The sequence below is a fragment of the Tenrec ecaudatus genome, chromosome 3, assembly GCF_050624435.1.
Source record: "Tenrec ecaudatus isolate mTenEca1 chromosome 3, mTenEca1.hap1, whole genome shotgun sequence".
NCBI lineage: Eukaryota > Metazoa > Chordata > Mammalia > Afrosoricida > Tenrecidae > Tenrec > Tenrec ecaudatus.
In genome coordinates, this window is record NC_134532.1 from 32744175 (window position 1) to 32816263 (window position 72089).

General features: G+C 40.8%; 2 pseudogenes; one reads left to right on the plus strand and one right to left on the minus strand.

The window, feature by feature from the left end:
• Positions 1–28653: 28653 nt before the first annotated feature.
• Positions 28654–29316, minus strand: LOC142443338 (ubiquitin-conjugating enzyme E2 E3 pseudogene; annotated as a pseudogene).
• Positions 29317–35955: 6639 nt separating this feature from the next.
• On the plus strand, positions 35956–45888 carry LOC142443208 (protein C1orf43-like; annotated as a pseudogene).
• Positions 45889–72089: the final 26201 nt, after the last annotated feature.

Genomic DNA, 72089 nt, shown 5'->3' on the forward strand with positions numbered 1-72089 from the left:
TGCAAATGCCTTAAAAGTTTATTGAAAATGTGCTTGTGATTCCTGGTTTTGCCTGGCTACCTACCTTAGTTCCGTACATTTAGGTAAAGTCTGAAAGAGCAGACAGTTCCACATACATAATTAGCCATGTGAATTCCTTGATGGCTTAGATTTGGGTTCAATTTAGGGTTATAGAGTGCTAGTGTCAGAGGCTGTGTGAGATTGGAATCTAGGTCCTGGGATTAATGTTCCTGGTTCAAGAACATGAGTCAATGGATAGCAACAGAACAAAAGTGTCATGAGTTAAGAGTCAGATGTTAGTGAACAGATTAAAGGGCTTTGTGTTTAGAATGTGTCATGCCTACCAGCTTATGTTTGGCGTTGCTTAGGGACTTATGTGTTATGGTATAAAAATATCGAGTTAGGGTTTCAACAGTATAGTTTTGGAAGGTGGTTTCTGATATTGAGACATTGTGTCATAAAGTTAGGATTAAGGTTGTAGAATACATTCAAAGTTGTTTTCCTGATTCAAACAATTGGGATAATTGAATTAGGTTAGTTTGAGAGTGTATGGCAGGGGTCTTCAAACTTTTTATGCAAGGAGCCAATTCACTGTCCCTCAGGCTGTTGGAGGGCCAAACAATAGTTTTTTTTTAGAAAAACTGAACAAATTCATATGCACACTGGACAGGTCTGCTGCTAAGCAGGACAGGCAGAGGCGGCAAAAACAACTGGTGAACCTGATAAATATCCTCAGCAGGCCGAATGTGGTCTGAGGGCTGCGGTCTGAGGACCACTGGTGTATGGTGTTGGGATTTCTTAAGGAAATCCTAGTTTTTTTCCCAATTGGCTGTGGGTAGCAGGGAATCCTCAGGGTGTTAATAGACATTGTGGGTGTAAAGAGCTTTTCAGGTGGTTAGGGGTCCAGTGTTTTAGGATATTATCAGTGTGCTGTAAGGATGCTTACTGTGTGAAGGTGTAAGGGTTAATGGTTTGGGAGTTGTTGATTAGCAATTAATAGTGAGTTAAGTTTCAAGTTATTTTTGCGTGTTGAAATGTAGCCTACGTTTTTATATTTATTACCTATTTATGGCATATTTTGAATATTTTATGGATATGAATATTAATTTTTGATTAGAGGAAAATTTATTTCCTTTTGGAAGCCTTTTTTCCTCCTTAAAAATCTTATTTTGATTGCTCTAGTTAGAACATACAATTTTTAATATCGGTAGTGAAAGTGAACATTGATGTTTGTCCTTTTTCTGAGGTAGGGTGATGTTTTTCTCTTTCCTCTAAGTCTGCCATTTTGACTTTTTAAAAATAGGAATGTATATTAGCATATTCACATATTGAACTATATTGTTTCATGTTACATTTGTAGAAGTGGTTTTTTTAATGAAAATCCTTTGACTTTGTTTAGTATGTTTCATGTGTCTATTTAGTTAATCCTTTTTTGCATTAATTACTATATTACAGAGCTTATTTTCTTATGTTAAATCAACTCTGTGGAAGATTCCAATTAATCATAGTATATAATTATTTCAGTGTGTTGTCTGACTCAGTTCCCAATATTTTCGGGCACTTTTTCATGTAGATCAATTATAAATATTGGTCTACAGTTTTATTGAAGTATCATTATCTGACCTTGTTAACAGTTTATTACTGGTCTCATAGAAAATGTTAGTAAGTGTACTCTCACAACTATTGTTATGTTTTTACCCAATAACTTTTGAACTTAAGGAAAAAAAGTGTTTATGCATACTGTGTGAATCCTCTGGTCTTTAAAATATTTCAGAGTTTGCCTTGAGGTTCTCATGGAATTTAATTGTGATTCAGTTAATTCTGGACCCTCTGAGCATCTTGAAACCCACTCAACTCATAGATCACTTGTTCTGGATGGATCCTCTGGTCTGGCAGCTGACCCCTCAGTGTAGAGCAGTGTTTCTCAAAATTCCTAATGCTGTGACCTTTTAATACAGTTCCTCAGGTTGTGATGACCCCCCCCCAACCATAAATTTTTGTTGCTACTTCATAATAGTAGTTTTGCTACTGTTATGAATCCTAGTGTATATATCTCATATGCAGAATGTATTTCTATTGTTACAAATTGAACATAATTAAAGCATAGTGATCAATCACAAAAACAATTAGAAATATTTCTTTCTAATTATACATAAACGAAAATTGGTATAGCCTGGTATAGCCTGGGTAACAGTCTGGTGTAGCATGGTGTAACATGCTTGAAGCCTGTTGTAGCATTGGTAACAGTCTTGAAGACTGGTATAGCATGGTGTAACATGGTGAAGCATGGGTAACAGTCTTCACGTTGAAACCTGGTGTAGCATGCGTAACAGTCTTCAAGTCAGGGACTGATATGTGGGTGTATCTGTGTTTTCTGATGGTCTTAGGCGTCCCTTGTGAAAGGGTCATTCGACCCCCAAAGGGGATGTGACCAACAGGTTGAGAGCCACTTGCGTAGAGGGATAAATTATTTACAGTAATCTTGATGGAAAAATAGTCACTCACATCTGAGTGACTGTGTGCTTCCCTCACACTTGGGCCCACGATGGGAAATACTCTGCCATAAGACATGCTGGGTGGATCATAGAGAATTTCCTTCAGTCTCCCTCCAGGAGAATGGTGTAAATCATTGAAGGCAGGAACGAATTCCTCAGTGATTTTATCATCACTTTGTTCTTTCTTTCTTTCTTTTTCTTTTTTTTTTTTAGCAAAGGAAACCCACTCCTTCTTTTTAATAAGAGAATTTATGTTCCGGCAAAGTTCACATGAAAGGTTTGATATCTGTTACCATGGAAATAACTTTTGTAAATATAACTATCACATTATTATTTTGTGGCTGTCTTGTGTATTGATTAGTGGTTTATGAGGTTGTCAATTTTAAGTGTCATTGAGTTGATTCCTGTGTTGGACAGGGTTCTCTAGAGAGACAAGACCAGATTGCTAGTAATTATATATAAATATATTTATAAAGCTAGATATATAATACAATAAATGAACCATTAAATTATATACAGATAGATAATACAAGAAATTAACAGTTAAATTATAAAGCAGTGAGACACTAGCAGTCCTTTAAGGCTTGAGAGCTGCCAGTTGCCAGTCCCTTTCTGTAGAGAGAGCTGGGCTATATATACCCAGGCAGCAAACAGCAAGGCAGGTCACCAACTGTCATCAACTGTTGGTCCCCAGGTTCCAGAGACCAACATTCCAATCGTGTGGGCTTAAAGGGACCTCAACTTACAGCGACACAGTCCACAGGCTAGACATCCCACAAGTAGTGTACCCTTTTAAATTTAGGCACAGGACAAGCAAGGTGAGGCTCACCAAGCCATTTATCCCTCTGCCCTTCAGTTAATCCTACTTGTGTTTATTGGCCAGGCTGGCACAATAAACTATCGCAATTCCACATTCTAGGGACCCAGTACACAACAGAAGGAAACACTGCATTCTCCTTTAACAGACTCGCAATTTAGGATGAACCCATTGGTGCCGTCACTGTGTCAATCCATTTAGTTGAGGGATTCCTATTTTTCACTTCCCCTCTACTTTACCGGACATACTGTCCTTCTCCAGGGACTGCTCCCTTCTGACAACATTGTCCAAAGTATGTAATATGGGCTCTCACTCTCTTTACCTCTAACTAGCATTCTGAGCCCACTTCTTCAAAGACAGACTTGTTTGTGCTTTTGGAGACCAATGTTATTTCAGTATTCTTGGCCATCGCTACAATTCAGTCAAACCCATTCTTCTTCAGTCTTCCTTATTCAGTGATCAGCTTCCACATATGAGGCCATTGACAATACGGGGTTTGGGTGAGTTGAACCTACTCCTCAAAGTAAGATCCCTGCTCTCCAACACTCACAACAAGCCTAATAAGATTTATTTATCTAATACAACGTATCTATTGATCTTTTGACTGGTGATAGAATTACTCTCACCATTCTGTTGTTTTGTATTTTTTTGCATGAACTAACAGTTTTCTGGAAGGAGTTGGAATTTATTCAAGCTTAGATTAAGAATATTGCTCATGGAGGGGCCTGGAAGGCAACCTTTCTCTGCAACTGACCAAAATAAGACCCCTGAGTTGAAGCCTGTTCTTTAGACTTGGTGGTATGGTGAGCCTTATATTTAAGGTATGCTTGATGACTGGGCAGTACACAAATTGTGATGTTCTCTAGTTGTCTGACTTGCTGATTAGTTTTAGAGGAGCACTAGTCTACACACCTTATCCTATAACTGCAACCTCACACATCCCTGCCTTCAGAGACACCCTGGGGGTTGCAGAAGGGAAGTGACAATGCTATCCACGTAGCCACTCAGGCTAATGCCACCCTACTTTATCACAGCATTGCCTCTTCCCACCACATTCATATTGTTTTCCTGCCAAAATAGGTTCCTGGTGGAGCGTGTTTCACAAGCTCAAGCCTAGGCACTAGCTTTCCCCCTTCTCGCTAGCAGACCAAGACTATGGTACGCTGAAGTCTTTCACAAAGGCTTTAAAATTGGACAACCATAAACTCAAGAGCTTAAGAGAGTAGCAAATAAGGATTCCCCTGGCTTGTTTTCTTGTTTAGGAGATCTCTGTCTTGGCCAAGGTACATCTTGGATGTCCTATTGGTGTCCCCCTGTCTCACTGTCCACCTCTACAGCAAGTTTCTCTAGTTACCACATTCTACCCAACCATAGGCATTTCTTCACATACATTAGATATTCTAAAGAGTACCCATGAGGCAAGGGGTTTGAAGCAGGTTAAACTTGATGAAAAGCTCAGTGTTGTTGGAATGGCATTTATGAGCATTATTCAACTTGATCACATTAGCCAAATAAGTCAAGGGCTATGGTCTTAGGTGCAGTGCAGGCTGATAAAGAACATTCTTCATAAAATAAACCTTTCTGTTCCAGTTAGATTTCTGGTGAAAAGATGTTTACCTTCCATAGAGTTTGAGGGTTTTGAGGCCTATAAAACTTCCACTTTATACTGACAATAAATATTGAATATATAGATGTGGATCTAAAGTTAATGATATTTGATAAATTGGTAAAATTGCTCTGTAAATGTAGAGTGGGCTCTGTTTTTAATCCAGACTCCCTCAATTTAGAACATAATTTTGATCCTAGGAGTTGGGTGTGGTCACTATTTAGCACAAGAAGTACAGGCCAAGAACCTGCCATTTCTTTCTCAACATTGTCTGCTTGTCAACAAAGATTTGCCACAGAGAAATACAGTCCAGTCTAGAGAACTAGAAATCTGTTACTATTGTCTTGACATTGAAGCATCACAAGAAAGGATTTCAACTTCCAACTGGGTTGTGAACCAAATCCATTCACCTGGCTCCCAACAGGGTTAGCATCCCTGGGGCTATGTGGGGTGGGGTAGAGGTGGACTAGAGGAGCTAGAGGGGAAGCAGGAGGGATCCATGACCCCAGGAGAGTGCCAGTGTACAGGGGCCCAGGCTGTCCTGCCCATCAGGGAACATTGCAAGCCCTCTAATTACAAGTGAGGACCCTCATCACAGGAAGGGGCTGTGCTATTGGGAATATAGTAATGGGAGGGGGTGCTCTAGGGGTATCCACGCAATGCAAGAGGAGGGACTGGGGGTACACATGTGACAAGATGGGCGGACCCTAGATTTAGGTTGTCAACTTAATTTTGGATGTCACAGAGCCGGTTTGACTTGTTCCCTGGCTCAACTAATAGAGACCATTATTGGTAGGGTGTGAACACTTGGTCACAAGCCTCAGGTTCATTGTTCCCAGGAGCAGGGAAGGGGTCGGGGGTGCTACCCTGTAGTCTGCTGACTACCTGCCCTCAGGGAGGATGTCTGTAAGCATCTGACCTCCCCACACAGCCTGGAGAAAGGCTGATACAGGTCACGGCAGTGCTAATAAAACTGAATCCAGAGATGGCACAAAAGAATCTCAAAGACATCTTATGGTCCCTCAACTATCCTTCAGACCCGACCAGTTGCACATTAGTGTTTACACTTGCAAACACAGTATAGGCTTGCCATGAAAACCATCACCCATTTCAAGTCTCCTACTCATACCCACTCACACACACTAGCCCTCGATAAAGTGACTTGTTAAATAAAGTACCTGGGTGAGATGACACGGTGTTCATACAAACTACTGAATGGGGTTACCTGGGGTTTATGGTACTGAGGATCTTCTCCCAGAACTGAGTGTTTTGGATATTAGAAATGGGGGAGGGGGCTTTATTTGCGTATCTTCCTATTTTACGGTGGCAATTACACCTGGATACTTTCAGAATACTCAGTGTCCTACCATACACATAAATGAATAACCCAAAAGGATTTGATGTATACCACAATTTACTTCTTTTTAGACATTTAGGTTGTTTCTTGTTTCTGGTTTTATAATGAAAGTTACTATTTGGGTTAAAATAAAAAAGAGAGCATTCACATTCTTATTACCAGAAAAAAAAGCATTCACATTCTTATTATCAGAAATCACAGCAACAAACATGGCCATACTGTAAAATTTTCTTCATCACAATTATAATATTAAAAACAACAATAAAACATATTGTATTTTTAGTGAGAGTGTTCCCATTAGGACAGAAAAACACCAAAGTCTTAACTTTGCTAGAGTAGATGTCTTGGATGGCATTTAAAATGCATAAAGGTTTTTCTAAAATATTTAATAAAGCTCCTTGTGTTAAAGTGAATAGGATGTCCCAGAAGCACAGACTTATGACAACATTTGTTTTATTGCAGAGCATTCCATAAGATGTAGATAATAAAAATAGATTTCCTTCTAATCCTTTGATGGTGGCTAGGGTAGCAACCAAACTTACCTCTCCTGACCCTCAGCAGAATAAAATCACTGAAAGGCTAGGTATACATTCATAAAAATCTCTATCTAACTGGCACAACCAGAACAAATCTGAAATTATGTCCAGAAGCAACACTCCTTAGTTTGTTTATGTATGAAGTCTTCAATCTGAAGAGGAAAAACATAAAAAATTGTAGCTGAAAATCTTTTTCAGCAAGGGAAAAAGGAAAGGGCAGGTATAGCTTGTCGACCAGTAGAATCTTTGCAGGAGGAAAGAAACAAATGAGAAAGCCGTATCTCAGATTTAGGTTCTAAAAGGAAAGAAACGGGCTCTCTTGAGACAATGATAGTCACCTGGGCTCGAGATGGATGATCTTCAATGGGGCTTCACACCTTGGGTGCCATTAATCCTCCAAGGCCAAGCCAAGTAGCTCTAACATTGAGGCAACTTGAGCAGGTTGCTCCGGAGGTCTAGTGGGATAAACTATCCCACCTACTTTCTGTCGAGTTGGGCAGTCATTTCCCCAGTGACCTTTCTGTTCGTAGTATGGACATGGCCTTCTTGGAGGTCACAGATTAGCTCAATGCCCTAATTGGGAGCATCTGAAGAAGGGTCCTCGTGGCACAGTCATGTGCTGCCCAATAACTAGTTTAGACACATCCACTCTCCCCTGGAGGACACTTGCTAACATTTGACATTTAACCTTATCTCTTTGTAGCGTATATAACGTTTCCTGATCCTCTCTACTGTTGAAAACTTTGAATGCTGCACAGAGAAGATCTTGCTGTGAAGTCTGAGGTCCACATTGTAACCTTTAATGTTTCTTTTAGTGCCTGGAGCTGATGGTGAGATGAAATTTGAGTGAAGTACAATGACCCCTTCTGGTGTAGTAGGGTCTACACTTTGGTATACTTAAACCTTCTGAACATTGTGACAGACATTTGATAGAATTTTCATTTGATTCCTGAATGATTTCCCTAATTTTTTCATAACTGACTGCCTTGGTTGAGACTTTTGGTAAGCCCTCAAGGAGATACAAATCATATCATTTTGAAGAATTGGGTGCTCAGGACCATCTTGTAATTCCAATTAGGGTTGTGCTGGGGAAATACCTTGAAGTCCATGGACTTATCCCAGTTCTGGGCATGCACTTTATCACCTCTCTTGGTCAGTTATGCACTCTCCCTATCTTCAGGGGTCAAGGTCATTGTTAAAATCATATGGACATCATGCCAGGTAAGATCATATGACTGAGATATTTAAAGTATTTTTATTGTTTAACTTTTATTTCATAATCATAAACTTAACTCTGCTTTCCAGCTGGACTCAGGGGGAATAAGGAAAGTAGGAAACCTGAAAAACTGGAGTGAGAGCACAAGATTAAATGATACTGCAAGCACATTTGGAACAGAAGGGTGGTTTCTCAAGCTACACAGGAATGGTCTGGTGCTTAAGAGAAAACATGAAAATCCAGATCAAATTTAATTATAGAGTTGTCCACAGTCAGCAATGGCGATCTTCTTGCTGCTCTTGCCATTCCTGGAACCAAAACACTCATGGCTTCCAAAATGTTCATGTCTTCTTTCACAGACAGAAGACCACGTGCTTGCCATCCAACCATTCAGTCCTAGTGGTGCTGATCAAAAACTAGGAATCGTTCGTATTGGGCCCAGCATTTGCATAGACAGGATGCCAGGACCTGTGTGCTTCAGGATGAAGTTCTCATCTTCAAATTTCTCTCCATAGATGGACTTGCCACCAGTGCCATTATGGCATGTGAAGTCACCACCCTGGCACATAAACCCTGGAATGATTCTGTGAAAGCTGGAACCATTATAACCAAAACCTTTCTCCCCAGTGCTCAGAGTGCGGATGCTTTCTGGTGTCTTTGCAACTTTGTCTACAAACAGATAGAAAGTGACGAAGCCATTGATGGCTATGTCGAAAAACACAGTAGGCTGATCATGGCTGGACACAACAGGACCAGACAAGACTACAAACTCAGGCAGCAGCATTTGCAAAGCCGATATATAAATTCTTTAATGCAAGTGTCTGAGTCCAATGTATAACATCCAAGATGTTTTCCTAGAACTGATAATTTAACAAGAAAGGGATATGAACTTTTACTGCTCCTGCGACATCACAGAGGGCAATGAAGGGGGCAGGATTTAAAGATGGATCCTTTGGGTCTGAACAAGCTGTCTTTGTACTGGAGAGAGCTGAACATCAAAGAGTGAGAGGCAGAGATGGTGCTGGCAGTAGGGGACAGGTGTCAGATGTCTTAAAACATGGTAAGGGTGGGAGGGGAACTGGTCACAAAGGAGAGGTGGGAAGAATGGACGATTACGGTATGGACAAGGGAGGGATTTGGTAGAAATTGTATGAGGTAACAAGGTCGGGGATATTGGATTATAGCTTGTGAGCTCAGAGGTGGTGGGAGGAGGAAGGCTGAAGAATGAGACCAGATAGCACGAGATATAGGGTTACAGTCTGGCAACTGGGAGAATGCAGCAGTATCCAAGGAGGTTGGAGAGACCTGAAGGGAGTTGTAAAGGGGAAGGGAGAAAGAAGGCTCAGTAGCAGTTTGGTCAGAGGTAATAGGCACTGAAATTGGCGGCACAGTGTGATCAGAAGGATCAAAGTCTGATTCTTAGTCTGAGAGAGGAACATTTTCCTGTACCAATAGGACTTGCATAGTGGAACCATTCAGACATAAATGAGGTTGAACATGAAGGAGAGAGAAAACTTGGAATATAGGGAATATCAGAATATATTTTGTAGATTAAAAAGAAATTATTGAGATCTTGAATAATTTTTAAATCAAGTATAGCAGCTGGTGACCATCTTGAATTGTAATCCAATTTGTTCTGCAGTCACGCATTACATAAGAAAATCAGTTTTCCCCTTTGAATAAATGATTTAAGTCCCAGCATATTGAAGTTTGCCAGTAAACAAACAAGAGGTATTTAATGCCATTGTTTAGTGTTGTAGTTATATAATTATTTGTCAATTTGATGATTAAGACTGAAGGGGTGGAGTCTAGCCTGTCAATCAAAATATAAGCAATGACCCCTATGTGGGTTTGGCCTCCTGACAATTCTGGGAATTCCAGAATGTCCTCCTTGGAGACAGGAGGCAGATTCTTTCCCTCTCTCTGTCTCCCTTTCAGCTCACTCCCTTAGAGACCCTCTACTGACCAGACCCATGGCACTACGCTGATAGACCCCATGCCGAGAAACTAGAGAAGCCACATGGAGACCCCTGCCAATGCTGAGATGCTTACACCACCACTGGATCCAAAGACTTTCTACCCACTGGCCTGGGATCATCCTGCATTAAGCGTCATTGCACGTGTTTCTTTAGTCTAAGGGGAACTTTATAGAGTGGTATCAGACATATGGGCTAATATTGGACTTGGGGCTTGAACTGGACGGTGTTGGGGTGCTTCCTTAATGTACAATTACTCTTTACATAAAATGCTTATAACATGACTTTCTATGGATTAGTTTCTCTAGCCTACATCAACACCCACAAGGCTGAATGTGCTCTCTGCCACCACACACCAGTTGATGCGAAGAGCCAGGGAGGTTCTAGACCTGGACCTTGGGTTCTCCCCTGCCCCGCTCCCGGGAAAAGGTACCGCACAGGTGACCATACTTAGCAAACCCACGCCCAAAGCACTAACGTTTTGTGCACCAGCTGCAGCCACTCTCTTCCTGAGACGCATTTTCTTCGTAGTGAGAGAAACAACAGGCCCGGGGCTCACCTTTGAGCCGAAGAGGTACAAGGAGTCTTAGAGAAGGCACCACTGTGCAGAAAGGAAACAATGGGGGGGGGGGTTAGCAGAAACCCACAAGGCAAGGAATCTGGGAACCCGAGGACAAGACCCCCAGCCTGGGATTACCCCTTTCCCAGCGGGGATTCCCACCATGAGCCCCAACCAATTCAAAAGCTGGGGGATGGGATCGGCCTCCCAGGACACGTGCTCACCTCTCACCACGAGGGGCGCCGCCTGGAGAAGGCGAAAAGGAGAGAAAGGGCATTTGCACCCCAGCAGGGCTGATGGGTGCACCAGGATACCCCAAACTGGCCACCGCCCACACGCGTGACCCTAGAGAAGAGCGCCCCTCACCTGGGAGCGCTGGCTACACGGTGCTCAGGTTGCCGGCGCTCCTCTAGCACCAAGGGCAGCACACCGTAAGTAGGAGCCGCCAGAAAAGCAACACTTCCGGCTAGGACATCGCCACTTCCGCCCCGTCTCTGAGCGACCCGGAGTGGGAGGAGCCGGCGGGGCCGGGGCTCCGCCTTCACTTCACCTTTGAGGCGGCTCTGGATCCGCCCATTGCCGCGGCTGCACAAACCCAGGTGCCTGCCGAAGCGGGGAGGGGCGGTGCTTTTGGGGGCGGGGCTGGGGCGGCGTGGGGAGGAGCCAGGGAGAGGCGGTGAGGCAACCAAGGGCCCTCAGCTCTAGCTGTGGCTGCCTCTGCAAAGGCTCAGGTAATGATTGCACCTGGGGGCAGAAATGGTACTTTCCCCAGCGCCGAGAGCGTGCATGGGGGACATAAAACGATGTACAATGTACGTGTGTGAGCCTGTGATCAGATTCCCCAGATGGGGCATCCTCCTAAGTAACGCGAACCACCCAGCCATCCAAACCTGCCACGGTGTTAATGGGCTGAAGAAAGAATTGTAACTAATGACCTTTGAGGTAAAGGACCATAGTGCGCCACAAAGCATTGTCTTGTATGATTGCCTTTAGGAAAAGGGAAGTTCCTGGCATCATGTGGTCTAGGTAAATTATGTCAGTGTAACAAAATGTAAAAATAAAACTTAAGCAGGAGCACTAAAAAGTGATGGGAGAAAAGGGGGGGAGTGTTGTTAAACTTGACTGTCTTTAGAGTTGGAGTTTACTTTTATCTTGTTTTATTTTGCTTGAATGCTATTGGGGCAGTTAAACTTGACAGTTAAGTTCAATGATGCTTATGATTTACATACTCTGCTAATTTAATATCACTTACCAGAGGTTCTATCAGTCCAGTGGTTTCAAGTGCATGAGCAAAATGTTTGTAGAGACTCTTCCAAGTTGAGAGGTCTGGAATTTAAATTTACTTCCTCTAAGTAACTCTTGTCTGATGGGTCTCTCAGAAGTGCTTATGGGACAGATCAAAGTGAAGCATTTCCCTATTAATTTGCATCCATAAGGATTATGCTTCTCTCATGCCTGATACAGTAGAGAATTTCCTTATGAAGTTGTAGTCAGATTCCAAAGTTGCTGGTTGAAAATGGAGATATGAGGATTGCAATACTTTGTTACATTTCCCAATATGGTCAGATAGTTCCACAGATGATACAGAAAACTCTGTGTCACTTATCAACAAATATTTACTGAATTAAACTGATTTATGTTCCTAGGTCTGATGGAGCCACCTTATACTTAGATCTTGGGAAACAGAGAGTAGATTTTGCAACTAAAAGGGGACTTCTCTTAAAATACCTGCCCTGTTCGACTGGGTAGGCTAGAGAAACAAATCCAGGGTCACTCATAATGTGTAAGAAGGAGCTTTACACCAAAGAGTAATTGGATATCAAGAAAACACCCCAATCCAGTTCAGATCAAGTCCATAAGACTGATATGAGCCCATAAGTCAAATACTAGTCCATAGATTCCTCTTCAGACTCACACAGCACATGCAATGATGCTGATTGCAGAAAGATCACAGGTCGGTGACTGAAAATTCTTGTGTATCCATCCAATGGCGGCAGAATTTCTTAGGGCTGGCGCAAGTCTCTCGTGGTTCTTCTACCTCTGAACAGTGGGAAGGTGAAGCAGAGAGAGAGGGTAGCCTACCTCCAGTGAGAAAGATTAGAAGTTCCCAGAATTCTCATGAGACGGTCAAGCCCACCAGGAAACATCATGGAACTGTGATCTGATTGACAGGCTAAACTCCAATCCTAGTCTTAATTATCAAATGAATATGAAATTATGTAACTACTACACCTGCTTTCATGTGAGGTTTTCTGTCCCCATGGATAAATCATGAATTGTCAAAACAAACAAACAAACAAACAAACAAAAAAACAACTCAGTGCCATGGAGTCAATGAGAACTCAGAGTGGCGCTATAGGACAGGGTAGAAGTGCCCCTATGAGTTTCCAACACTAAATCTTTGCTGAAGTAAAAAGCTCCATCTTTCGCTGTGGTGTGAATGGTGGATTCAAAGTGCTAGTCTTACAGTTAGCAGTCCAACTCGTAACCACTACACAAGCAGGGCTCCTTATCTATCATTGTAGCTCTACCCACAGTAGCATACAAGTGTAGTCCAAAAGGATCCCTCAGTTATGCAAGCTACTTTCCATTGAATTGCTAACCTAATGCTAGTGATTGATCAGACCCAGATGTGCCCAGCTACCACTACCAAGGGCTCGAAAAGGAATCCCATTAGAAGATCATAGATAGCGCAGGAGGAAAATGTGGACCAAACTTCAAATCACAAAAGAGACCCTCAACACAGTGGTCTTTAGTCACCTTTCAAGTCCAGTCTTTGTGTCAACAAGCCTGTGACAATCCCAGGGTTTGTAGTTGAAATTGTATGGCTAGAATATACCAAGAGCTTAGTAAAGTCCTAGAAGATAGGAGAGAGAAAATAAAATAAAAGACTCAGACACATTTTATGGTAGCATGCTTACTGTAAGGGCGAAACTAAGGAATAGGAAGGAAGACAGGACAAGGGAGAGCAGAAACAGAAATAGCTTTATTAGGTGGGGGGGGAGCTCCCGGACGAGGTGCCAGGACCTAGGCCAACAGGTCAGGGAAGTTGTGCTCAGCAGCTGAGGTTGAGGAATATTAAAGGGGTGGTAAGAAATGTAGGGCAATTAGCATATGGGGTCTGGAAACCAGGAGGGAGAATTGCTTGTGGACGCCTTGCTGCTTTCTTTGAACCAGTAACATCTGGTTTCACTGTTTATCTTATCTGGAGCCCAGCTGCTGCTGACCTTTGGGATGTGCAGGGAAGGGCATGCAGGGTCCGGACCTGCTTCAGCTTAGTCCAAAAGGGGGCTGCCTAGTTCACACCGGACCCAAACACTTACCTCTGGGATGGCCATGATCTCAGCAGCCAGATTTATCCAAAAAGAGGGAGGAGGAGAGAGTCAATCTTTACTGTCGGGATATTTGTAGGTAGCTATAAGCTATGCACATTCAGTAGTTACATACATCACAAGGTGGGTGGTAACCACAGTAAAATCTCTGAGCTCACTGGTGAGGAAACCTAATACCTGCATAGGGGGAAAGCATGAGGGGGGATGGGTGCTGTGGCAGGAGGGGAAAACAAGAATGTTTGCTTTTATAGAGAGATAGAATCAACCATGTGCTCACTTTAAGGCAGCATAGGTGTTAGGGGAGAATCTGTTAGAATGATGTTTAAAGCAGAATAATGTACTTGTACTTTACGCTAACATACCAAAGTGGTGGCTTTCCTACCATGGAATACTAGCTTTCCAGATCCCCTCTGTTATAAGTTAGGGAATATAGCCCTAGTCATATTTCCCTCGGTCTTATTTACCCACAGTCCAGAACTGAACTCACCCTGTTGATAGACTAACCAACCATGTAAGTCAGATCAAAAGGTCAGTACAGACTCAAGGACAGAATTTAGGAAATGAGGAGGAATAGAAACAAGAACGCCTTGAAGAAAGTGAGATGAGTGATAGTGGGTTGCTGTTGTTGTGGTTGATAGTTGTCCTCAATTAAGTTCCAGCTCCCAGAGAACCCATGTACAACAGAATGAAACACTGCCAAGTCCTGCTCCATCTCACAGTTGTTGTTCTGCTTGTGCTCTATTTCACTGCCCTTCTACTTTCCCAAGCATGATATCCTTTTCCAGGCACTGGTTTCTCCTGATAACATATCCAAAGCACATAAGACAACATCTCCCAAGGCACACTTCTCAGGAGCATTCTCGATGTACTTCTTCTGAGACAGATTGGTTAGTTCTTCTTGAAGTCCATGGTTCTTTCAATATACTTCACCAAATGATAATTCACATGATGCAGAAAGTATCAAAAGAGGATGGAAGGAATGCACAAAGCAAAAGGTAGTGTATGATCAAGGACCTATGTTACTGAAGGAAGAAGTCCAAATAGTACTGAAGATATTAGAAAAAAATGAGGCTCCAGCAGTTGACAGAATACCAGCTAAAATGTTTCAACCAGCTGATGAAGCACAGGAATCACTCATTTCTTTATGAAAGAAATGTAAAACTCAGCTACCTGACCCCTCAAAAAAAACAACTGTAGCAATTATCAACCAATAGAATTAGTCCCACATGCACATAACATTCTGCAGAAGATAATTCAATAATGATTGCTGCTGTACTTCAGCAGGGAGACTCCAGAAATGCAATCTGGATTCAGAAGAGAATGTGAAATAAGGCGTCATTGCTGACATCAGATGGGTCTTGCCTGAAAGCTAACAGAAAGATGTTTACTTGTGTTTCATTGACTATGCAAAAGCATTTAATTGTGTGGATCTGTGGCAGATAGATTTATGTCAACTTGAAGATGTATGAATGTGTAATGGTGGAATCCAACCTGCCAGTCAGGTCACAGCCTCACAGTGCCTCCTTGGGGGTGTGGACATCTAATAATTGGAGAATATTGAAATTTCCATCTCTCTGCCATTCCATCTTCCTGCTTGATGTAACTCTCTTCCTTTAGGGGTAGCCCCATGTAGGCTGCTTGAGCCTGAGAGTTTTGGGCGCCCTTTCACACTACGACTGACCTTGGATCCATCTGATCCCGCATCCACTGGCCTGTTATCTTCCACATCCAGCTTCACCTTTGTACATCATCAGCCTGCAGCTCTGTGGGTGTGCAGAGGACCCTGCCCTGCATCAGACTTGTCACCTTGAGTTAGACTCGGGTTGGGTGCCTTGTTGGTATAATATTACTTCTTGATAGAAAACTCTTTCTTATACATATATGAGTGTCAACTGGATTTGTTTCTCTAGACAACCTGGTCTACCACAGGATCATAGCATTGAGAAGAATTCAACTTTGAGAACATGGAGTTGTGCTCATATAGAACTTGTACATGGACCTAGAGGCTCTTATCTATAAAGAAGAGACTATCTTGTGGTTTAGAATCAGGAAAGTTGTATGTCAGAATTGTATCCTTTCATCATGCTTATTCAATCTATATGCTAAGCAAATCATCTAAGAAGCTGTAGTTTCTGAAGATGAACTTGGCATTATACTTCTCATTTTCTAGGAGGAAGGCTTTTTAACATTTGTCAATCTACACATGACACACCTTGCATGCTTAAAAGGATGGAAACCTGTACGGATTCCAACACAGTGTAAAGAAAATAAAACTCTCGTTATGGGTCCAATAGATAATATGATAAATAGGGGAAATATTGAAGTTGTCAGGATTTCATCTCGTTTGGACACATGTTTGCATTGGGCTAATCTGCTGTACAAGATCTCTTTAAAGTACTGCAGGGGAAAGAAGTCACTTTGACGACAGAGGTGCACCTTTTTTTATTCCCATCATGTGCATGTGCAAGTTGGATATTGAGGAAGGAAGACCAAAGAAGAACCAATTCATTTGAATTATAGTATTGGCAAAGAATGCTGAAAGTACCATGGACTTCCAGAAGATAGTACCTTAAGGGGATTGAAATTTTTAAGTCAAAACTGATGAGGTTGTGGGGAGAGTGAAAGGATTAGCCTGCTGTTAGTTAAAATACAAGAATTATAACCATATCAGATTTGTTGGAATTTTAAAATGCAGCAGTCCCCCACTTGCAGTACAATTCGATTTTAAGCTTAATTAGTGGAGCAAATCTTCTAATTCAGGAAGATGGTAAACTAGGCCAGTAAAGTAGGCAGAAAAACAGTAGCATCCCCTTTAGATAAGCAATGGAGTCTAATGCTTCAGGGGCCCATGGCCTGGTAACCCCTTGAGAAATGTATGCTTAGATACTTGTTATCTGTGGATGTTACACAAACCTGCTTTTTGCCACATAATTTGGGGTATAAGCATGCACACACATCCAGCAGGCACACACACCTGCACATGCCAGATGAACCTCAAATGCCAGTGTCTTAAGGTGAACTTGACCTGCAGGCAACGATGCAAATGCACACACCTGAGCATTTCCAACCAGTTGATCCAAAGGGCCTCCTAATTTACGTCGCAAATGGCACATTCTGTTCCAGGGCTCTGGCTACATCAGAGTAGCTGCATGTGGCTTGTCATTTGGAGTGTCTCAAGGGAGTGAACTATAGCCCCTTTGAACCTCCAAAAGAGGTCATGAAGCTGCGATCTGATTGAATGGTGAAAGTCCACCCCTTTGGAAGTTGACAGGAGATTACGTAGCTGCACATCACCAAACACCTAATTTTTAATGGTGTGCTCCTTTTCCTTTATTTACTAATTTTCATTAGTTCAATGATGGGTTCACTGGCCACTGTTCTCAATCCATTTTCTGTCCCTGCTACATTACCAGTTGTGGTCTACAAAGTGATGGTACACAATTCTAGGCTGATACCATGAAGCAACATCCTAGACTGCCTGCCTTCAAAAGGCTGGTTAAGTACACGTTGAATGTGTCCTACAAGCACAGTTGTACTCAGAGAGATTCGTGAAGGGAATTTTGTTGGTCACTTAGTTCATTAAATATACTTTCATCTCACGTCTGAAAATTGGGACCATGAGAACAACATATTAATAGGCTGATCCAGACAGACAGAAATAAAGAAGCTGAACCAGAGTTACGAGAGGATAAGACTACAATAAGCATTCTGGAGACTACATTGCTCACCTGTGGTGTATCCAAGTGTCACATAGCCTTGGCTTCAAGACCTCATGGGATATTTGTGAAACTGGGTATCCACAACCTGAAAAGTTGACTCTTCCATCACATTGGACTTCACATGGCTTCCTTGAAACCAGAAATTCACAGTTCTTTTAAAGCCAAGAAAGTTATGGAGAATATTTTGATTAAAAAAAATGAAAAACAAAACATGGGCATACATTTGCAAAATTTTACTTATTTTGGCTATTTTTATAATAGAAAAACAATGGGGACAATCAAAAATGGACTCTAGACAGATAGATAAACATCTGTATTTATATAATGGAAAATTATGGAATATCGCTTAAAAACATGATGAGTCTGTTAGTCATTTTAAGACATGGACTTAGCAAGAGAACATTCAGATTAGGAATGTTAATTAATCTCACAAGGATAACTATTTTATGAAATAATTATTATAAGAAATTAAGAAAATGTTTTCATAGGAAAAGATAAGGTTTCAATGACTGCAAGGGTGCTGGAATGTGGTGGGGGCAGTAAGCAGAAAGGGTCATAAAATTTTGAAGGAAGAGACAGACAAAAAGAGAACTGCATAAAGTGGGGGAGGGGGTAGAACTGGGTCACTTTTACTGATTTGACTTGATGAGATGGGCAGTGCAGCTATACAGAATATGTTTTTATTTCAACTATTGTGTTCTACACACAAAAATCATAAAGAAGTATTTAAAATATATAAAAATGAATAAATACCAAGAAAAATAAATGAAGGAGTTAAAGTGTATTGTGCCAACCTGGCTGATAAACACATGAGGTTAATTGAAGGGTGGAGAGATAAATGTCTCAATCAGTGAGCCTCACCTTTCAAGTTCTCGGGCCTCTACCTTTCTGATGATAATATCAGGTTGCACCTGCCTTAGCCAGTTCCCTGTTACCACTGGCAAGGCTCACTTCTTGCAATACATCCTGAAGAGAAGCTACATGGACCTACCCCAATGCAACCCTGGGTGCTGGTTACACGTTCACTGATTCGGCTTTCCTCCTGCACTTGGCATCATTGTGTGTATTTTATGAAATGAAGGAGGACTTTATGGATTGGTGTTGGACACATGGGCTAATGTTGGACTTGTGGGCTTGGGCAGCACTGGGTTGGAATGTTTTCTTGATGTGCACTAACCCTTTATATAAAACTGGCTTATATATACAAGTAAGTTTCTGTGTATTTGTTTCTCTAATATACCCAGACTGACACAATAAATAAAGTGAAATTTTCTTATAAAAAATATAGGTTGAGAAATGTGGCCGGGTTAAAAACCATTCTGATTCTTTACACATTAGATGTCAACATTTCTCTGAGTCTCAATTTAAAAAAGGGAAAAGAAAAACTGAAGATGACATAGATTCTTTATTAATATAAAATTCATTTTAACATAGGAACAAACAGACTGTTTAAGGCACAGGTATATATTGTTTAGACATTGCAGTGTGGAACTGTAGAAACATAGAAGAAATTCATATGCATTGAAAATGACATGGTGTATGGATCTTAAATACCAGAACAACAACAATGAAAAATGTAAGACCAATAACTACCAACCAAAAACCCAGCCTGATCCTGTATAAGAATTATTTACATAGGATTGTGTTTAGAAGAAAGACGTTTCCTTTTCAAAATCCAGTTTCTCTATTTCTAAAGTGATAATTTTTTATTCCTGAGATCCTAGCTAACATAGGTCTCAGACATAGATGCCCTTCAATCTCAGAGTTCTACTGGGGTTGTCGCTTGGAATTATGCTGTGGTAGTTACAAAATCTCTTGTCAATTTGTACATGGGGACAAACTGACCTTAAATATAGAACTTGCTTTGTTAGACTTAAAAACTGTTTTGTTTCACTTTCCTGAGAATGCTTTACCAGTTTCACACAAGAACTTGCCTTCCCCCTCCCCTTGTTTGGCAAGACGCCCCATAAGGAAGTATAAAACCTGCTTTAATGCTGTTCAGGGCGCTCGCCTTACAGACTGAGCCTGTCTCAGTTGCGGGTGTGGGTCTAGATTCGTATCAGTCTGAATAAAGCTTTACTGTTTCCATCTCTGTTTCAGTGAGTGGTCTGGGTGAGGGTCTTGCTCGCTAACAAAAAGTTGTGTGATTCATTGGTGCTATAGGGCATCCTGACTGGCTCATATCTTCCCTGTGGCCCCTCTGTAAAGGGGTGTTCAATCTCTACAGATGGGCATTGGGTCTCCACTCCATGTGCCTCCTCGTTTACATTGGGGATGGTTTTATTCTGGGTCTTAGATGCCTGATACCTGATCCCATTGACACTTCATGATCATACAGGCTGGTGTGCTTCTTCCATGTGTACTTTTTTGCTTCTGAGATAGAGGGCCACTTGTTTGTCTCCAAGCCTTTAAGATGCTAGATGCTATATCTTTGATAACAGTACACCATCAGCTTTCTTCACCGCATTTGCTTATGTACACATTTTATCTTCAGCAATGTTGTTGGGAAGGTGAGCATCACAGAATGTCAGATTGTTAGAACTAAGTGTTCTTGTGTTAAGGGAGTACTTGATTTGATGCCCAATATCCTTCTGCAACCTTAATTCTCATCATATAGATATGAGTATATAGATCTATTCCCCTCTCATTATGTATATATTTACATATGTACATTTTATTTATACCCTAAAGAAAAAAAGAATACAACACAAACAGACATATACACACCTATGTTTATTGCTGCATTTTCCAAAATATCAAAAACAACGAAACAACCAAGGACACCTATTATTAAGGAATAGACAAACCCTGGCAATAGAATATCATGCATCAATTAAAACAAAATGACTGTCGGGTTAGAAACAAGTGGAGTGAGGCGAGGATTGCAGACTCTCAGTTCCCATTACACTGCATAGACCACATCTCTGCAAAGATGTTCAGTGTATCCCAAGCCCAAGGAACTTTCTGTAAGAAGTGCGGCAAACATCGACCTCACAAAGTGACCCAGTATAAGAAGGTCAAGGATTCCCTGTACGCACAATGAAAGAGGCCCTATAATGGGAAGCAGAGTGGCTGTGGTGGGCAGACAAGGCCAATTTTCTGGAAGAAGGCAAAAACCACAAAGAAGATCATGCTGAGATTAATGTGTTGAGTTTAACTGTAGATCCAAGAAGATGCTGGCAATTTAAAATGCAAGCATTCTGAACTGGGAGGTGATAAGAGAAAAAGGGCCAAGTGATCCCGGTCTAAGCCTTGTTTTATCTTGTAAATCTGAAAAAAGTGTTGAATCAATAGTCACATTATCTGTAAGCATATAGAGCTATATACTTACTTGGGGGTAAAAATGACTGAAACACCATGAGGCATGAAACAAAGTATGCTTTGCAAACTCAGTCAATCCTCCAAACATAAATATTTAATAACACTAGCATTATAATGAAAACCAAACATAAAGAAACTTGGATTATACTTGAAAAGATAAGCCTTTGATGACTGTGAGGAGGCAAAGGGCAGGGAGGAAACAGGGATAGGAGAGGGATAGGTTACTGAGGAAGATGGGGCAGAGAAAAGAGACTATTATATGGACTGTTTAAAATATTACTTTTGATTTCCATTTCTTGAGAGATGGACTGTGTAAATATATACAGCGTACATATTTCTTAAAAAATCCTTCAAGATTTCTTATTCCTCCAATCTAAATATAGGTCTGAGTGACTAACAAAAAATAAAAAACCAAAAAGCAGGAAGAGTAAAACTGAATGGATTAGGGTCTTTAGCTATAGAAAAAAAGTTCAAACAAAACGACAAAAGAAATCAGTAAAGGCTTTTTTTAATGGGTACCCAACTTACTAAGAACCATTGACTTAATTTATCTGTTATGCTGGAAACTGAGAGCAGCATAGTAAAATGCTTAGTCAAACAGACATAAGCAAAGATGCAAATGAAGACTGGGGACAAGAGAAAAGAAAATGTTGGTGGTGGTTTTTAAATTGCAATATGCTTTTTTCCCCCAGAGTTGTTAATGAACACATTTCCCTGGCAGAGAAATTCATTCTATCTCAGTGTCCAATAGAAATTGTCCTCTGTCAAAAGTCTTTTAAGTCATTTTTCCATGATGGCCTGATGAAGCCCTGAGCACTTCTCATTGTGAGCCCAACTTCTGCATTTTCAGTGGCCATTTCAATAGCAATGATCAACAAGCCTGGCCACAACCTTCGAAGGGGAGCACCTGATCTGAGTAGTTTGGGAAGGTAAAAATCTTGTGGCCCATTGACCATGGAGGACAGACCAATGTACATAAGGCATTGAATGGGACATTACATGATTCAGAAAAGAAAAAAAACAACAAAACGACACCCATGTGATTTTAGGTGAAACAATGAAATAATCAGAAACCTCGGGAATTTAATGTGTTCTTTCTCTCTGAATTGCTAATTTTCAATCATTCAATGATGTGTTCAATTGTCACTAAGACAAGGCCCATTTTTATCAGGTTTATGCTCACTTTATTACGTCTGTCTACTTAGAACTGTTTTTAAAGGAAAGACTTAGCCCATTCAATTTTCTTGTTTCTTTTTAATATGATGTACTTTCTTCCTGAATTGCTAATTAACAAGTCTAAGAAGTTGGGAAGCATGCCCTCCACCCACCACTTTTCCTTAGTTTGTCTTTCTGTCATGGCTTCCGTGTTGTGATTCAAATGCAAAAAGTGTTTCAAATGCAAGCAGGGTCACCCAGAGCTCTTAGCAGAACTTCCAGACTAAGAAGAAACTACTAACAATGGATCAGTTGCCACTCCAGGCTCTGAGCTTCACATCCAGGCCACTCCCTCCAGGAGTCTCTCATTATCTCCAGGCCCCGCCCCTTGGCAAAGACCCCACCCCTACCCAGGTGATGCAACTTCCTGCCGAAACCACTTCCTCTGACTGAGAAGGTGCAGCCTGAGTATCCTAAGGGGGTAAGTGAGTCTCTATGTTTCTTTGCTGACCCTAGGCTCGGAGTCCCCTCCAGGCCTGGCATCCCCAGCTGTGCCCCGATCCCCACGGATATTACTTTTCCTGTACCCTGTCTGCCCGCGATCCAGGTCACCGTGACCCCCTAGGATATTTCCAGTTAAATCCTTTCTGAGCTGGTTACAAGCCTCTCTGCCTTCTGCCCTGGGAATACTACGGCCCCCTTTCCTGCTTAGGCCCCCTTTCCTCATTCGCCCTCACCTCTCGCGCCAGAAATGCCCAATTGAGGGGGGCTTCTTGCCTACGGCCCGTTCCCTCCTTGTCAGTTATCGGGCATGAGAGCAGGGGACCCCAGAGTGGCCTTTACTGAAAGGAGAGGCCAGCCTTGCAGTTATCAGGCCACTCCACTGATGACTGAGGATTGTATTAGAGCTTAACTTCTCAGCACCTTCCTTTGAAACAGGGTACCAGAGCAGTGACAGCCCCCGCATAGATTAGTCCTCACTTGGATTGCAGAGTCCCACATAGAGTAAGCCTCCATTGAACGCCTTCTGACCAGGAAGCAAGGTTGTAGGTACTCTGGTCCTCAGGCAGAGGGCTTTGGAGTGAGGATTACCTTCACCTCTCTCCAGGCAGCCGGGGGAGGGGCGGTCTTTCTTAGAAGCTTGCAAGCCTGTGTGTCCTTGATGGAGGTCAGCAAACTGAAGACAGTACAGGGGTCTCCTAGCTATCCCTTATCAGTCGTGCCCTGACTGCTTGGGTCAGAAGGCCCTGGACCACTCGGAAGTGTCTGTCATTGCCCACCAATCATGCTTTTGTGGCAGTTTCTTTTGTCCTACCCCTTCCCCACAACCTCTTTATCTCACATCTTAATTGTGAACTTGGGAAGCCATTTCAACCTATTGATGCCTTCGCTCACCCAGATGATGTATTTGTGACTTTGTGCTGTGTTTGTCACTTAAGATTTAACAAATGTTCCCTTTAAGCTATATTTAAAATGGGGTCTCCTTTTTACTCTAAAACATCTTTCCTGCGTGTCCTGTCCATCAATTCTGCCCATCAGAAATCAGCTTGTGCTCTGTTTTAGACTGCAAAAGGGACTCCAAGCTCAAATATAATTTAAGGAGAACATGTTTTAAGTCTTAATAGTGACAAAGAGAATACAAAGACGCAAACAGACGTCACCTAGATGAAGGAGATCATTGGTGCAGTTCAAGGAAACATACAAGTCGGGAATCTAATTACGGTAAATAAATATTAGAACAAAGGAAACTGTCACAAGTTCATGATTGATGGACAATCATTGTTAAAAATGGGACTACAGAAGCAGGGACAGGACCATAATTGGGACATCTATATTGTCAGAACATTTTACAAGACTGGTCCAGGGCCATCTGATGTAGGCAGTCCGGGCTAAACATAAGGAATATAGGACACCCTGGATTGGCTGGAGAATGGTGCAGGTCGTCCACTTTCCCACTTCCTCTACCTCTAGGCAAATTTAACCTATGTCCTTGCTTAATAATCAGAAATAATTCAATGGAGGCTTGATCTATGGGGAGACCCTCCAATTTGACGTTAGGCAATCACTGTTATCCATACACCTTTACTAACTGGGGTGCTAAAACTTTAATCTCTAAGACAGCCCCCCACCCCCACCCCGGACGTGTCTCCTAATTTCTGCTGATGCAGTAACTTTCCACTGGGAGTGTGAAGAGTCCCACTTGGGGATGTCTCCCCAAATAAACTTCACCTCAGAGATTGATCCTATTTGGCTCAAATCTCTTTATCACTCCACTCTTCAATCCACTGCTACCACCACATACCATCCCTCTTGGCTGTTAGCACATTACTAGCCCAGATGTAAAGTCCACTCAATTTTTATATTCTCTTGATTTTCAGAATCCAGCAATTATTTATTGATGTATCAGGTTCTTTTATATTTAATTCTGGAAAAAGAATAGGTTTTCTTCACCTGTAAAGAGTTTCAGTTTTGAAAATCCACAGGGTAGTTTTCCTCTCTCCAATAACATCACTATGAGTCAGAATGGTCTTGATGGCAGTGATTTTGGGTTTGTGCATTAACATATTTTAGTGAAGGTCAGCACTTTTTTGTTATTTTATTTTCATAGTGTCATAGAATTTAAATCGGTCCTTTATCTGTTATCCTAGTGCAGCGGTTCTCAACCTGTGGGTTGCTACCCTTTGGGGGAGTTGAACAACCCTTTCACAGGGGTTACTTGAGACCATGGGAAGACACATATTTTTGATGGTCTTATTAGCCAAGACACTGCTCCTCTATCTGTCTCCAGGCAGGTCCACCCACATGCAGATACGCCACATATGAGTACCCGGAGGTGAAGACTCTTACCCATGTAATACCATGATTCAAGACAAAATTTCATTTCTTATAATTAGAAATAACCATTTCACAATATATTCACATGTTATTTTTGTGATTAATCACTGTTTTAATTATGGTCAATTTGTAGCAAGGAAAATACATCCTGCAAATAATTACAATTCATAACAGTATCAAAATTACAATTATGAAATAGCAACGAAAATAATTTTATGGTTGGGGGTCACCACAAAATGAGGAACTTTATTAAAAGGTCGTGGCATTAGGAAAGTTAACAACCACTATCCTAGTGGATACAGAAAATGTTTTTTGCAACCAAATTGTAAGTATGTAAATTCTTTTTGTCCTTTTGATTTATTTCCTTTGGTAACTTTCTTTATCAATTTGTTTCATTTTACTGGATAGAACTATGTCCCGATGTTAGCTCCTAATTTAAAAAATGCGCTATAATTATTCCTAGTACAAGGCAACATATAGATATATATTCTTTTTTTTCCGATATATAATTCTTATATGTAGTAAGATATCATCTTATTTAAAATAGGTGACCATTTTCTCTGCCCCACTGCATGGTAGAACTTAAATGTTCTAACCTTTTATCCAAGTGTTATTGATAGAAGGCTTGTTTTATTCACTGGCTTATTGTTCTCAGGGACACTTCAGTGCTTTCTGTTAGTGATGTCATGGGACCTTGAACTTTTCCCGGTTTCTTGGCTGTAATTTGTATGTGAACAGATTTCCACCTTGTGGGACTCAGCTGCTTTCATTTCATCAAGCTGCCAATCATTTAACCACTGGAGAAGTAGGGCTTCTTCACAGACTAATGTAGATTTTGCAAGATGATTTTTTTTGCATTATAGACATGGTGATTCTTATTTATTATTATTATTTAAATCATTTTATTAGGGGCTCATAGAACTCTTGTCGTAATCCATATATACATCCATTGCGTCAAGCACATTTTTGGCCCCCATCATTTTGACATGGTGACTCTTAATGAGAATTATTTTTGTGTTTCTGTTCACAGAAGTTTTTTGTTTTAGTTCATTCATTCATCAGTATAAGAGAAGCTTCAACACTACACAGAAAACTACAGGACTCTAAATCCACGACTTTCCTAACAAAATGGGTGGAAACTAATTCCACGTTTCAGGGTCCTAATATGAACAATTTTGCACTTTTGCTCATGCTGTGTTTTAAAGGACTTGTATTATTCAGCAAGGCAACTCTGTTTCCCTTGTGTACCCTTCCCTCCAGTATGGGTTTAGAGTGTGGCCAGATTATTAGATGTTCATTGTCTTCCAGTCAGTACACTGTTTGAAAGGTGTTAACAGCTGTTAAGGAACCTTCATAAAGCTGAAGATTCTTTCTTGTGACATTGCTGTAGGACAGTAACATTTCCCCTATTACAAATGTTATATTGACAGCTATGAGAGAGAGGCACAGAATTATAAGACACGTTCAGCACTTCTCTAAGGCAGCTGCTTTTCTAGGGTTTGTTTACAACCTAAGTGAAGTCACTCCCTTCCGACCTGCAGTTAACACCTTTTCTGGTCATCGATTTCTATACTTTCTCTGAAATGAAAACTGGTTCTGACTGAAGTGATGATCTCTGAAGGCAAATTGTTCACACACAGGTTGTTTTAACTTCTTAGGAAGCCCGATGATTGAATTTAAAGATCTCGGGGCTTTGGAACATAAGAATACAAATAGAGATGTTTTCTTGGAGAAAACTATGAAACTGAGAATTCTGAGACTACAACAGGAAACCCACCCTGACAACACATCTCTAACTGCCTCAGAGGCTAGTTTTTGTGCTCACATGATCATAAGCACCCCCTGTAGCCCGTTCCTGAAGGTGAGGTTTATTCCTGGGTTCACCCTGACTTCCCTCACCGTGTCTCACACAGTAATAGCTGGCCATGTCCCACTTTCCAGCTATGAATTTACAGATGTAGCACCTTCTCTATAGATGACTAATCAGGTCTTCATGAAGTCTGCATATTCGTAGCACAAACATCAGGTTATATTGAGTAATCCGCTGCAAGCCCCAGGATGGCTGTTCCAATAAGGAAGGCAGCTGGAGGAAAAATTATATTGATTTATTGATCATGTAATTCTGGGTGGTTACCATTTAATCGGCCTCTGGCCTCCCCTTTATTTCCCAGTTTGAGTTCAGACCAAGTTGATGCTGGAGACAGATTATTCAAGGTACTGAAATTGGGGCAGATGTGGATCTCAGATCAGGGTCAGGTAAAAGACCCTGGAACCTGGGCACGTGAACCTATCCTAGGCCAGGTACCCTCATCCAGTAGGTATGTAATAGAGGCTCAGGGAGAAATGTTGTCTTTTGTCTCTGGAAGCCCCTGCAAATAAGGTCAAAGGTATTCAGTCCTGTGCCATCATCCTGGTGATGATGTGTCCACTAATGACATCTTCTTTTATTCATATATTTAATGTGGCTGGAAATCCCTTTATTTGGGGGTGGGGGGTGGAGTGCTCTTCTGTTGATTGTGTGGCGGGTTTTAAAATTCTATATTGAAAAATGTCTTTTCCTCTGAGCTTTGATGATCTTCCCTAGGATTCTTGTGCCCAATCTAGCTGTCCAGAGGAAATCTCGAGTTTGTCTAAATCTTCTTTGTCAAGCTGTCTAGTTATTCTTGTTCTGTAGGAATTTTTGCTTTTTTATCTTTATCCATAGAGTTCTTTCAATTCACTAAACTGGTCTTTAGTTCATAAATCCTTCTTTTTAAAAAAATCATTTTATCAGGGGCTCATAGAATTATCATCACAATCCATACATGCATCCATTGTGTCAAGTACATTTGTACATTTGCTGCCATAATCATTCTCCACTAACGACTGCTTAGTTGCTAATTGGTCCACACCAAGTTCTCACTTTCATTCAGAGTTCATTGAGATATCCATGTGCCAGGGTGCTTGGTCAGCATTTCTCAGGTTAGGTCCGAGAGGGGTTGGCCCGCTGTTATCATGAGTAAGTCTTTGAGGACTTACTTCTCCATGAGTGGAGAACCCCAGTGTGCTCTGACAGGGAGTCCCTGGCACTGGACACACAGAGTGTCCTTAGGATTGACATATTTCCAGTTTGGGGTGAAGACATACTCCACTTGAAGTATGTCCTGTGAGGTTAAGCTATTGGTCCACACAGATGTAAAGATCGCCTAGAGCCAATTTTTTTTTTTCAGGAACATGTTTATTATGTTTGAGGTGATACATCAGGTACTCTCTGAGCTACAAAGGGTAAAAGGAAATCTTCTCATTACATACTGATAAAGGTAAAAGGTAAAACATTTTCACAGCAGCATGTACCACATACTCAGAAATAGATCTGGGTTTAATACAAATGACATAATTCCTAACCATCTCCAGCTACTTTTATAACTTCATACAGATAATGAATTAGGCTAAAATGCACTATAATATTTGGTAGACTTCAGGACCAGTATCCTTAGTACATCACAAAATACATTTTGATATCCCAAAGAAGCAATACTTGCAAGTAGGCGTTTTAAACATAACTAATCTACAGCTACAAAGTTCTACTCTTGATAGCATTTACCTTTTTCGGGAGTCTCACAGTCTCCAAAGGATAAAAGCAGAGAATAGAATCAGTATAACATATACACAGAAGTCCGTATTGTAAAGGCTATAAAGATTTGCAGCACAGTGAGAAGATGCCTTCTGCTCCTTCACACTGCATACAAATTATGTTGCGTATCTCTTGGTCCACTGTCTGGCTATCCTGTCATGTTCTGCTCTGTTGGTCAAATACTGAGTGGCTATGCTTCCAACCAGAGGATCCGCAGGGTTGCAGTCTGTCCAAAGGGAACAAATAGACAGCAAAACCTTTGAAATAGTCAAAGCAGGACTCCAGTTATCTTTAAGGATGTCCAAACAGATGACTCCCTGACTGTTGATGTTGCAGTGATAGATTCTGGGGCGAAAAGTAACCTTTGGTGGCTTAAATGGATAATCTGATGAAAATGTGATATCCAGAAAAAACACACCACCTTCATATACAGAACCTGGCGGACCAAGTAGAGTTGATCTCCATTCATAAAGGTCATCTCCTTTAGGCCCAGGACTACAGTTAGGAGGAGGATCAAGAGTTATCTCAGCTAGCTTTTGGATTCTTTTAGCACTAGTGGATAACTTAGCAGTGGCTTTGCTAGAGAGTTTGGTGTTTTTCTTCTGCTGGGTGGCAGAAGGTTTTCTTTCTTCTGGTTCTTCAGGCTCTGGAGCGGCTGGGTCTCGCTGGTCTGCTTCCGAACTCCCACTGCTGATGCTGGGATTCTCATCGTCCGACCTTTACCTATCACTGGACATCTTGGTGGAGTTATTTCTTGGAAAACTCGGCCGCCCGCCCGGCCCGCTCACACGCCACTATGGTGTGGGGCTGGAGCCAAATATTTTAGGGTTATCAGTGCACACTGGTAGAGGAGGTATATAAAATCATTTTCTGAGTCCTTTCCCTAGGTCTCAGTAAAAGGCCACTGTTAGTTTTGAAAAATGGATACAGTGGTTCCAGTGTATGTACCTTTAATTTTCTGCCTCCTGCATCTTTTGTGACCTGAGTGAACTCTGGGAATGAGGGGAGGGAAGGGATCAATGACAAAATAAGCAGTAATTTATATGCCTTATTTAAACATGGGTTTCACTACGTTGTTGAGGAAGAAACCAGATGAAATTGGGATGTACAAATTAGTAAATCAGTACAACTGAACCCTCAGGCACCTTGCTTATTGGGTAACATCCCTGCATATGTCTGAAACAGAAAAGATTCCTTGAGGCCAGGACAGAGTAGAGGGGAGATCCACAAGACACCTGTCATATGGACATGATGTTGTTATCACATATAAACATTTATAAACCACTTTATTTTGCCTTCTATGATTCAGATGAAAATGATTTAATAATTTACTGAAAATGTGCCTGTGGTTACTGGTTTTGTCTCTCTACCTACCTTAGTTCCTTACATTTAGGTAAAGTCTGAGAGAGAAGATAGTTCCACATACATAAATAGCAATGTGAGTTTCTTGATGGATTAGTCTGTAGGTAAAATTGGAATCTAGGTCCTGGATTAATGTTCTCTGTTCAAGAAAAGGAGTCAATGGATAGAAATAGAACATAAGTGTCAGGAGTCAGCTGTTGGTGGAGAGATTAACGTATGGTGACCAGATTATAACATTGGTAAAGGAGGACACCAGCAAGACACCATTGATAAAACTCATATCCTGGTGAAATAGCCACATGGCAGCCAAAAACCGTATACCCTAGCTTGTCGTGCATTCTTTCCAAAAATTGGGACTTTTAAAAAATGCCGCGTGATGCGAGAAAATTTTTTTAAAAATCAGGACATTCCCACCAAAAGCGGGATGTCTGGGAAAGGGCTTTATATTTAGAATGTGCCCTTCCTAACAGCTTATGTTTTGACTTGCTTAGGGCTTATGTATTATGGTATAAAGATATAGAGCTATGATTTAAACAGTACAGTTTTGGGAGTTGGTTCCTCAATTTGAGACTTTGAGTTATAAAGTTAGGATTTGGTTTATAGAATACATTCCAAGTTGTGTTCCCGATTTTTAAATTGGAATAAATGAATTAGGCTAAATGTTTTAAATTGGTTTTTGGTATCAGGGAATGCTCAGGATATTGATAGCCATTCTGGATGGTGAGGGGCTTTTCAGGTGCTTAGGGTTTCAGTGTTTGAGGAGATTATCAGTGTGTTGTCAGGATGCTCAGCATGTTAAGGTGTAAGGGTTAATAGTCTGGGAGCTGTTATTTAGCAATGAATGGTTTGTGAATTAAGTCCCCAAAGTTATTTTTACGTATTGAAATGTAGCCTATGTTTTTTATATTTATTACCTATTTATGGCATATCTTGAAGATATGATTAGAGGAATTTTCATTTCTCTGTGGCAGCCTTTTCCTTAAAAAATCTTATTCTGATTAATGTAGTTTTAATATACAGTCAGTTTTTAAAATCTGGTGAAAGTGGATATTTTTGTAGTTTTTCTGAGGTGGGGTGATGTTTTTTCTCTTTCCTCTAAGCCTGACATTTTGACCTTTTTTTTTAAAAAAAAGTAATGTTTATTAGCATATTAACATAGTGAAGTATACCCATTTTATGTTAGCTTTGTGGAGGGTTTTTTTCTCTTAACATTAAAAGCCTTTGACTTTGTTTGGTATGTTTTATGTGTCTATTTTGATACTTGATAATTATCCATTCTTTTGTAATGTAAAAAGATCATTTGTTTATATTTATTGGTATATTACAGTGCTTATTTTATATTAAATCAACTCTAGGTCAGGTTTCAATTAATCATGGTATATAATTATTTTGATGTGTTGTCTGACTCTGTTCCCAATAATTTTAAGAACTTTTCCATGTAGATCCATTACCAATATCAGTCTGCAGTTTTCTTGAAGTATCATTTGACCTTGGTATTAGGTTATAACTGGTCTCATAGAAAATGTTAGCAGTGTGAGGAGCGAGGACCTAGCAGCGGGTGAGGAGGTTGTGAACCAAAAAAAAAAAAAAAAAGAAAGAAAATGTTAGTAATGTACTCTCACAACCATGGTTATGTTTGTACCCAATAACTTGAACTTAAATAACACAACATAAAGTGTTTATTCATACTATGTGAATACTCTGGTCTCTAGGTAACAGAATCTTCAACTTTATCTTACAGTAAACCTTGAGGTTTCTCAGAGAATTTAATTTTGATTTAGTAATGATAGACCTTTTGAGTATCCTGAATCCTACTCATCTCTCATAGATCACTTGCTCTAGCTGGGTCTGCTGGACGTGTAGCTGAGACTCCTCGGTGTAGAGGGATAAATGATTTACACAACTCTTGACAGACAAATTGGCACTCACACCTGAGTGACTGTGTGCTGCCATCACACTTGAGCCCAAGTTTGGGAAATACTCTCTCATAAGACGTGCTGGGTGAATCTTAGAGAATTTCCTTCAGCTCACTTCGAGGAGAATGGTGTAAATCAATAAGGAGCAGGAATTCCTCAGTGATTTTGTCATTGCTTTGTTATACACACACACACAAACACACACACACGAAACTCATCCTTCTTTTTAGTAAGAGAGCTTATGTTCCAGAAAATGTCGCATGAAAGGTTTGGCATTGGTTACCATGGAAATAACTTTTGTAAACATAACTAACAGACTGGTATTTTGTGCATGTCTTGGGTACTGATTAGTGGATTCTGAAGTTGTTGTTGTTGTTAGATGTCATTGAGTTAATTCCACATCATAGGGACCCAGTAGACAACAGAAGGAAACACTAACCTCTCCGCTGCCATACTCACAATTTAGGATGAACCCATTGTTGCCATCATGGTGTCGATCCATTTAGTTGGGGATTCCTATTTGTCCCTTCCCTTCTACTTTACCACATACACTATCCTTCTCCAGGGACTGCTCCCTTCTGACAACATTGTCCAAAGTATGTAATATGAACTCTCTCTATCTTTACCTCTAAGTAGCACTCTGAGCATACTTCTAAGACAGATTGGTTTGTGCTTTTGGACACCAATGTTACTTCAGTATTCTTAGACAGCATTATAATTCAAATAAATGAATTCTTCAGTTTTCCTTATGCAGTGTTCAACTTCCAATACATAGGAGGCAATTGATAATACCGTGATTTGGGTGAGGCGCACCTTGTCCTCAAAGTAAGATCCCTGCTCTTAAATACTATAAATAAGCCTAATTAGGCATCTATACAATGTAGCTATTGATCTCTTGATGGTTAGTATGACCATTCTGGTTTTTTGTATTTTTTTCATAAGTTATCAGTATTTCTGGAAGGCATTACAACTTAGTCAAGTTTAAATTAAGAATGTTGCTCAAGAGGGGTCTGGAAGCCAACTTTACTCTGCAACCAACCAATGTAAAAGCCGGTGGAATGGTGAGCCTTATATTCAAGGTATGCTTGATGACTGGTATACATGAGAGAGTCTAGAACAAATTTTGCTTTTCTCTAGTAGCCTGACTTGCTGATTAGTTTTAGAGGAGCACTAGTCTGCACCCTTTATCCTATAACTGCAACCTCACACAGCCCTGCCTTCAGAGACACCCAGGGGGTTGCAAAAGGGCAGTGCCAATGATATCCAAGGAGCCACTCAGGCTAATGCCTCCCTACGTTATCCCAGCATAGCCTCTTCCCAGCACATTCATTTTGTTTTCCTGCCAAACTAGGTTCCTGGGTGGAGCATGTTTCAGAAGTTCAAGCCTAGGCACTAGCTTTTTGCCTTCTCCCTAGAAGAGCAAGACTGGATGGGACACTAGAACCCAAGTCAGTAAGCCCTCTCCTACAGTTTGTGTTGTTTGCCATCTGTCAGTATTACCTAGAGCTTGGAATCCAGAATCTAGGCCAAGGTGACACAATGGTTGATCAGTCATCTCTTTCCTGGATCCATCTAAGTTTCTGCCCTCACCTTGGTTCTTGGCATCACCCATTTACCTAACTCTTGCCATTCCTTGATTGTAGGCTACAGTCTTTCCCAAAGGCTTGAAAATTGGACATCTGTAAACACAAGAGCTTTAAAGAGCAGCAAATAAGGATTCTCCTGGCTTGTTTTCTTGTTTAGGATATCTCTGTCTTGGCCAAGGTACATCTCCGATGTCCTATTGGTGTCCCTTTGTCTCTATTGTCCACCTCTACAGCAAGTTTCTCCAGTTACCACACTATTGTGCTTAAATGGACTACCCAACCATAGGCATTTCCTCACACACAATACATATTGTAAAGAATTCACAGGATGCAAGGGGATAGGGGCAGGTTAACTTAATGAACAGCTCAGAATGGGTTGGAGTGGCATGTATGAGCATGATTCAGCTTGATCACTTTCAGCAGATATGTGAAGGATTATGGTCTGAGGTGCAGTATGAGCTGATAAAGCACGTTTTTCATAAAATACTCCTTTCTTCAGTTAGATTGCTGGTGAAAAGAAGATATTTACCTTCAATGGAGCTTGAGAATTTTGAGGCCTTAAATACTTCCATTTTATTCTGAAAATAAGTATTGTATATGTAGGATGTGAATAATCCGAAGTTGAAAACGATATTTGAGAAATTAGTTAAATTGCTCTGTAAAGATAGAGTAGGCCCTGTGTTTAATGCAAACACCCTCAGATTGGAGCATGATTTGATCCCAGGGTGTGGGGGTGATCACTATTTAGTGCACGCAGTACAGGCTAAGAACCTGCCATGTCTTTCTCAACACTGACTCCTCTTCTGTTTCAGATCAGAGATTTGCCACAGAGAAATATGAGCCAGTCTAGGGAGCTAGAAATCTGTAACCACTGTCTTGCACATTGAAGTATCACAAGGAAGGATTTAAACTTCTAACTGGTTTGTGAACCAAATCCATTCACCCTGGGGTTGCTGAGGGCATTGCTGGGCGTAGGAGCTTGAGGGGAAGCAGGAGGGATCCGTATTTCCTGGGGTCTGACCCCAGGAGAGCGCCAGTGTACAAGGGCCCAGGCTGTCCTGATAGTCAGTTTCCAAGGTCTTTGCTCATCTCCCTGAATGATGGAATTCACTGGGAAAGTAACTGTTCATAATTGTATTAGAACTTAAGTTCTGAGTACTCCAACTTAACAAAAGGCTCGTGTCGTGGTGGTTACAGATTGGGCTGCTAACTGCAAGGTCCGTGGTTCAAAATTCTAAGTCACACTTGGGGTGAAAGATCGGGTATCTACACTTGTAAAGATTTACAGTCTTGGAAACCCACAAAAGCAGTTTCATCTTCTCCTAAAGGGCTGCTATAATTGGAAAACACTCAATGGCAGTGAGTTGGGTTTTAGGTTTGGGTTGCTGATGACAGTGACAACTCAGTGGCTATTAGTTATGTCCCCACTTTGATTTAGCCACCATCAAATTCTCTGTGATCATTAACCAAGCAGGTAGGTCATTTTCCCCTGGGGGAGAATGCCTTAGAAGTAGATTGCCTGCACTCATTTCCAGCCAGCCCCTCTCCACTTGCCTGCCTAGGTGTATCCTTGATGGAGGTCAACGTCCTGAGGACAGAACAGGGGCCATTGTCACGAGTCTTGCCTTCACGGGGGTTTTTTATAAAGGCCCTGGGCCTATCTTGTAAGTCCCTCTATCTAATAATGTGCATGCCTAATCATTCCTGCTGCTGCAGTCCCATCCGTACCTGTGATGTATTAATCTGGCACCAATTGTGATCTGTGGCATGCCTTATGTTCTATGCCCTGTTTATTCAGGGTCCTCACTGAATCCTCAGTTGTTATTTTGACTTCGTGCTAATGGTGTGTGTGGGTGCGTGTGCACACGCATCTTTTATTATATCTTAAGTTTAATAAATGTTCTCCTTAAATTATATTTGACATATGGTTCACTTTTCTACTCTAACACACAATTTAGGATCACAAATAACTCAAGGTACAGTTCTCCTTTCGGACAGCATCTTGGCAGACATCTCTGCACGTAAGGGCAGGTCCTGCAGCTTTTTGGCTTCTGTCCTGAATGGGGAAAAGTTACAAAGGTCTTTTAGCTCTGCGGATAGATGCTCACTCTGCCCCTTAGCCTCAGACCAAACACACTCAGCTCTGTGTAGGTTGGCAAATCTAGTTCCCCCAATAAATACCCAGATGTACACCACTTCACCTACTAACCTCCTGCCCAGATGCACTCAGCTCTCTTGTTCGGTGGTCTGGGAATCCAACTGTTCTGTCTCAGTCTCTTGGTTCTGCTGCCACCGTGTCTCTGTTGCTGCTTCTCCCCATAATTTTATCTCTTGTGTCACAGCTCTCTGTCTTCTGGATTGAAGAGTTTCAATGCAAGAATCTAGGATATGCCCTCCCCCCCCCCCCGCAAGCTGCCATGTTTTCAGGCCGGGTCTCGCTTAGTCTTCCCCCATAAGGAAATGGCTGGGGAGCTCCAGGAAACGCAAATGAACCGGGCTGATGAGTCAAGGCAACGGGGTAAACCAGAGCAGCTCTGCGTAGGGTGGGAAGGCCATGGTGTCCACTAGTGACTGGCTGTTGGGGTGAATGTAATGCTGGTGATGGCCTACGGGAGCCTGGTATTTGTACTACTATTTATTTTTGTGAAGAGGCAAATCATGTTCTTTGCAATGAGATCTCGGAGGAGCCCTCATGTCCCTGTGGGGAACCCTCATGCCCCCAACGATCTGAAAGAAGAGATTGATATTCAACTATCCAGAGTTCAGGATCACAAGTAGGAACCCCAGCTCCTTGCAGATGATGATGCCAGACTGCCACAGCTGGAAACCCAGGGAAATCAAAACTGCTACAATTGTCTGTACAAGATGAAAGCTCTGGACGCCATTCATGTCTCCTGGATCCCATTTCACACTGAAGGCTGGCATCCTCATCCCCTAATAGGCAGAAATTTCCATTCCTACCTGCTCCATCTTCGGAACGCTACTACTCCTTTCAAGGGTGTGTGCAAGGCCCTCATTGATCCCCTGCTGCATGGCTATGAGGCAGCCTGCTATGGGCTAAAGGTCTTTGGCCAGAGTGAGTATACCTACGCTCTCAGGAGGCCCTGACTGAACTGGCCACTGCGGTCAAAACACAAAGTGGGAGCTCTCAGCGACACCACCAGTCAGCAGCCAAAGACCTTACCCAATCTCCTGAAGTCTCCCAACGACCTTCCAGGTGACATACCTCCCCTCCAGTCAGAAGAGTAAACATGCCAAGCCCTTCCTCGAATTGAAGAACTTTAAGGACAGCTATAATACCCTGGGGAGTACTCTGATGGACCTGACAGACTCGCTGGAGATGAGCCAGGACTGGAGTGTGCTTGCCAGGCAATCCTCAGGTTAGCTAGCTGGTGGGCCTGCACTCTTGCCCGACTCTCCCGATGTGTGCAAGATCATGCCTGGAAGACCTTGGGGGATATTTCTGAACAACAATTAAAACGATTTTCCCCAAAAGCAAAAAAAAAAAAAAAAAAAGAATCTAGGATCCAGGCTCTTCTTTTTTGATGGTAGTGAAATCCCAAGTTCTGTTTCTGAAATGGCTCAATTAAACCTAACTAGATGTCCAATGTGACTAATTCCCACGTTAGGTTTTCTTTTTTTAAAAAAAATCGTTTTATTAGGGATTCATACAAATCTTACCGCAATCCATACATACATCAATTGTGTAAAGAACATTTGTACATTCATTGCCCTCCTCATTCTCAAAACATTTGTTCTCCACCTAATACCCTGGCATCAACTCCTCATTTTCCCCTCCCTACCTGCTCTCCCCTTCTTCTTGAACCCTTGCTAATTTATAAATTATTATTTTGTCATATCTTGCCCTGTCTGATATCTCTGTTCACCCCCTTTTCTGCTGTCTATCCCTCAGGGAGAAGGTAATATGTAGATCTTTGTAATTAGTTCTGCATTAGATTTTCAGACATCTAAATGGCGTAGCCACAAGGGTACCAATCTATTGTTGGGCAAGCTGCCCAATCCTCTTAAACCAAATAAGCCAAACTCAATGCTATCAAGTTAACACGGACTCATCGAGAGCTTATATGACAGGGTCGAACTGCCCCTGTGAGTTTCAAAGACTATCTCATTAACAGAGTAGAGAGCCCTCTCACTCTTGGGAGAAGTGCCATCTTTCTCTCAAGGAGAAATATGTCATTTCCAACTGCTGACCTAGCGATTAGCAGCCCAACAGTAATCACTATGCCACCAGGGCTCCTTTGCCTTGTTCACATTGGCGGGTGACAAACCCACATAAATATTTGGAAGGAATTAAGACTGTATATTTGTATAGGCCAACTAACAAACTGTATTAGGTGCTACAAATAATGCTAAATTAATAACATTGTTTATCTTGAGAGTCAAAAGTGCACTCACTATGGGGGATGTATACTTTTTCATTTCATATATATATAAATTTCAATCTAATAGATGCTACATAAGTGTTTATTTTGGAGTCCTGGTTTTCGCATTTATTAAGAATTGGACTGCTAACCTCATGGTCAGTGGTACAAACCCATTAGCTGCCTGTCATGGCTTCAGAGTCTTGGAAACTGTGCAGCAGTTTTATTGTGTCCTATTGGGTGTTTATATGTCTAACTTTACATGATGGTGCGTTTTAAAGTGTTTCTAAACTGAAGTGATTGTACAATTTCTATTTCCTTTAGAAGTTCATAATAGTTTTTTATATAGCCCATTTAAAATGTTTCCAGATGGTTTAATTAATCATCATTTTCAAAGTTCATTGATTTGTCATTCTCCTTGAGAGTCACACAGTAAGGAATTGATAGTTCTGTATGCTGTGAGGTAGGGATCCAGCTTTTTTGTTTCTTCCTCTTGGCATGTATATTTGATTGTCCAATCTGTATTATAAAGTCATCTTTTACTCACATGTTTAAAAATTAAGAGTTTTAGATTTATTGGTCATGGTATAAGCATGTTTTCTATCATTCAATAATGGCAACGTTAACAGTATTGGGGACTTTGTGTAAGAAGGGGGACAGAACAGTAACAGTATCTGGACCTACAGGTTCTGTGATACTCTCATTGTATTCTCTCATCAGCCTGCAACTTGTGCATCAATAGCAGCACAGAAGAAAGAGGAAGAAGTGCCTGGTTTGGGTATTATTATTTCAAGGATGTCCCCATGAGAGGTTGAAATTTGTGAGCATCATTGGAACTGATACAGGTAAGACAAACATAGAGCATCCCAGTTGCCGGCAGTGTCTAAGGACTAAAGTAAATGACCAAAGCTCAGGTGATTTTGATGTATATTTTCTATATTTCTTACTTGACTTGTAGAAGCCTGTATAACACTGATTCAGTTCATTGGAAAAGTGGGAATTTGGAATTGTAGAAGCTATAGCTAAACTCAGATTCTGACTTCAACATTGGGTAGGAGAAGATTAGGAATATGTATATTGATCATATACATATTGCCTATGTATTGACAGTGAACTAAACTATTGACATTGAACATAATACATCATCGAGGGTACTTTGGATGACATTATCTTTCAACTTATTCTATGGCCAACCCATGAGAATCATTCAAATGATATACTCTGCCTAGTTTTTTTAAGTCATTTTATTGGGGGATCGTACAACTCATCACAATCCATACATACATCTATTGTGTCAAGCACCTTTATATATTTGTTGCCATCATCATTCTCAAAACATTTTCTTTCCACTTGAGCCCTTGATATTAGTTCCTCATTATTTTCCTCCCTCCTTCACCCTCCCTCACTAACCCTTGATAATATATAAATTATTATTTTTTCATATCTTACACTGTCAGATGTCTCCCTTCACCCATTTTGCTGTTGTCCGTCCCTCAGGGAGGTGCTTTTATGTAGATCATTGTGATAGGTTCCCCTACTTTTCCCTTCCCCTCTTGGTATCTCTACTCTCATTATTGGTCCTGAGGAGTTTATCTATCCTGGATTCCCTGTGTTTCCAGCTCTTATCCACCCCAGTGTACATTTTCTGATCTATCTGGATTTGTAAGGGTGAACTGGGATCATGATAGTGGCGGGGAGGATGCATTAAAGAAATAGAAGGAAGTTATAGGTTTCATTGGTGCTATATTGCACCATGACTGGCTCCTCTCCTTCCCATAACCCTTCTGTAAGGGGATGTCCAGTTGCCTACAGATGGGCTTTCAGTCTCCACACTGCACTCCCCCAAATTCACAATGATAGGATTTTTTGTTCGTTGATGCCTAATACCTGATCCCTTTGACACCTCATGATCACAGAGGCTGAGCTTCTTCCTTGTGGGCTTTGTTGTTTCTCAGCTACATGCCTGCTTGTTTATCTTCAAGCCTTTAACATCCCAGGTATTATATCTTTTTATAGCCAGGCACCATCAACTTAATTCACCACATTTGCTTGTGTACCCGCTCTGCCTTCAGCGATCCTTTTGGGAAGGTGAGCATCATGGAATTCCAGGTTAATAGAAAAAAGTGTTCTTGCATTGAGGGAGAACTTGTGTGGAGGCTCAATGTCCATCTGCAACCTTAATACGAGAACATATAAATAAATGCACATAGATCTATTTCCCCATCATCATATATAAATATATTTATTTGTACATGCCTATATTTAGACCTCTATCAATGCCCTTTGCCTCCTAGTTCCTTCCTTTATTTCCTTTTACGTTCCTCTTGTTCCACTATCACATTCAGCCTTCATTTGGGTTTCAGTAATTCCTCTCGGTTACATTGCCCTTGATCAAGCCCTACTAGCCCTCCTCAACATCAACTTTGGATCACGTGTTTCCTTGTCCCTGGATTTGCTAACACCCTCTTCCTTTCTCCCTGCCACCCCATGCCACTCCCCCCAACAGTTGACCCATTTTTTTCTCCTCCAGATTGTTTATCCTGCCTATCTATATAGAACTGAAGAGATAATAATATACACAGAAAAAAAGACAGAGCAAAACAAAGCAACAAAATAAAATAAAACAATAACAACAAAAAGAAAAGCTTGTAAATAGTTCAAGGTCTGTTTGTTGACCTTTAGTAGTGCTTTCTAGTTGAGTCTGATGGGGTTACATGGCCTGGATCCAAAGTCTACTATTGGTATTCCCTGGGGACTTTGTTGCTCTGTTCCCCTTGGTGTTCTGTTTCATGCCCGTAGTGTTTCACCTCAGTGTGGTGGGGTCAGATTTGGTGCAATTCCTGCACTGTCTCCAGTGTTTTTCCTCATAGCACTATGGGTCAGTGAGTGACCTTGTGTCTCCTATGTGGCCAACCCTATGTTTCTCTCTGTGCTTTGACTGCTCTGTGCGGGAATATCATCCTCAAGACTTGGTGGGCCAGAATGTATTCCGCTCTCTCTTCCTCTCCCTTTATTTGCTCCTGTGTGCTCTGATAATGATATGACCCTCGCCCTGAGGTATAGCTTCAATGCTGTCCTCTTAAGTGAATTCTTTTGCGGGAGGAGGGACAGTCCCCATAGTTGGGATTGGTTTGGCCCCTCAGACCTCCCTATTGGCTCCCTGCTTCATGCTGGTATGTTGCATTCACATCTTGGTGCACTGGGTTGAAGTCTGGTCCCTTTTTCTCTGTGGAGATATAAACAATACCTTCCCCTTGGGTGGGTTAGTGCCCTATTCCCCTGCTACTCATGTCTTTTTATTTCTCCCCCTCGCCCCTCCTCTTTAGTTGCCTTCCATATGTATCCCTGGATGATTTTGGTCTGGCCCCTGCCATACTACCTGGACTTCACCCCAGGAATGTTTGTATATAGTAGCTTTTCCCCCTATAACTCTTTTGCACTTTTAAGCTTACCTCAACAGACTTATGTTTTACTTGTCCTTTTGTGCTTGGTTTACTTCACTTAGCAAAATTTCCTCCTGTTCTTCCCATTCGGTAATGTCCTTCATGTGTTCATCACTGCTTTGGGGGATGCGTAGTACTCCATTGTATGTATGTACCACAGTTTTTTAATCCATTCATCTGTTGGTGGAAATTTGAGTTGTTTCCAACTCCTTGATTTTGCCTAGTTTTTAAGAAATAAGATCACCTTTTTAGGACAGTTTAATCTTCCGTGGGATTTTTGTTTGGTTAAGTATCTTTAATGCTTCTTTCTGAAAGTGATATGTTACATATCCTCCCAAACAGCCACATTCTCATTAATGCATCTAAAATGGGCCTTGTAGCCATAGAAGCTTAAAAATGGGTGACGTCTCACTTCCTCTAACTATAGAAGTAGGAGGGACAATCACCCATCAACATCAGTCCTGATTTATGTGAGGCAGAGCTTAAACATACCTGTGCCCTCCAATAGTTTTCCAGTTCTGACACTAGTATCTTTCCAACAGTCCTAAGGGTGTGCAACAGAACAGCAAGGGGAACAGAGCAGTCCTACTCAGCTCATTAATTTTTTGCAGTGGCCATGTACAAATTACAGTCCAGAGTCACAGGTAAAAATTTTATTCTGTAACAGAATGTAATTTGGTATCAGAATCTGTAGGCTATGTGTTGGCATTCATATTAAAGAACCATGTAGGCAAATTTTCTCTTCTTGAGGACAGGCCTGTTCTCTCTGTCCCTTCCAGACATTTAGCCCCCTCAAGGAAGACTCATTTCACAATTCCATCTCTCTAGGCTCCTCTCCACTCCTTGAGGTATATCCTCCTCTTGATCTTGCCTGCCCTACCCATATCATGGCTGAAAAGCCCTTTCTGGATCTGTCACAATTGGCTCTGTCACTGTGTCCCTTCTTCCCTCGGCATTATTGCTATTGGTACAGCTCTTGACTCATGAATATTACAGTGCATTGTGCAGGAGCAGCAGTAGACCAGTCCCTAGGAGGTAGAGGTTCACGATGTTCCTTGATTTGCTCTGCAGTATCTCACAAAACTAAATAGCTATCAGGTAAATAACTCTTCAGGATGTGGAAGCTGGTGAATCTCAAATGTCAGGCAGCAAACTGTTGGCTCATGGAGTGGAGGAAGCTCTCAAATCAGGTCACACAGGCAGCTCACAGTTGAAGGGATGTCATGGAAATGACTCCTGAATGTCTGCAAGCTGGCAAATCCCTAATCTATGGGTTCATTCTGAACTATGTGGCTGCAGGGGCTAACAAAACCTAATCAACAGTTCAGATAACAGGCCAGTGTCCCACTGTCTCCTCTGAACAATACCTGCAGGCAGTTCTCTCTCTTGATATGATGGCTTCTTGGTTCAACCTAGCACCTTCACTGCTTAGGCCAGATTAGGAGGAGCCCCTTAGAGAGCATGTGATGAAAGAAGGCAGGTGCAAGAGGACCTTTTATTTAAAGTTAAGTCAATACTGCTCGAAGGTGGCTGAGAAGAATTTGTCCTAAGATTGACAAGAAGAGCTTATCCTAAGGTGGTTTCTAAGAGTTTCCCCGCACTCAGGAAGGGAGATAAACCCTATGAACTTTCTGTTTAGGGATCTGAGTTATAGCTTCTTATTCCTGATCCAAGGTTTTACTTTGTTCATTAATAGGCCACTTTGATCTATGAGTTTTGTGTGGCCATAGCCATGGATTATCAAACCCACAACTGAGACAAAGAGTGGTGTGGGAGGAATGACTTATGTAAGAATTGACCAAAAATGTTGGACAGCTGAGCTCTGTTTGACCTCCCCCATCTGCACTGTTCCTGATAGCGGGTGCCACTGAAGGTACCGAGCCTCGTACGCTGGTGATGCTGCTAGGACTCCACATTCCATTTCACAATGTACTGTAAACTTGTTTGTTAATATAAACAGGTGTTTATCTACTTTGTGTGAGTATAAATCAGCTACTTCTGGCTCATTCAGCTCATTTCACTGGTACTCAAAATTCTAATTTTATGAGTGGGTGGATTACTTTGGTGGTACAGAGGTCCCCAACACTCGAACCTTAGGAGTGACATTGCAATTGTGGCAAATATTAAAAGACAGAGAGCAGACAGCCGGACACAGGGGCTCCCTTCCCATGCCAGGACTGAGAGAGTGAATGTATTTTCCAGTGGGCATATATAATGGAGCTTACAAATCATTCATAAGGCACCCACCTCATGCACTTAGCATATACATAGTCAATGGGTAATATAAGTGAGTAACGCGACAAGCAATGAGGTGAGTCACTATCTTGACCTAATGCTGCTTGACTTCAAACCTGCCCTGAGCCCTCCCCAGGCATTTGCTACATTTTATAGTGGACTGGCTACAGAACCTGATTATTCTAATTTACCGATAACCTTCAAGCACAGTGAAGCAGCTAGGCAGAGAAATGATTCTTCTACTACTGTGTTTCAACCAAAAATAAGACACTTTTATATTTATTTTTCCTCAAGAAGACACACTTTGGCTGATTTCCAGGGGATGTCTTATTTTTATTAAGTATGGCACAACAATCTACATTTATTCAAATATAGTTAAGTCACCTTATTGTGGAACATCAACCCTCAGTGCTGAGTAAAATGACAGCCACAGCTTTACTTCTTCCCCCTGAAGACACACCATACCTAAAGCAGAGCGCCCTGCTCCTCACTTCACTAAGGAGACTTTTACATTCACTGTCTATGTCTCCCTCTCTGCCTCAGCTTGCAGCACGCACAGAACAACCGGGACCTGACAGTGGGGCGCTATCAGGTTGATGGGACTGCCCACACCCCTCCCATCATCTCCGAGATAGCAGCTGTCACGATGGGGCAGGTGAGAAAGGCTGTCCATCTTTGTTCCCTCTCTGTGGCGGTATGCTGCATAGCCATTCCTGTCACTATGTCTTATTTTCAGAATATGACTTATCTTGCACAATTGCTTGGATAACCTGCTATGGCTTATTTTATGGGTCTGTCTTATTTTCAGGGGAACACAGTATGATAGCTCCTATAAGACTGCTCCTTCATGGAGAGCTATTGTCGGTTGTACATTATTTGGCCTGGAGAACATGTATTTGAAAACATTCCTTTCTCAGAACAATAGAGATCTTTCTGAAAATAGAGCTAGTTTTCCATCCCCATGGTTGCCAATGTAGAAATAAGGTCAAATACTTTGCACCAAGTTCTCAGTTTAGTACACATTATGGAATGTACAGTTTTCATTACTGTTTTGCTTTCTTTACTGTAAGATATTTAAAAAAAATCTTCAAATGAAAAATACATCGTTAAATAGACTCCCCTTACTACAGGAATCACTGACATTCAATGATGTGGCTATAAAGTTCACCTGGGAGGAATGGCAGCTCCTGAACCCTGCTCAGAAGACCCTATATCAGGATGTGATGTTGGAGAACTATCACAACCTGGTTTCCATTGGTGAGGAGAATTCTCAAGTCATTGACCTTGTCACTGGCTTTTCCTATCTTATGTGTTAAAATCTTTGCAGTGTCTGTGGTGTTCTCGAAGAGGTAGATTCCCATTGCATTCTCTGGTACTAGGTTAATGGGTAAGGTCATCTACTCTTGAGAAAACACCTTTTACTTTTTTTCCTTTGAACATGATTTTCCTAGAAATACAACAATCTGCACACTTTACAAACCTTAGGTTAAATTTGGTGTCTAAGATTATGTAATTCTTATGAACAGGTAATCTAATTGTCACCTCAGATGCTTCCTCTCAATAGGAACAAGGAGAAATGGGGTTGTTTTTAGAGACAAGCTGTATGGAAATTTTTCAGGTGTGTGGTCAACATACCTTAAGGGGAATTGGCCGGGGAGGTTGATTCAACTGTTAGAAGGCCTCACATCCGTCATAGGTGTCGGGTAATACATAAAAGTATGTGTTCCTTCGAATGTGAGACCTCACTTTTCCTACCAGTTGCAAGAAGTACTCCTGTAGCTCTTCTGAGATTAGATTTTTAGATGTCCATTTATTTGATTTACATTATTATATGTCTGTGTCTATAATTTTCTTTAAGGTTGTCAAAACTTTCCCCTTTATATGCTTGTACCTTACTATGAAAGTCCATTTTGTAAGCCTCTCTCCAAACAGAGAACTTGGAGTACATAATTGTCCCCAGAATACAACACATTCCTCTACTATTGTGCAAGCATGGATCTTAAGCTCCGACCATAAATAGGTCTCCATTGTGTTTCCTTAGCTTTCCCCCTTGGAGTGTCTCTATTTTTGTTATTATTTCACAACTTATTTTGCTACTGTTATGAATTGGGTGACCCCTGTGAAAGGGTCCTTTGATCCCCAAAGGGGTCATAACCCACAGGTTGAGAACCACTACTCTAAAGGTATTGGTTTCCATTTTCTCATTTTTTCTCCTCTCTCTTTAAAGTTTTCTTCATTCTAGTGACATAAATTCTTTCTGTTTTCTAATAGAGATGATCAAATTGCCTTCTCTGTTGGAATTGTTTAACAGACATATTTCTCCATATTTTACTCTTTTTGGTGAAATACGTGTGTGACTTCTGTTATTTTCAGGTATCTAAGATCATCTTCCCAGCAAGAAAATTATCCACTTGGGATATTCTTTAGCACTGTACCTTCAATTTTTTTTCTACTTGTAAGATTAAAAAAAAATTATTTTACTGGGGGCTCGTACAACTCTTATCACAATCCATACACACATCAATTGTGTAAAGCACATTTGTACATTTGTTGCCCTCATCATTCTCAAAACATTTGCTCTCCACTTAAGCCCTTGGCATCAGCTCCTCATTTTTCTCTCCCTCCCCGCTCCTCCCTCCCTCATGAACACTGGATCATTTATAAATTATTATTTTGTCATGTCTTACACTGTCTGACGTCTCCCTTCACCCACTTTTCTGTTGTCCGTCCCCATATGTAAATCCTTGTAATAGGTTCCCCCTCTCTACCCCACCCTCCCTCTGGCTTCCTGGTATTGCCACACTCACTGTGGTCCAAAAAGGATCATCCAACCTGGATTCCCTCTGCTTCCAGTTTCTATCTGTACCATTGGACATCCTCTGGTCTAGCTGGATTTGTAGGGTAAAATTTGGATCATGATGGGGAGTGGGGTATGTTGTATGTTTCATCATTGCTACACTGCACCCTGACTGGCTCTCTTCACCGCCACCCTTCCTTAAGTGGATGCCCAATTGCCTCCAGATGGACTTTGGGTCTCCGCTCCGCAAACCCCCTCATTCACAATGATATGATTTTTTGTTCTGATGGTGCCTGATACCTGATCCCTTTGATACCTCATGATCAAACTGGCTGCTGTGCTCCCTCCATGCGGGCTTTGTTACTTCTGATCTAGATGGCTAATTTTTTTTTTAAGTTGCCTGTTCCTCCAATAACTTTTTAAGTGGAAAGGACATTATTAACATCCTGCTTTCTTTTTTCCTTTCTTTCTAATTTTTTTTCATTAAACGCATGTCTGATGTATATTCCTTATTATGCAGTATGCCTTCTTAAGCCCACACCCACACCTTCTTAACAGGTCCAAAACCTGAATGATGCTTTGCTGCTTCTATAGAACATTTGGGCTGTATATTCCAACACTGATTTTTTTGTTATTGAAACAGTGCATAGTATATTCAATATTGCTGTCTTTGTTTTCTGTCTTTTTATTAGTCTATTGGTTTCCATGTATATGATGATCTGGTCTTCAGTCATTAGTGTTCACTCATCAGTCTTCAAATCCTCAAGTTTATTCTTTAGATAATCTCTATGCTCTCTGATCTAAATCCTTTGGCCAGCTTCAACTTACATTTGAGGAACTGATGATCTGTTCCACAGATAACCCCTGGCCTTGTTTTGATTAATGAACTTCTCCATCATTTCTTTCCATAGATGTGGTTGATTTGATTTTCATTTGTTTGATTTAGAAAGATCTATATGTATAGTCTCCATTACTGTTTCTAATAAGGAATTTGTTGTGAAATCATTAGTCTCAAAATTTTATCAGTTAATTTGTGTGTCATTTCTGTCACTAAAGCCACATTTTCCAATTACTGTTATTGTTCCCAAATTTTACATTCATCGGTGCACATGATTGTATGGTTGATCAGTGTCAGGTTGCAAAAGTTTTGGAAAATTTTGAATATATATCTTTTTAATCATTTTATTTGGAGATTTCACAGTTATCTTAACATTCCATAGTTCAGTCACATGGAACAGTACTGTACAATTGCCACCACAGTTCCAAAACATTTTCTTCTTGAACTCCTTGATATCAGCTACCCTTTATCCTCTCCCTCCACCTCCCTCAATTTATTTATTGTGAAAAACAGAACCTGGATGAAAGTATAAAGCAGCATTATCTCTATAGTCCTTGCCACAGGGCTTGAAAGACCAGTACTAGTGTTAGAAGAAAACCTCCACAAGCAGCAAGGATAAAGCTAGAGCTGATCACGCACAATCTCCAGATAGTTTTCTTCCCAACTACCCTTCCTCCATTAAAGATGTTCGTATACAGCTCCTGCAGGTGGCTGACTTCTTGCTTCTCAGCTAAAGATGCCTAGCTTTAAAAGCAATTAGCTTCCTTTTGTTGCTATCACTCAAGGAACCAACTATCCATTTGTCTCTTAAATGCCTTCTGGAAGGGTCCTAAGGGATGGTTGTGTAATTGAAGGGCAGAAATAAAAAAGGCAGACAGGAGTATTTAGGCATTCACCTCTTCTTGGATGCCAAGTCTGAGCAGGAGAGAGAATGTATTCTTTCACCAATTTACCATATATACTCCTGTATACACCGAGTTGTTCAGCACTTTTTTAATGCAGATTTGTGGTAAAATGCAGTTTTTGTAATATTTGGGTTGGCTTATACTCGAGTATATATGGTATAAAGTCTCAGGGCATGCAGGCACATACCCCTTCCCACCAGCACACAGACACCTATGTACCAAACAAGGTAGGCAGTGCCTTTAACCTGGAGGGCCCTGAACTATTTGGGTGAGCAACTTAAGACCAGTGCTGAGGGCAGGTGGGGGGAATAACTGTCATCTGAGCAGGGTGGCCAATAACAACAGGTCTGCTCTTATAGCTTAAGCTGGTGGCAGCTAGTAATTAGCCATGTGCTTGTATGAGGTATCATTAAGGTCACACTATAGTAAGGGGATATTGTGGAGATGGTTTTTAATTCAGAGAATGTGACTGGGACTCTTTTCCAGCTTACAAATGTGCATGCCTCACTCTTCCCAGATACTAGGCCTTGCAATCTTCTTTAATTCTGAGAACAAAGAATTTGTCTACATCCACCCTCTTCTTGGTCCTCAGTTTCCCACAGCCTGATACTTATCATGAAGTGTTATAAAAGAAATCAGGATATTCACACATTCATACTTGTTCATTCTGTAGTGTCTGTGCCTTCTGGAGGCTTCCACCACTTGCAGCTATATACATTCACTGTTACATGACCTTGCTATCTTATTCCGGCATCGGAGATGAGGCCACTCTACCCCATTTTTGCTGTTTGCTTTATCTTCTTTAATTGCACATGCTACTCCTACGGGCCGGTTTTGCTTTGGGGCTAAATCTACATTTATGTTTGCTTTAACAGTAAGTGCACAAATTAAAGTAACACTTGTGGCTGGTCTTACCTGCATGCATATGAATATTAACCTACCACTGACAGAACTATACTTCAGAGAAGATCTTGAATGTACTTTTGATGATCAATATGACACCAGTATTTTCAATTTGTCAATCTCAGCCTTATAAACCATTTGATTATCTAATTTAAAATAGCCAGTACCAGTCTATTAAAGTTTAATAAGCCATATACCATCAATATTTAAACATTCCATTTTGTTTTGAACACTTGCAATTTTTCTTGATAATACTTCATATATTCTGTCTTCCAATTATTAGAGGATGTATGCAGCTATTTTTTCTTATTTTCAGTCATGACTTGTCAAGCACTTAATGTCCCCAAAGTTCTCCTCCATCCACATCATCACTGTTGACTGTACTTTGAAGATTTAGTACTTGTTCAGTGTTACTTCATTGCCATTAAACCTGAGGGGTTCTTGTTCCAGAAGTAGATCACCAGGTCTTCCTCCCAGTCCCTATTTCTGGAGAATCCACTAAGACCTGTGCGCCGTGGGGGGTCCTGCTTTTCTTTGAAACACTGGGTGGCAGTGCTTCTGACATCACAGCAACCTTCAAGCTACAGGACAACACTGGAAGATGGGTGGTATAAGCTAGAATACAGGCTCCATAAACTAGAGAATATGTTTCTGTGCCATGGTGCTTTCATATATACCTGTAAACGTGATTTTCTCCCAGGTAGAACATTCTGCATTTTTCATATTCCGAACTTTATCTAGTACTTAGTTGTATCTCAGTAAAGATTGATGGAATGAATACATCTGTCATCTATCGACTGAAGTTAGCAAGCCTTACCACTACTTTGGCCTATTGGTCTCAATGTTTTATTTATATTACATTTGTTGTATGTTTCATGGCTTTATTTAAGTAAATACCAAATCTGTGTGCATTCATTACTTTCTTATCCAACCTTGTTTCTATAATAACTGTTTTGATCCTTGGGATTCTTTACACGATTGTATTACTTCCAGTGGGCAATAAATTTTAAGCATAGTCTTTTATTTACATTCATTTAAGAGGGTTGTCACTAACGATTTACCTTGTATCAATGCTTATTTTAAGAGGTCCATGATGGAAAGATTCAATGTTCTCTTCTTTTATAGAAATCCAGAAAGATGGTGATCATATGCTCGAACACTTGCAACAGGAAAGATATAAGGACAGAACAGAACAATGCTATAAATTTAATACATTCGAAAGTTTTGTTTCTCAGCACAAAACTAATTTTCCTCTCAAGGAAAATTATGAGATGTTTGGTTTTCATGAAGAAATTGTAAAATCAGAGTTAATCACTCTGAAATTAAATAAGCACAGAAGCAACAAAATAAAGAAGTTAATTGTGCTCAATGCAGATGAGAAAAATTTTCCCCATGTTGACCAAGAGCAATTTTATACTGAAATGAAACTCCCTGAGTGTGAACAATCCAGATTCATGAAGTCTCAGTGGATTCAGCATCAGGAATCAGATGAAATTGAGAAACCACACACAGGTGATAAATGTGGGATGACCTTCATTGAGGAGCCTTTGCTCTTGGGGCACCAGATCATTGATATAGTAGATAAGATCTATAGATGCAGTCATTGTGGACAAAAATTCAATAAAATGTTCAATCTCAATGAACATTATCAAAAAGCTCACGAAGGACAAAAGCCATATAAATGCTTAGAATGTGGCAAAACTTATCATAGGAAATCATACCTCAAGGAACATCAGAAAACTCATGTGGCACGGACTACCTATGTGTGCAATGAATGTGGGAAAGGTTTCACCAGGAAGAGTAATCTCACTGCTCATCAGCGAATTCATACTGGGGAGAAACCCCATGTATGTGGTGAATGTGGAAAAGCCTTTATCAACAGAACTGTTCTCACTGTTCATCAACGAACTCATACTGGAGAGAAACCCCATGTATGTAGTGAATGTGGAAAAGCCTTTATCAAGAAGACTGCTCTCACTGATCATCAGGGAGCTCATACTGGAGAGAAACCTCATGTATGTGGTGAATGTGGAAAAGCCTTTATCAGGAAGACTTCTCTCACTGATCATCAGCGAACTCATACTGGAGAGAAACCTCATGTATGTAATGAATGTGGAAAAGAGTTTTATCAACAGGACTGCTCTCACTGTTCATCAACGAACTCATACTGGAGACAAACCTCATGTATGTGCTGAATGTGGCAAAGGCTTCACAAAGAAAGCAAATCTCAAAATTCATCTACAAATTCATATTGGAGAAAAACCTTATCTATGTGGTACGGGTGGTAAAGTTTTATCCGGATGCATTTCCTTATAGCACATCAGAGATCTCACACAGTAAAGCAGTCCTTTGCATGAATTAAATGTGGAAAATCTTATATGTAGAAGTCAAGTCTCATTAAACATGAGAAAATTCCCAACGAGAAAACTTCTCATTAGGGTTAGTGTAACAAAGTTTTAAAACAAAGGAAGAGGTGCTCGAGTTTGGCCTGGACCAAGTGTTTGAACAGACAATTGTGACTTACCATGCAGGTACCCATTCTCTGAATTACTGTCCCTCTCCTGACATGGCCCATCGGTTTGGGGACAGGGCCTTCCAGACCTCCACATGGCCCAAGAGCACCTCAGTTTTCTTCTAGCTATCAGTGCCTGAAAGAGCTGAACCCATTTTTTTCTGGGTCACAGCTATACCAAACAGTAGATTGCCCAATAAGATGCCAGTAGTGCCTGCCCCATCTGCGTGCTCATTGTTAACCCCAGAAACAGCTCCAAAGTACCATAAAATAAGATGATAGAAGATGTATACGAACAATTAATCCTGAGGACCATTGCACCACAGCGAACCTCACCCTCCATGACCCTGAGAGGAGAACTAGACGGTGCCCATCTTCCACTGCTAATTACTCAGAAAGAGATCACTAAATAGGAGCATGAGTTGAGTGGGAGAACACAATGGAACAAAACCCAAAATCATAAAATAGATCCGGCTTACTGGTCTGCTGGAGACTTGGAATCCCCAGACTATGGTCCTTAGTGTCTTCACTCCAGGAAATGTACTCACTCCTCTGACTCATCTTTCAGCTAAACAATATACAGGCTTGAAGGGGAAGAATAACATCTGGGAAGTATACAGTCCTTACAGCAATCAACCATATCAAATAAAAAGGATAGCATTTGGTTATGAATTAAATCTCATAAAAGCAAGAAGGAACTGGAAAGAAAGTTGAATAATGATGGTAAAACACAGGGAGGGCGGAAGTGGGAAGAGTGCTGGTACATCTTGGGGACTGCAATCAAGGCATGAATTGTTGAATGGAAAACCAATTTACTGTGTAAAGTTTTAAATCACATTAAAAAAAAGAGAGCTCATGTCACATCAATGATTTCATGTAGGATAGTTACCATGTAGCTGTCATGAGTGTGGGTAAAGATTTATCTGTGTTTCTAAGTTTTCTTGACATGAACACACAATGGAAAATGCTTTAAATTCAGTCAAGATGGGAAAGCTCTCCACAGGGAGTCATGTGTCATCACATCACACTCATCTCATACAGGAGGAAAGCTCTGGCAACATAGTGACTTGGCATGTACCTGCTTTGGCTTCTCTCGTGTGTCAGTAAACTACACTAGGATTCTAACTAATGTAGTTCTGGATGGCTGGCCGATAGCCAAAAAGGAGTCATGTGACAATAGGGGATTTGTACAGCAGAGAGCATGTAAATACAGGGACTGTGGAAGCGCGTATGCATTTAGTGACTGGCAGTGCCTCCAGTATTAAATTACATTTTCTTTTGTTTCCAAAAGCCCATAGGATAAACTCTGATGCAGTAATTGGACAGGAGGGCTGAACAAAATGTCTGCCACATTGTATGACTTCAATGTAAATCCTGCAGGAAATCATATGAATAGAGACTGGGAAAGCCTGATAGACTCATCATGTATGCATATGTACATTGATATCAAGACCAATATCTGATTTTACCTTTGATCTCTAACTACGTTAACCAGATAAATACTGTGACCATAGAACAGGAATGATCATGGTCTTGCTATCATGCAGACTTCTTGGGAAAGTCAACTATTGCAGATGTAGTTAAGTTAAAATAAACCCTTTATCCTTTTATATCTTTTTGACCCATTTAAAATATATTGTAGTTTTTAATATTCCTTTGTGATTGAGCTTTATCTTTTTGCCTTTGTTGTTCTTTAAAATATATCTCTCATTATATGAATGCCATGATACCTACTAGTGAATGGTATTGCTGGATCATATGGGATTTCAAATACTGGTTGTTGTAAGTAGTGCCACATGGTTTTTCACAGTGGCTGTAAGTATTTACGGATCCAAATCCCTCCTATCCTCCAGCATTTGTTTACTTTCTTTGGTTTGGGCTGGAATTGTAGGTGTTAAGTGCTGTCATTGTGGTTTGAATTTACATCTCCCTGAAGGCGACTGATCCTGAGTATTTTAAGTTTGTTAAACATTTGTCCTTGATTTTTGGTGAACTGTCTGTTCATATATTTTTCCTATTTCTTGATTGTGTCTCTTGTTATTTTCTTATTGAGATGTAGAGTTCTGCATATTTTCTTAATTAGCCCTTTGTCTGATGTGTTATTGGTAACAAACATATTCCCAATCTGTGGGCTCTCATTTCACTCTTCTAATTCTGTCTTTTGGCATGCATAGTAGTGTAATTTCACTTATATCCAATCGGCTTTATTCTAGCTGGTGACCTTTGGGAGGATTGAAGTGTCTCCAAAAATCCCCTAGGCCCCAAATGATAATCAGGTGGGGTTTATTGTAAGAACAAAAACTGAAGCCAGTTTGGCAGTCGAGGGGCTGAGGGTATTACATTCTTTCCTTGGGTAAGCAGAGAGAGGCTGAGGACTCTGCATTCTTTTAGCCAAAGGTTTACAGAGGCTGAAATAGGAGTTAATTTTTCCTAACTTTGGGAGGCAGGCAGAAATTGGATAAGGAACAACACTAAAAAGGTTAGATCTTTTTGGTCCTGGGTGGTGCCTCTTTGAGGGGCTGAAGTTGAACATTGTGAGAGGCCTCACTATGGATGTGTAGAGGAGACAAAGCCTGGGTTTTTGATCCTGCAGGAGTCAATGGGGTACCTGCTCCCTGCAAAGTTTAACATAAGGCTGGGAAAGGTCAGACTCCTTGGGAAGTGTAGGGTAAACTGCCTTAGGAAATGGCTCCGGGGATCCTGGGATCTTAGGCTAGCCGATGCATTACTCTTAGTTGTCAACAAAGACCCTGAGTGGGAATTTGTAACATTACCAGGAGATCTGCCTGCTTGACACATCTTTGTAATCACCATGGGGGTCCTGAAGAAGATTTAGCCCAGTGGTTCTCAACCTTCCTAATGTTGCCACCCTTAAATACAGTTCCTCATGTTGTGGTGACCCCCAACCATAAAATTAGTTCTGTTGCTACTTCATGACAGTAATTTACCTACTGTTAAGAATAGTAATGTAAATATCTGATATGCAGGATGTATTTTCCTTGTTAAAAATTGAACATAATTACAGCGGAGTGATTAATCAAAAAACAATATGTAATTATATTACAAATAGATGAAATTTTGTGTTGAAGCATGGCATAGCATGAGTAACAGTCCTAATATAGGAACAGTAAACGACATTGCTACATCTTGCTACAGTATGTGCAAAAAGCCAATATCAGTGCGAAGGTAAAAATAACTTCTTTCTCACCAGATCAGAAATCCTCAGGGTAGTCTTTGAACGTAAAGCATAGTGATTAATTACAAAATAATATGTAAATGTTTTGTGAAATGTTTATTTCTAATTACAAATAAATGAAAATTTGTCTTGAAGCATCATGTAGCCTGGGTAACAGTCTTAATATAACAGTAAACTACATCGCTACATCTTGCAACAGTATGCGTAAAAAGCCAACATCAGTGCGAAGGTTGAGATAACTTCTTTTTCACCAGATCAGAAATTCTTGAGCTAGTGTTTGTAAAAGCACTATGAAGATCATCTTCCACAACAAGTCTACTTCTGTATTTAGATTTGATAATCAACAAGCTGATAAACCCTTTTTCACAAAGATATGTTGTTGGAAATGGAAGAAGAAGGTGCAACACAGTCTCAGACAGAACAAGATATGACTACAAACACTTCAGAATTTTGTAATTGGCATTGTAGAAAAACTAGTGCTTCATCGCTGTTAATAAGTTCAGTGAACTCCTCTTGTGCTGTCTCAGGGACATCTTCATGTTTGACTGTGAATGGGCTTCTGGCAAGTGCAAATGGGGTGTCAGGTAGATTTGCAAAGTACGATGAAATTTCTGCAAGCATGTGCAAGTGATCTTTAATTGAAATTACCATCATTCTTTTGTCTGGTTCAATGTCATCTTCCTCAAAGAAAACAAATAAGGTAGGCAAAATGTATATTTTAATTTCATCCAATTTTTTCCCCCAAATCTGAAGTTTCATTTGGAATGATCATATATTTTCAGACCAATCGAGGCATGTTGCATTTGGTCCTTGCATGGATCAATTTAACTCATTCAAGATGGAAAAGATGTCAACTAAGTAAGCTCTTTTCTGCAGTTAACTTGTCGCTGAAAGATGTTTTAAACTGTGGTCTTGCTTTCTCATTAAAAAAAGTTTTGAGTTCATCACAAAGCTGAAAAACACATAAAACTTTTCCTCTGGAAAACCATCTCACTTCATATGACATAGCAGAGCATTGTTTGGCGCATCCAACTTGTTGCACAGTTGTGTAAACAGTCGACTCTTTAAAGTGCTCGCCTTTACAAAATTGACAGAACTCATGACGCTTTTCATTACTACTTGTAAATCTTGTGGCAGCGTCTTCATTGCTAATATTTGCCAATGAATAATGCAGTGAGTTCCGATGAGTTTGGGTGACTCATTCAGTACCAAACATTGAAATCCATCCAGATTAACATCCTAGCATAGCTGGAGCCCCACCTGTGCAAATCCTACAAACCTTTTCCCAAGAGATCTTATGTTCTTTCAGAAACAACCCTCTCATATACATCACATGCAGTAATTTCAACAGGTTTGCAAAAAAACTCCACAAAACCTCATCTTTAAAATCGCCATCATTAATATTCCTCACGTAATACAGTAAGTGAACAGTTTGCAACATCTGTAGATTCATCATGCTGGATGCGAAATATTGGAAGTGGAGCAGACTTTCTTTCCTGGATGACCTGATCAAGAATATCAGCAGACATGCCATCTATTCTTCTGTGGACAGTGCCATTGCAATCAATTTTGTAACAAATTTATTTCCGATCATAATTTGAACAATGTGTTTGGCTACTGGCAACAGTAAATCCTCAGCAATGGTGTGAGTTTTCATAGTTCTGGCATTTCTGAGTGCCACCAAATATGAAGTTTCATCGCTGCTACATTTTGTTTGTGGTACTTGTCATCAGTGTCAAGTCTGGCGTTCTTCAGTCCATTAGTTTTGCTTCCAAAGTAGTTGATATCCTTGACAGCAAAGCTCAGATGCTTGCTATCAAAATGGTATTTTAGTTTGTTCGACTTCAGCTGATAGATTCAGCTGATAGATTCAGCTGATAGAACTTCACAACCTATGACACATTGCCATTTCATGATTCTTGCTGTAATGATTGAGGTAAAAAACCATAATGTAAAAAAATCCTCACTATATTTTCTTTTCATAACCAATATGATCCATTGTCATGGGATGGTTTGGTAATGAAAATAATATATAACAATAGCCTTAATAATACAAAAGATGATACATGGCATAGTTCAGTCATTAAAGTTCATTAAAGTTTTCTGTGATTTACCATTCTCTGTTGTTTTTCACATACCTGTTGCTATCACTAGGGGACAGTATTCACAACCACTGCTGAATATAAATAGACCAATCAGCATCCAGATTAAATTCCCATGGAATGTGTACATTTGCAGTAGTTGATTTTACAGTACATGATTTTACATTTACCCATTAAGTATACTTCATGAGGTGTCATTTTTCCCTGCCTCCAATACTGCTGCTTTCAACATAACAGTTGCTTTCTACAAGGTAGTTGCTCTCTACACGTGTGACTGTCTGCATAAGTACATTATGGCATCAACCCTGTCACATACACTTGTATTTGTATGGAGTGTATGTGCTGGGGTTGGTGCGATGATGTCATCATGCCATGAGAATTCATATGTGGGCATACCTGCATGTGGGCATACCCATGTGGAGATGGATAGAGGAGGGATGTCTCAGTTCCTAAGACCATTGGAAATAATGTGTTTTCTAATGGTCTTAGGCGATTCTTGTGAAAGGGTCTTTCCACCCCCAAAGGGCTACAACCTACAGATTGAGAACCACTGATTCAGCCATACAACAATATAGGACAATTGTTCAGGTCACCAGGTCTCCGTGTTACGGTTGGGGATTCAAATAAATGACAGCCACTATAATGCCTTGATAATTTAGGAGTCTTTATTGGGCTATAACCAGACTGCTAGAATGTAAGAGCGATTCTCTGAATGCAGTCCTGAGTCCACATTTCAGTCCATCTTTAAGTCTGAAAATCTCATTTATGACCTGTCTAGGCTTCAAACAATCATGAACAGAAACAAAGCAAAATTAATGAATTAATTGTAACTTCAAAAAGAGTAAGCATACCTTTTCATAAAAGAAACAATACCAAAGTTGATTATAACCTCCTGGTTAACAGAACAAAATTATATTGTCACATCCCAGTTATCATGACAAGATTACACCATTCAGATTACAACATCAAAGGGAACAATATTGAATCAGAACAAATGATATATTGAAGAATAATCAAAACTAATGTCCAGAACCTGGAAACAGTACATTCTAAAAGGAACCACCAGCAGACACTTTCCCGTTGTCAGGCAGAAGTGGGAGTTAGGAGGGCAGGTGGGCTAGGAGATAGAGCTGGTGAAAACAATCCAAGAGAGGCTAGACCCCTGTCCCCCTGCTCCTCACCTTCGAGGCCTTCAAGCCCAGGTACAGAAGACTGACCTTTACAGATAACTTTGAATGCTGTTGCTTAACTCCAGACCAGCAGACAACAAAGTTGCAGGAAAATTCCCCAGCTACTCCCTCCCTCCAGATCCGGGCTCTAAAACTGTCCACCTCTCACAGGGACAGTGTGGAATTAAGGTTCCCCAATGGGTGGCGGGATGCGTGAACCTCATCCAGGAGCTCAAGATGCTCCTGTCCCTTTCTCTTCTCTCCCCTCCTCAGAGCTCTGAAACAAACTTCTGAAATTGTTTTCTACCTTTGCTTTCTTTCTGCCGCCAAATCAACCTCATATTTGGTGCATACAACCCGGGAGGAGTAAGAGGTGTCTTGATGTACCCCTGCCCACCCTTGGGTAAGTGCGGTGCCCCTCTCTCCTCCATCTCCACCTTTTCTCAGACCAGGATTTCTCAGCTGCCATCTGTGGCATCTAAGAGTGAGTACTTGACAGTACCTGACTAAATTTTATTTCTATTTTGGCCACTGCCCCTTGCTGCTGGGTTCTTGAGTCGTGGGTCCACGGAATAGCCTCGGTGAAAGGACACTATTTGGGGACACCTGAGTCTCACTGCTCCTTTTTCAGGGGAGCTGGGAAGCCAGGCATCCCCCTCCCCCCACTCTGAAGGCCCAGTTTGATACTCAGGATGCTGATTGTCTAGCTTAATCTCTACCAAGAACTTTGTAGCATGGGAAACAAATTCCAAGCGGAATTCTCCACAGCTGTAGCTTGCCACCTGGCTAATCTCTCAACCGTTGGCTTAATGCCAGATCTCTGGCCCAAACGCCATGTTTTTAACTACAGTTTGGTTCGGCCCCAATATAAACTAGATAATGGGTTGCAATGGCCAGATGACAGTACTTTCAGTTTCAACATTTTGTCTGATCTCAGTAACTTTTGCCAGCAAACTGGAAAATACCCTGAGGTCCGCTACATCCAAGCTTTCTTCCTTCTCTGCTCCCATCCCTCTCTCTGTACTACCTGTCACTCCACTCCAGTTCTTTTAGCCCAGTACTCTCTTAAGCCAAAACACTTGCCACCTCAGACTCATCACTCCCCAATCAGGTCTCCAACAGTACCCACCTCATCTTTCTCCAAACTCCTTGAGTCCTTGTCTGTGCCCCCAGTAAGGCCTTCTCCATATTCTGGGTCCATCACTTCCTTCCACTGCCTCCTCAACTCCCAACCACCTCTCTGCCATTACCTTGATCCCAGGCCATGAGCTCTCTCCTTTGTCTTCCTTTGTCAATCACCATACCCATTTGCACCAACCCTTCCTCTGTACCCTATGGGAAGTTGGAGGCACTGAAGGTCCCCTCTGTGTCCATGTTCCCTTCTCTCTCATAAACTTGTCCCAAACTGAAAAGCACTTAGTTTCATTTTCCAATGATCCCACCACCTACATCAAAAAGTGTCACTATTTGTCTCAAGCCTATGATTTATCATTGCATGATATTTTTGTAGTCTTTCCATCCACTCTCACCTCAGATGAAAGAGTGTGTGTGTGTGTGTGTGTGTGTGTTTTTACCACTGCTCAGCAGCATGCAGACCAGGTTTATCTCACTGACCCCAACATACCTGTGGGTACCGAGGCAGGAACCAGGTTGGAATTACCAAACCAATATCCAGGAAGGCCAGGACAGCCAGGCCTGCTGAGATAAAATGCTCCAGTGAGTCTTGGATGGTCTCCAGGCAATTTCTCACAAAGCAGTTAATTTTGATAAGCTCAGGGAAATTACTTAAAAGCTGAATAAAAATCTGGCAGCAGTTTTAAATCACCTGACTGAAGCCCTTACCCAATACACCCATCTTGACCCAACCTCACCAGCAGGGGCCACTGTCCTTGCCATGCATTTCATTACTCAATCAGCTTCAGACATGAGAAAAGTCAAAAAAGGCTGAAGATAGCCCTCAAACTCCTGTCTGTGACCTGGTAAATATGGCCTTTAACATCTTTTAATACCAGAGAAGCAGGTAGAAGCAGGCAGGGAGCCCCCAAATCACCAGAAGGCAAACTTACAGGCCCAAACCTTGATTGCAGCCCTGAGATCCTCAGCAACCGGGAAGACATCGGCATCCATCTCTGGGCCGGGGAAACAACAGTTTCAGACCATCCCCAGGAATCTGCATCAAGTGTGATCAGCAAGGTCACTGTGCAAATCACTGCCAACGACCTTGTCTGCTATGCAGTCAATGGGGCCACTGGAAAAGTGACTGCCCTTTGGCACACAGCCGTGAAAGTCCAGTTCCTCCAAGAGCCCTGGCCTGCCATTGACACTACTGAGCCTAGCTACTTAGGACTGACAGAGCCTGGACTCGATGACCCCAATCACCCTCACTGAGCCTGGGTTAACAGTCAAAGTACTGGGTTAGGTTTTGTCCTTTCTGGTCACCACAGGTGTTGTTTTCTCAGTTTTGCCTTCTCTGGTCCTTTACATCCTTCTCAGGTCTCTGTCATGGGAATCAACAGCTGTTCCTCTCACCCATTGTCCACTAGACCTCTTATATGTCAGAAATATGAAGGGCATCAAACTGATAATTCCCCAGTAACATGGGAACAACAGAGCAGACACGGTCACCTGCAGAGGAAGTATATCAGACTCAGCCAAGTGAGTCCGTTACTTTATAGATCACAATGTAGATAGGTTTTCTTTGCACAAAGTATGCAGACAATATAACTGATAATACTAAAATTTTCTCCAACCCCAGACAATTCTTTTGGTGCAATGGACTTTAAATATGTAAATTCCTCAACAGCAAGACCTTGTTTTCCTGTTACCATACTTCCTCAGCTCTGTGTGGTCACTCTGAGTTAGCATGGTTACTCTCTGTATGATGATCAAAGAGAGAGGATCTTCCTTCCTATAATGGTAGGTATAAGACTAGCCTTCAATCACAGCATCTGTAGTGGCTGGAGGACCACTCAGCCACTTCACCATCTCAGCACAAATTTTCAAAGACCGATTGCAGACTGCTTCAGCATCTACCACAGCCTCCTTGATCTTGTTGCAATGCCAGATCACCTCTCTGACAAAAGTTGCCTTCTAGAACAGATGAGCCTTATATCTTCTCACTGCTGAAGAATAGCGTATCTGCCTCTTTCTCAGGGAAGAGTGCTGTTACTATACCAATGAATCTGGGCTGATGGAGCAAGACATAGAAAGTGACCCACTTAAGTGAGGACTTCTGCGCTCATGGATGGACAAATTGCTCCCCGTTTGGATGGTTGCAATCCCCCTTGGCCACCTGATTGTTTCCCCTATTTGAGCCAAGGATCCTTATCTCTTTATTTTTCCTCTTAGCTCCATGTGTTCTCTGATTTATCTAGCAGAGCATACAAGAATTTCCAGGATCACAGTAAGCCAGCTACTACTTCAACCATACACTCGCTTGACCACTGCTGCCCCCTCCCCCAACCTTCTATTGCCTGCTCCAGTGTCTAAACCTACAGTGCCCCCTACCAACAGGAAGCAATCAGACATAATATGACACCCCTTATCACCAAAACACCGGAATGTCAGTCAGCAGCAGGAGTTAGCAGGGCAGGTGGACTAGGTGAAAAAATTGGTGAAAACACTCCAAGGACACTATGAGAGGCCAGACCCCCCTTTCCTCTCCTCCTCCTCCCCTTCAGTGGCTGTCAAGCCCAGCTACAGAAGACTAACCATTGCAGATAACTTTGAACACTGCTGCTTAGCTCCAGACCTGCAGACAACAAAGTTGCAGTGGAAAATTCCCCAGGTACTCCCTCCCCCCAGACCGAAGCTATAAAACTCCCCACCTCTCACCTGAACAGTGTGACTTTGTGGGGCCCCAACTGAGGGCCCCATGAACCTCACTGGGGAGCTCAGGATGCTCCCATACCTTTCTCTGCTCTCTCCCCTCCCAGGAGCTCTGAAATAAACCTCTGAAACTGTTTCTACCTTTGCTTTATTTCCATTGCCAAATCAACTTCACACCCATAAGGCAAGGCAGAACCGGCAGGTCAACTTTCTGAAATGGGAGAGAGGAATGGGCAATTTACTTAGCAGCTTACCAAAATGGAGTTTCTTTTGCTTGGGTGCCTCATTAGTACATCCCACACTGGGATAACCTAGGGTCACATGTGCCCATGTCAGGACAACCAACCTCAAATATAGGCCGCTCTAATTCACAAAGGCTTGGAGTTTTCTAGGATGAAGCTTTATTCCATACTCATCAGTAAATTCAGCTTTAAATTTGTTCAGGCTGCACTGTAGAGGAGTGCTGCTGGTAGAACATGAGCCTCCCTGAAGCTAGTTAGTTCAGAGGAGAAAAAATAGAAGGATAAACAGAGAGATTTGTATGGGATTAAGCTGAGAGAGTTCCCTGAAACCAGAAGTCAGTAATCCACTGAAACAAATATCTAGGGTCCTCATGTAAGGACAAAACCATTGACTATCTTGTTGTAGTCATTGAATGAAATGAGAAAGCCAAGAAACCAAGTGATCCAGAGAACTATCACTTATTTGATCAAGCACTGTAGGACTAAAAAGAATGTGACCCCCCAAAATATTAAAGAGAGCCAGCCTGCAGGAAGTGTCCACTCTACTGGAGTAGTCACTGCCAATCCAAGGACCAAGAACAATACAAGGGGAAAAACAAGACAAGGAAGGAGACAAGGAGGCTGGACCATATGAAAACGAATCCAAAAATGGACACCAGAACAGCCAGACTCTTTAATAGACTCTGGGTGAAGCGTATACCTGGGAGAGTTATGACCGAGTGTGTTCCTCTGCTCCCCCTGCCACCTCCCCAAGTCCCGATGGACTAGTCCAAAACCAGAGACTGGGGTCTAACCTTTGGAAGTGAACCAGGCACACCCAAATACAGATTTTGCGTGGGCATCTCCCTGGAGGCGCCAGTGAAAGTCTGGGGCCCTGAAACAGCTTCAGTTGGTGCCTCCTCTAGAGGTCTCCCGTCAGGCCACGGCGATATTCCAGAGGGCACACTCGTTATGGTATCTTGCTGGCACCACCAAAATGTTGCCTGTTGTGAGAAATAAATAACCACTGTAATGTACTTTATGCACAAATTGCGAGTCTTTATTTTAACTGGTGGCCATTGGGAGGATTCAGGTCTCGTAAGTTCCTCAAGGCCCCAAGTGATATTCAGGAGGGTTTATAAGGACAAAACTGAAGCCAGTTTGGCAAGAGGGAGGGGTTGAGGGTATTACTTTTCTTTCAGTGGGTAAGTAGGGAAGGGTTGGGGGCTCCAGATTCCTTTCATCAAGCAGTTTACAGAAGCTTGTAGAAGCATTAATCTTAACTTTGTGGGGCACTGTGAAATGTGGTAAGGGACAAAGGGCACGTTTGGAGAACAGGAGGATATTGATATTCGGATAATAATGCCATGGGAAGGGGTAAAACAGTGTGGAGGAGAAAGAGGTTACATAATTTAGTGATGAAAGAGGACATGCTTTTTAAAATTCCAGAATGGGTGCACAAAAATCAGCACTGCCCTGTTAACCAATTGGCTGGTGATTCAAACTCACCCAGAATGCCTTGGAATTCAGACTTCGTGAATTACTTCTCAAAGGTCTCAGCCTTCAAAATTGAAATGCAGTCTACTCTGTGCCCAGTGGGTCACAATGAATCAGAAACTTCCCAATTAAATCTAAAACAATACTAGACTGGTTTGGTTTTGTTTAATTGCTATGAGCACATAGAAACCTTGGCAGCATGGTGGGCAGGGCATTGACCTGAAATCCAGCTTCTAGGAAGAATGGTTAAAGGGCCTGCATCCTAAGGATTTACAATCCAGACCCTACCATACCCCTATGAGTTGGAATTGACAGGGTGATTGTGTTTATGGCCTAATTGTCTGATTTGAGTCACAGAGCATGTTCCTCCTATTTTGTGGCTCTGGTTTAACAGCCCCAATCTGAAAATATTTCACACATAATGAAAACTTCCCTTTTTTAAACAAAGTTTTAACCACTAAGTGTGTGTAGGGAGGGGAGGTGGCGGACAGCAAACAAATTGTCAATATCATTTACTGGGTCCTGCGTTTCTGACATTTTCAGGATGTGGGCTTTCCCTATTTCCTGCATAGTAATAAGTGGCAATGTCCCAGACTTCAGACTGATAATCTGAAGATATGCTGTCCTGACTGAAATGACCATGGAGAATTTTCCTTCTGAAAGTTCTCCAGCAGCTGCATTGATATAGTGACTGCAATACTAGTCTCAAGTATAGCAGACATTGTTTTAATAATACCGTGCAATTGTTAGGTGTCCTGTAGTCAGATCTGATTCCCTGTGAGCCTGTGCATACAATAGTCATAAGCACCGCTTGGAGTTAGATTTGGTCAGTCACAGTCAAGTTGTACTAAATATCCCAATATTCTGAAATGTGGAAATGAAAGAAAATATGAATCTAAGGAAAATACAATCCAGTTTCCTGCAGTTGTGTTCTGTTAATTGGTAAACATGAATAAAACTTTGCAAGTTAAAATTTGAACTACCTTGTTATTGTTTTGTTTTTCTGACTCTTTGACTAAGAGATGACATGGAGAAGATCCCATTCCAGATCCTATGTAGTGCCTGATTGAAAGCTCAACATATGAATGGAGCCTTTTCTTCCAAGATGGCTTTATCTTAAGTCTGGCGTGCTGTCTTGGCTATAAGTTAGGAATGCATACAGGGCTGAGAGCCAGGACCTTGTTCTAGAACCTGGATCTCTTTTTTGGACTGAGATTCCTCCCAACATGTGGTCTGAGTGTCTCCTGAAAGCCATGAGATAAAGAAAGTGAAAGTTATAGGATTTCATTTAAATTAATTTATGAGATAAAATTATTTAGTTTAATATTATCTATAAGATATGACACATTATAAATATTTGGGGGGACTATTCTGTCAACCCCAGAAGGGAACACTAGAAAAGAGATTTACTGAAGAAAAAGTCTTTCCTTGTTTCAAATACAGCAGTACACTACTCCTGGGGCCTGAAATTGTGTCTGTCCTCTGGAACCTGTCACCTCTGTCCTGACTCCCAGTCAGAAGCTGAAGATGGCAGCAGGATTAGGCAAGCTAGATTTTGAGACCCACATGACAGCTCTGAGGAGCAATTGTGGCTTGAGGATACCATTAGGCTCGTGCTGGTCTATCCAAGACTGAGCAAATTTTAGAGTAATCTTAACGATCCTATACCCCCCCTCCCAATACCAGTTGGTACAGATTTGTATCAGAGCTGACAGGTCCTTCAGCTTTGCCTTGTTCCCTCTGTGTGATGTGCCTCTACGTTTGGCCTTCTGCTCTTTGGAAATAGAAGAATGTTGCCTCATCTTACAATAAAATGTTTCAAATTCAGTGTTTGATGCAAACCCACACTTCTAGAGAGATCCTCAAGGGAAATGGTAAGATAGAGAGGAAGCCCCAGACACTGACAGGAAGCCAGCTTTTAACTCCACTCTGCACTCTCTGCTGGCAATGAGCCCTGGGGCTGAGGGTCCTGAGAACTCATTGAAGTCCAGTCTCGCCCTATAGGAGGTGTGCGTACACCTTTTTTTATGATTCCCTTCACTGTGTCTCTGTTATTGGTGATACAAAGTTAGTCATTAACTTTGAGTCTGACAATTTGAATATGGGGAATATTCTTATCATTGCCTCTGGGCACTACGAATCAGCCACACACCAACTGTATGTAAGATGTACTACCAACATTAGTACTAGTAATTGAGACCTACTGCAGGCCCTTCCCTGGAGCTGGCTGATGCAATAAATGTCATAACTGCTAGTGCTTTATGCAGAGACCTGATGGTAGAGACAGGAGAGTCTCAGACATGGTCTAGTCTGCCTAAAGTCTCCCCCAGACTATTAGCTGCCCTTTGCCTTGGACATCTGCAAACACAAAGACATCCTGTCCAGGAAACCATCACATATATCCACTGGTTCCCTGATTTATCATCTTCTCTTCCTTTTTATAATTGCCACCAGGGAATCTTAGGTCAGCAAACTCCACTGGGACTTGTACATAATTATATCTGCTCAGTGAATGGGGAGACCTGGGCAGCCCGTGGCTGTGCACTCTCTTTCCTAGATCTGAAGTGTCAGGCTAGGCTGGTTTTCATCAGCAGACTAATGTGCCTTTGGGGTATCCTTCATTAAAAAGATATCTGAGGACAGATATGAGTGTCCTGCAGCAAATAGCTAGTAATTATAGTGTTTGGAAAAATATCATATCTGATTGTATGAGTTTACTGCACTGATTAAACCACATAGACACCAAGAGAAACAGAGGGAGCAATATCCCTCAACCCTGTAATATAACCCCTGTGATCCATAAAATATAAATGCCTAAGTGTACATGTGAATAACACCAAAACAGGATGTTATGGTCAAATGTGGTAAACTACTGCGCTTGTGGGGGGCGGGGGAGAATGAGGGGGAAAAAGACAAAGAATTTCTCTGCTGGAAGAGGGTCAGAAATTTTTCCTGGGCCCATAATGCCCCTCATTGAGAGACAATGATACTTTTCAGGTCACAACACAGACTTAGGTTAACAGTGCCCCCTTAGACATCAAAGAACAAAAAAATCATATCATTGTAAATGAGGGTGAGTGCAGAGTGGAGATACAAAGCCAATCTGTAGGCAACTGGACACCCCCTTACTGAAGGGTAGCGGGAAGTAGACGAGCCAGTCAGGATGCAGTGCAGCAACAATGAAACATACAACTTTCCTCTAGTTCTTAAATGCGTCCTCCCCCCACTATCATGATCCCAATTCTACCTTACAAATCTGGCTAGACCAGAGGATGTACATTAGTAAAGAAAGGAAGTGGAAACACAGGGAATCGAGGACAGATGACTCATTCAGGACCAGTGGTGAGAGTGGCAATACCTGTAGGGTGTAGGAAAAGTAGGATAGAAAGAGGGAACCAATTACAAGGATCTACATATAACCTCCTCCCTTGGGGATGAGCAACAGAAAAGAGGGTGAAGGGAGACGTTGGATAGTGTAAGATATTACAAAATAATAGTACTTTATAAATTATCAAGGGTTCATGAGGGCAGGGGGAGTGGCGAGGGCTGAGGAAAGTGAGGAGCTGATATTAAGGGCTCAAGTAGAAAGCCAATATTTTGAGAATGATGATGGCAAAACATGTACAAATGTGCTTGACACAATGAATGTATGTATGGATTGTGATAAGAATTGTACTAGCCCCCAATAAAATGATTTAAAAAAATATTAGTTAAACTTCATTGTCATATAGGTGGTCACTTATCTGTAAATATTAAATAGTCATATTTCATAAGATACCTATTTATCTTAGACATTAAACTTAAGTTTTAAAAGACAAGTATGATGGTCTTTAAAATCATTATATGTGTGGTAGTTATGTAATCTCATGTCAACTTGAGGGTATTGAGAATGAATGGGGTGATGTTTAGCCTGTTAATTCAGGTTACAACTTGATCAGAGGGCATCTGAGGTAAATGTCTCAGTCTGAAGAAGGATTTGTAGATTCGTATTTATGGACTTGATCTAGCTGGAGCTGGGATGTTTTCTTAATATACAATTACTCTTTGATATAAAGCTTTCTTATACATAAAAAAAGAATGATGCAAAGTTAGGAGATTAGATTAATCACCACTCCCATTAGCAAAGCCCCACACAAAACTAACCATCATCAAATATAATTACCCTGGAATTCACCTGAGAGTGCTGAAAAGGCAAGTGTGTTTCTTTTGTGTGTGTGTGTGTGTGTGTGTGTGTGTGTTTCTGGAGAATGCAAAGTCAAGCAAGAGAAGGAAATAAAAACACCAATAACCATGACCTTGAACCTCTAATAGCATCCCTCCTCTTATCTTGGCTTTACCATTTGAAATCCTTGGATTATACTCTGAAGCCTATGGCTGTGGGTTAGCAGTTAGCTGTTCCTCACATTCCAGGGTGTTCCAATTTTAAACCCAATGGAATATTTAAGTTCCTTTAATAGCACCATAGTAGGACATACTATTAAATTGAAGTAACCCTAGGATGAGGCTGAATTGCAAGAGCTATTTGGTCTTTCCATTTTCCTGCAACATGCCAAAATGTCCCCATCCAAGGTGGAGACACCACTAAAGAAACAATATTTTCATTTTATTGGTTTTTTTTTTAAAGATATAAATGTCATAGAGTGATAAACATTAGAGAGTCATGTAATAACTTTGCTTGGGGCATCATAAAATAAGTACATACTCTGAGAACAGGTGTCAGACTCTGGGTTGGTGTTTATGCTGATAGTGGTCTCATGCAATATTTGTCCTTTTGAGATGGACTGCTTTACCTCAGCATAACGTTCTCTAGGTCTATCTGGGTAGTGATGAGCTTTGTCAGTGTTCCAGTATTTTCTAGACATATATAGTATCCAATTGTGTGTATGTACCAAGGTATCTTTATCCAATCTTCTACTCATTGGCTTTTGGTTATTGCAAATTACTTGGTATTTTGAAGAGTACTTTGAAGAACATAGTTCACATGTCTCTCTTTAGTTTGTGATCTTAGGATATCCACTAAAAGCATTGCTGAAGTGCATGCAGTTTATCATCCCATTTGTTTGTGGTATCACCATATCACTTTACAGAGTAGTTGGACAGAACTACCAGCAGTAGTGTCTGAGAGTTCCAATCTCTGCTTCTTCTCTGGTACATTTATTTCTGGCTTTCTTTCTTTCTTTCTTTCTCTCTCTCTTTCTTTCTTTCTTTCTTTTCTTTCAATAGGCGACCATTTTCAGTGTAAGGTGATATATCTAATTTTTTTTGTATCTGCATCTTCTGTATGGCTAATGATCATGAATATTTTTATGTGTCTATTTGACATTTGAATGCCTATTTTTGTTAACTGTGTATGTATAATTTTTTACTGACTTTATAGTTGAATTATTGGGTTTTTCCTTACTGAAGTCTTGCATAATTTTATATATATTTAGAAGTATGTAATTGTCCTTTATGTCATTGCTCATGATTGTTTTCCAGTTCAAGAAATAATTGTTAATTCTCTTATTGAATAATTTTGATGTACATATGGGTCTTATTATACATAGGATTAGTCGGTTATGTTGCTTCTCTTGTGTGCACTTCCTCTGCTAGGTTTGAAACACTGTATGTCCTGCATTTGAGCCCTTAAGTATGTAACTGTTTTCCCATTGGTGATCTTTATGGGTTGGTATATGGAGTTAGGTCTTTGATCCATCTTGAGTTCAGTTTTATACATGGTCAGTCATACGGGTCCTGTGTAATTCTTCTGCAGATTAAGATCCAATTTTGCCATCACCATTTAGTGAAGAGAATGGTTATTCTCATTTAATTTTTTGGCACTTTCTTGAATATCAGTTGTGACTGAATTTATTTGTGAGTTGTCTATGCTTTTTCATTGGTCAATGTACCTATGATTTTACTAGTCCCTTGCTGTTTTGCCTAATGTGGCTGTGTAATAGATTGTGAGATTGGGTAGTGTGAAGGCCTTACTTTGTTTTTCTTTTGAGCTTTCTTGCTTATCCTGGGTTTCTTCTCCCTTCATATGAAGTTACTAATTAGTTTTATCATTAGGTTATTGGATGAAGGTATTATTTGGATCAGTATTGAATGATATTTAAAAATTGCTTTGGGTAATATTGATAATTACATAATGAGCCTTCCTATCATGAGCATGGTGTAGTCTTCCATTTGTGTAGGTCTCTTTTGGTTTCTTGTTGATAGGTGCCATCGAGTTGGGTTCTGTCTCGAAGTGACCCTCTGTACAACAGTATGGAGTGCCGCTCAGTTCTGTCCCATTCACATTGAGGCAGTGAAAAAGTGCTGCTCTGGAGAAGACAAAGCACACCTCTGGTGACAAAGAAACCCATGGGATGTAAAAAGTCTCAAATGACCTTCAACCCAAACCCCACATCTTCCACTTCCATAACCTACCTGCTATCTGTTGGCCACTCAACCCCTGACAGCCTGGTGTAACTGCTCGTTTCTGCTTCTGTATATTCCTTCTTGCTGGTTCACTGTCCAACCACAGACAACAGTGTGAATCTACTCCTCTTTCACATATCATGTAATTCAATAGTTTAATCATATACAGAGTTGTATAGCCATTACCTCAATCCATTTTAAAACATTTCTTCTTTCTTGTACTCATTATTAATGTAATTTTTGAAATTGTGGCAAACCAATTCAAAACCTTCTGCATTTATAATTCAGTGCCATTGATTATTCTGTTATGCAATCATCATTGATATCCTTTGCGAAACGATTCCACCACTATTAATATAAACTCAGTGCCCCCTCAGCAAAAACTCTTTGTCCTTCACCCGTGATAACCATTGGTCAAATTGGATTGCTTTCTTTTTTATATGATGTAAAATTCACATATCATACACTTTCATAGTTAAATCACTTTTAAAAATAGTTATATTTATGCCATCAAATTCAGTTCTAGTGCTCACTATCCCCTCCCTCATCCATTTTTGGCTCACCAATAACAGCACATTCCCCACCCCCTGTCCTTGATAAACCATTTCATCAGTTATTGTCTCTACGTATCTGCTTCTTCTAGAAAATGATAATAATATAAAGATAAAAATAAAACGTAAGAAATAAAAGCCTACCAACAATTTAAAAATATATTCCAGAGAAGGAATTACTCTCATGGAAAAAATGAAATATATTTAACCCTAGAGAAAATTCAGGTTGGGTCAAGAGGGAGGTAAAGTGACATCTTATCATATTTTGCACAATTGAATTCACAATAATCAATTTTACAATAATCTGTGTGTGACACTAATGCTGAAAGAATTTCTTCGGAGATAAGAAATTAAGTTAAGAAAAATTTAACATTATTTATTATTTTAATTGTCTTTAAAGATAACAAATATTTAAAATGATAACAAAATTATATACTTATCTATTATATTCAAGTGGTTTTGTTTAAAACAGGACAGAAGATAGGGACAGAAGAATTGGAAATATGTTATTAAAATATACTTATGCTCAATAGAAGGAATACATTATTGTCTAAATGTAAAATAAGATTGCAAAATAATTCATGTTATAAATTATAGGATAGCTATGTAAGAGTTCATGCAAGAAGAATTAAAAAATTCAACTAATGCAAATAATATTTCTAAAATACTAATTCAAGGCAAGAAGTAAAGAAAAAACTAAATCCAATAAATAGAAAAATACTAGTAAAATATAACTACTAGTAATGTGTTCAGTTTTAATACAGAATGTTCAATGTGGTATTAATTTAAGTCTGAGTACTGCTTCGAGTTGGAGACATTTCCTTTGAGGTAAATACCTGTCACTCCCTCATGGGAACCGTGTGTGACTGTCGTAGGGCAGGGGCACACCTGGGTAAAGTTCAATCCTGTGTGAGGGGAGAGAGAGTACATTTGGCACATAGTATAAGATTTTATTTTTATTTTTAAGAAATTCTCTCAATCACAGAGCTGATGAGAGTCCTCAGGTTTATCAAGAGGAAAAGGTGGCATGTCATGTAGGTAAAAGGTCTAAGAACATTCACCCTGAAACTCACTAATGCCATCAAGTCAATTCTAACTCATAGTGACCCAGTAAGACAGAGTAGAACTACCCCACAGTGCTTTAGAGACTGTAAATACGTGTGGAAGCAGGCAGCCTCATCTCTCTCCTGTAAAGTGGCTGGTGGGTTTGAACCAACAATCTTGCCATTAGCAGCTGAACACTTAAGCCATTGCATCACCATGGCTACTAAGAATGTTTTCAGTCAATGGAAAGTACTCATCTGTATACAGAAAATATTACTTCCTCCTTCTAAGACTGCAATAGTGATCAATGAAAGCCACAAAGAAAACGCAAACAAAAAAGTGTCCTTGGGGACAACTGACAACAGATCAATCATAAGATAATATTGTTGCACATTTATCTGAATGTACAAATTAAAAAGAAATAATTAAAAAGAAAAACAAGCTATCACTTCCTCACACACAAGCATCAGAAAACCAAACTCTCAAACCAGACACCAAAAATTATAGACATATTGATGAAGATATGTTAACATGTTAAATGTCTTTGCCATTAGAGAATTGTAAAGTATAACAGTGAGATAATATAGTTTTGAAATGAATTAATCAAGCAAACAATAAAAGGCAATCTGATAATGCCTTATGTTGTTTAGTGTTTTGATAGTT